Consider the following 50,829-nt stretch of genomic DNA (forward strand, 5'->3'; position numbering starts at 1 on the left):
GAGTTTAAATGTGTATCTATCGTGTGAAGTTCATGTTGGTTGAGATATATAATATATATATATATATATACATATATATATATATATATATATATATATATGAGAGAGACTAAAGTTCAAACCTTACAATTTCCAAAAAATAAAGAAGAATTGAATATGTATTGTTAGCTAAATTCTAAATTCCACAACTAGAGACAAAACGAAAGACAAACTAACACGAATTATAATTTAAATATATGCTAGTTAGTTCACGTAAAAAATGTTTAATTTCTCAATTGCCTTATCTCTTTTAAAAATGATCTGATTGAGTTAATGTTGAAAATGATAGGCCAATACTTTGACGTCTCGACCTGTAAATGTAAATATTCCAGATCGGGTCGAATTTGTACAAATCAGTGCAAACTCCAAACGGTATTTGTGCAAGCTTAGACGAGTTCTACATACACCTTACCTAAGAAGGTAGGGCAAAAAGATATTTGATGGATCATTCCTTTACTAAAGTTGGCATGAGCTATTCCCCCTTTGAAATGACATCCTTTCTCTAACAAGGATAAATATGTCATTTCAAAGTTGAAAACATCCTTTAAAAACGAGTTATCTTTTGGCTTATTGATTCATCTTCCAAGTGACATACCATCACAAACAAGAGAGGGGGTTAGATACACAAAGTAGTAGTAGTGGAAAACATGGAACCATCACCACTACTCTCAATAGAAAGCTTCTCATACAGATGGTTAATCAACCTAAAATCGTCTTTTGAAAGTTTAGATGATACTTCTTGTGAACCATCTGATGAAGCAGCCTTCATTGTAATGGATCCAAAAATGACACCTTCAAAGAGATTTTCAAGACATTCCCTGGATTTCAATTTCCAAACAACAACAAATCCATCTCATTTTGATCATCAAACTATTATTCATACCGAAGAATTATTCTCCAATGGCTTCCTTTTACCATTTTTTCTCAATAAAACCCCATCAAAGATGGAACTCATTGAAGACAATCTTGATTCAATTCCAAACTTATCATCCCTACCCATTGCTTCAAAATCATCAAAAATTGTTGTTTTGTTCTCTGAAATTCATTTTAGTTTTGTGAAGAAGTGTTGGATATCATCAAAGAGAATTTTAAGGAAGCATGTTTGTTTTTTTAGACATGTTTGTAAGAAACAGAGTTCATTAAAACCCAGAGCTTCTTTGGTTGATAATACAAATAGTAGTTGGGAGAATTCAAAAATGATGAAGATGTCTTATAGATCCAAAAATCATCCAAAAACAAGAAGTTATTATTCCATTAGTGAATTTTGTGATGATGATGATGATGGATCAATTAATGAGGCTGTTCTTCACTGCAAAAACTCTTTGGGTATGTAAAAGACATGTTGGAAACATGCTGATCTGAAAAAGGATTGAATTCCTTAGACTCTCAACCTGCATATTTCAATTGAAAGAGCTTCTTAGTTTTGGCACTGCAGTGACAATGTCATTTGAGAAAAGTACTTGTTGTGGGTTCCCGAAAACTTCAATGTCTGCAGCAAGTATGCTGAACACGTGAGTGAGGTCTTTGAGCGAGACTGAGCGTCTGAGCGAGCCAAAGCTATCTGCAGACTTGCAACTTTGAAAAGCTTGTACCGTTAATTCATCAAAGACATGGCAATCTTTGAAAAGCTTGGAACTTTTTTTCTCATCGAACAACTTCGTTAAACTATATTCCACTTGTGATTATATCTCCTTTCTTATGTCATCCAACTTTTATCTGTAGGTACATGAAACACTAAACCCATCTGCAGGTTTCAATTTTAGTGATTGTTACCAAGCAACTGCTGTTTACAAAGCCTCCGTAAATGGAGGAACGTTTCTAACGTATGTACGATACCTACATATGTTGCATATGAGGGCTCCGCCTGTAAACAAGTCGAATGTAATGTATCTCGAAGTGATGAATCTTTGAACTAAAACTTCAAGCTTCCTCCCAAGTTATGGATCTTTTGGCAATATTAATAAACTCATAAATAGTTTCGAGTTTTGCTTTTTTGGATAATTGTAAAACATACTCATCCGAATTTCATTTTTGAACTCTTCTATTTTTGATATAATAATCTATTAAATTACAATTAATCAAGATAAAGAAACCAAAAGGGTCAAATTAAAAAAAAAAAATTGACAATGTAAGTGGCCTTTCATTTCACATGAATCTTTTAAAACATCAATTAAAATGAGAACAACTCTTGTCACCAAAAGAGCTCCATGGCCTGCTAATAAGCCAGGAACTATGACTCAAGAACCAAGTGTTTTCTGCAACAACTTCTGTACAAAACAATCAGACATCTCAGTCTAAATCTCCGGCCTTTTTTGTCCTCAATTCTACAAGTAATTACCAACCTCTTCGTAGTGAAAAACTGAACAAATCTCTACCTAGCAAACTCTCAAATTGTTCTGGCCCTTCTTCATTAGTGGCTTCATTTGGATCCTACCAAGTAAGATGCCCATATCTCATTCGAAGGAGGTGGTGGCTGAACCCAGTGGCCAGGTATTCGGCTGTAAACAAAATACGCAAGATTAGTTTAAACAAAACTTATATATATAAATACATATTGAGAAGATGAATGCAATCTATTTTTGTACATTTTTTGTGCTAATATAAGCTTTTTATCTAGAGCAGAATTCTACCAACTGTGTAAAAACCATTAACAAAATATACAACTAGCAGGAGAACTCATACAGATCTTTGACGCCAATATATCATAAAGGGTTTACCAGTGTAGTATTGTTTTATAACCTCATGACGAAATATAATACATTGTTCTCGAAAAATGAGTTATTTCGGAGATTAAATGTCAAAGGAATCAGTGGAGTTACTTCTGATTTATGAAGTGTGTTTAGCTCACAGTTTGTATTTACAGGTTTTAAACTAGATTAAGCTTCAATATATCTTCTCTCCGGATACTACAACAAGTATGTAAAAAATATATCTTCGGAGTATCAATTGGAAATAAGAAGCATGGTTTATTGCCTACTCTTTTTAGATGCTTTTGGGAGATAAAATATTACCTTCCTCCTGGTCTAATATACGCATCCCATGTTCTTCTAACCTGCATACCAAAGAAAAGCCTCTTTAAATTAAAACAAACCCGAATAGATATATGGCCATGGAGTCCACATATTACCTTCAACATTTAAAAGAAGAATCACGAACTGAATAAAATATTACAGTATGTAAATATAAGTTAAAAGAAGAATTTCAAGCCTAGCTAATGCAAGTGAATCAAATCAGACTGCCCATCTCTAGTAGAAGATTAAGCTGGTTATAATCGAAGTGTACACATGTTTCTAACGATGAATGTTTCACCATAGCTTGAAAATATTTTGAAAGTGTTGGGGCGGACTTAGTGAAGGTGAAATACATAGAGAAGATCCAGAAAGGTCTCGAGTAAGAAAGTAATTGCAATACTTCTATTATCAATGGAAAGAGAAGGTTGATCATGCAGTTATGCGTGTCTCCTAACTCTCATCTGTTTCTGCCCTTCTAAATTCCTCAGAAGTGTTATCATAGCTCTAGTATGAACCAGTAATCACCGCAAAAGCTGTACGAAAACCACAAACTAGTCATAATTACCTCAATAAGCGTTCCCATGTCGGTGTTGCTGCCATGGTAATAATGGTAAAACTCAAGAGGCAAACTTGCCACAGAGTCATAAGCCCCACCATAACCTTGTGCTTCTGATTGCTTTTGTTCCTGCACTACCTCAGCAGATACATGTGCGCCTCTCCCATTTTCTGTCTCAGTTACCACATCCTGATTTTTTTTTGTTGAACTTACCACATCCTGATTTGGTAGACTACTATTGACATCTTTTGAGTCGGGTCCAACACTTTGGACAGATTTTCTCGACTCCTCGACTGTTGCAATGGCATCCTTAGCAGCACGGGTGTCAGCAGCAGCAGCAGCTTGGCGTTCCTCTTCTTCCACCGCAACTCGGACTCGCTCAAGAAACTTGTCATCCTCATCTGGGAGAAAATGTCCTATATGGAGAGAGAAAATATACAGGTGATTAACATTCTATGACATAATCAATAATGTTTAGACAGCGGTCAGTGGGAGGTAGTGGCATAATATTATTGATATGTCGATGTTGCTAGAAAACCTTTTTAATGAAACAACAGCAGCAAGACAGCCAAAAGTAAAATGATTGTAGTGGAAGAAGCGGAAAGATATTCATTACCTTGTTTCTTTAGTTTCTGGATTCTGATGGAGCGTAACTCTTGTAACTTCTCCACCATTAAAACCAGCTCAAGCTGAAAATTTAGGAGGATCTCATAAGCAATGGGAAATTTAGCCTCAAAATTATAACAATGAACCACAAGAACTGGTATTAATTGGTTATTCACTTCTTCCTAAAAAGAAAGAAGATTTGTGCATGACTTAAATCCCATCAACAACAAGGGAGATAGCTCTCCTTGATTCCGGAATATTCTGAAAGTATTCGTAAAATGCTTCTCTTACCTCAGATTCTAGTCTTTTCCTCTCTTCGTTCGCTTTAACTTTCGCAATCTCCTTCATCTTTTCCATCTGTAGATATTAATGCTTAAATAGTTAAATTAGCTACCCATCATAACCAAATCTACATTTACCTACAAGTTTGAAAGCTTTACAACCTCGTCCCTTTACATTCTGTTTCAACATAAAGATTTTCACTAATAGAAAGGAACAGTTTATGTACTACAACTTGTTTAATTTAGTACCTTCCGTCTTGCAATATCCTTAGCAATTTCTCTAGCCCTCCATTCATCGGCTTCTTTATCAGCGTGGTCAAACCTCTGACGCTCCTAAAACACCATATAAACAAAAGCGAGTAAATCAATTTTGCTCTCTGCCCATCACAGTTTTAATTGTGTGTGACTTAATGTACGAACCTCAGCGAGCGTCTCTGCGATACGTTTCCTCTTTCTCTTCCTCCATCCTTTGTTTCTCTTGTATTTCTTTATCTTGTCAGCTAATCGAATTGCTGCAGACTTCTCTTCCCATGGACTTGTTTGACTACTAATAACCTTAAAAGGTTCAAGTTGACTTTGTAAAGTTGAAAGCAAGGTGTTTGCTGCTTCGAGTGAAACAGTTTCTTGCATCTTCAAATTTATTCCTTTCTCCTTAATCACCTCAGAGAGCAGAATGACTGAAGAATCAACTATTGGATTATCTACTCCCCCTACATGCCCATTACTTTCTTTACTCAGCGCTATCGCCTCCAATTCTTTCTTCCTGTTAAATAAGTTGATTTCAAATATTTACAATATAGAAAAGACAAGCACCAGAAAACCAAGAAACAATAATTCCTAAAAAAGAATTATTTGAAAAAGTAATTCTGAAACAACAAAAAAATCCAATATCATACGACATACATTGCTTTGGCTAAATTGATTGTATCTTGTAAGTTTCCGAGATGCTTGTGTACATTTCCAGACTCCCAAAAAGAGCTCGTCGGTGAAGAGTCTGGTGGTAGGATAGGGAACCATTGCGGAGGTACCCGAGGGGGGTATGGCATCAAATTCATTGTTATTTTATTGACAACGAGAAATCACCTGCATTAATTTTCGAAAAAGAAACATCTAAGAATCACAACCATCTACAATAAAGAGTACTATCTAAGTATCTAGTCTAATGAGGAGCCCATTAGTAAGTAAGACTATGCAGAAACATTTCAAATTCAAAAAAATCTCAACGTTTAATTAAGGGTATGTGTCTAAATCAAGTTGCAACACAAATTAGTAGGAAGCTAGAACTTCAAATTATATGATAAAGATTAAAGCAATAACCTTTGTGAGAATTGAATTCTAAGGCTCGCCTGATACAACACCAAATCGCTTCAGTTTCAGAGAATCCTATTTTAATGAAATTTTAGTCTTAGAGGAATATTAACAAACATGATGAAGACAACAAAGTTGATTTACAAACTGATACAACATAAATGATTTCGTCATTACTTAGGGTTTTGATTTTAGGGTTCTGAAGAAAACGAGCTTCAATTAAAACTTGGGTTAGAAGAAGAAGATGATAAGAAACAGCAATACAGTTTGAAGGTCAATTCCCGTACCTTTAATTAGGGTTTTCAGTTGCACAAACAGCTACGGGTGCAGTCGACCCATCGGTTTTTTTGGATCGAATTCAAATGTTGTTTAACTTGTTTATTTGGCCTCAGTTTGTTGAGAATAGCCCAAGTTCGATTTACTACTTGAATCCATGGTCATTCAATTTGAATAATTAAATAATAATAATAAATTTGTCGAATTTTATGGAATTTTAGATTCTACTTTGTTAGACTTTCCGCTCTTTTTAACTATTGGTTTAGGGTCCATTTAATTATTAGTTTAACTTAAATGATTATCGTGTTCATCGCATCTTGTATGAATGTCATGTTGGTTAGGTTGATTAGTTTAATTTTGACTGATCAATCGAACCAACTGAACCAGGTTATATTAAGCCGATTAGCTCTTTGGTCAGCTCAATCTCACTTGCTATTTTAGCCCAAACGTCATCGAATAGTTTTGTTTTAGCATGAGTCAAAATATTTCGAAACCCTATTATCCCTCACCCTAATTACAGTCATTGTTAGATAATTACTGGTCATACAAATGTTTCTCTAATGGGGTAGTTTTTGATTAATTTAATTAGGCTTACTCTTTGAGTGTTTTCCTTGTACAAATAGGGAGAACAAAAAGAAACAAACTATAGTAGGGGCATTTTGATTTATATCTACAACCTTCTCATAGATACACTTCAGGAAACTGAAAGCATTATTCTGAAGTCTTATTCAATCAAATGTGTTTTTTTTTTTGTTGAAATAACTAAATGTGTTTAATGGAGAGGTTTCTCTTCACCACTTTTATTATATAAGGTAAAAGAGTCTATATATTTTGCAATTGGACGTCATTGTCAAAACAAAAATCAGAAAAAAAAAATAATTAAGAGGGAATCAGGGAAAGGAACAATTTAAGGGTAAAGACATAATTAGTAGATGTAAAAAGTTCATTTTGGAGCAACTGATAAGCAAATTGTCTACACTAATAGAGTAGCTAGACTAGTAGTTCGAAATCATTTTGTTTAGTTTCTTGTGTTCATGTAGGTCAGGGAATGAGTTTGCCACTACTGACAGCGACTTAGAGTCATCGCTATGCTTTTATTGACATACTACGACTTTGTATGGCAAAAAGTGCATGGGGTGAAATAGATAACTATATCTATTGAGATAACAAGTTTATGGAAAATATTGGCATTGCGGAAATTTGTAGATGGTGCGTATGACAATGTACTAAAACTCATTTGATTTGTATATATAAATTCTTGTTTTACTTATTAATTTCTAAATTTTAAGAAGAAATTCATAATTGTCTAATCAAACATTTTCTAGAGAAAGAACTGGACGAACAAAAAAAAAATCGTTTTTTATGTTACTCAAGGATAATACCTAAATTGGTACAGTTAGGTGATTGAGAAAATAGTTTTTCTTTTTCATTCCTTCCAAGAACACATTTATTACTCTATTGTAATCAGTTGAATTAGCAGAAAAATTAGAGGAGAAGACCATGAAGTTATTGAAAGTTTTGTTAGAAAAACTTGATTTAGCTAAAATAATAAGGGTAGATTGCCATATTGGCTCTTTCCTATTGGTCATTCTGCTCAGTAGTGTTCGACCATTCGATCTCTTTCCGCAAACTCACGTCTCAAGTGGCACTTGTGACAAATATCACACTAGATGTTCAACAGAGCTAAATAGTCGTCACATTTCCCTTCATATTACAGTCACATACAATTTTTCTGTGCAGTTATTATCTTGGGGTGGGGGGGGGTCAAACGATGGAGTTGTTCACATGTTAGGGTCTAAAGAGTGAACTTGGTCATATGTTAGGAGCTAAACGAGAAGTACCCTTGAAGTTATTGGTCAATTTCAAGATACTGATCCGCTTCAATAATGCCTTGCCTACGTGTATGAGTAGCCAACACTTGCAGCCATTAGAGGACGCGTGTATCTTCACGAAGATGCCTACGTGTATACAATGAAATAGCCTACCAATTTTTAATAGCCAAACAAACGTTTCTCTCTCTACGTAAGTTAATATTAACTTAATGTAACCATCAAGTTGGCTCATGGCTAATGGCTCATGGTTTTGCAAATGGATATTTGGTCTGCATTTCCCTCTTAATTTTCGGAGATCGAAATCCATCTGATTCATTCTTGAAATTTGTTGACTCAGATTGAATTTTGTTACAAAAATTCGGCTCTAAAGTTTACAAAATTTCACTCAAATGTACTAGAGTTGAAATCAGAGGACTTTAGTCGAAATTTATGACAAAATTGAATCAACTAATTTGAATTGTATTCATCAAATATGGCAGAGTTCAATCACAAAATTAATTCGGACTAACTTTGAAATCGATGGATAAAATAAGTTCGAGTGTTCCGATTTTTAGTCGAACAAAAAATACTTATTTTGAGAACACTTTTAACCATTGTCTATAATACGGAGGGCTAAGAGCATCTCCAATTCTATTTTGGTCGTGTAGCCGAACATCTCTTAAAGACTATATCGGCTCCACACTTTGGCGCGTAATTGAAACTGACGGCGTCAAAAAGGCGTCAACTCCCCAAAGAAAAAAAATCCAATACCCGTCAATTTGACGACGCGAAAATTAGGATTTTCTCCTTCTTTTTATAATCGAAATTCTCAGAAAACACAAAATATAACCGTGACCTGAAAAAGCGGGAAAAACTTCCTCTTCTCCGGCTAAGTAACGATCCTCTGTTCCTACCGTTAATCGCATTTCCGGTCACCGGAAATTCCTTTACGAGTTCATTTTTAGTTCTAGTGATCCGTATATATCGGTTTCTATATATAGATAGATCCACAGACTAATCAACGATAGAAATATTAGAGAAATTTTTTAGAGAGAGAAAGAAGAAACAGAGATTAGAGAGAGAGAGAGAGAGAGAAATTTAGGTTTCTGTGAGGTTATTGTCGGGATTTGCTTCTCTCGTCTGGTTTTTGTGGTCGATTTTGAGTTGGAAGTTTGGATTTCAGGTTTTAATTTGTTCATGAAGAAGTTGTTTTCCTGGTTCTGATTCGTTTCAAGTCTGGAGATTCTTAAAAATTTCATTTGTTTTGATCTTTTCGTTCTGTCTAATCTTCATTTACTAGTTCAGATAGAGAGAGAAAGAGATTTGAATCGAAGATCGGGAAACAAAAAACCTCTGGTTTCTGCAGAAAGAGTAGTGATTGATCTTAGAGAGATAGAGAGAAAGAAAGTGAAGTAATTAGGGTTTCGAGAGTTGAAAAGTGATGGAACAGAAACACGTATTAATGTCGGCATTAGGCGTTGGCCTTGGAGTAGGAGTCGGACTTGGATTGGCTTCTAACGAAACAGTAAGTAAATGGACGGGATCTAATAATTCTTCAAACGCCATTACGCCGGAGAAGATCGAACAGGACCTTCGGAGACAGATCGTCGACGGGAAAGCCAGCAATGTTACCTTCGACGAGTTTCCATACTACCTCAGGTAAAAGGGAACTATTTCTTGACCCGTTCTGAATCTTTTGCTTTTTATTTCTCCCTCCTAAATTTATTGAATTTTACAGATTCATCCTTTAGAAGAACATGAAATTTGTTCTTGACAATACTACCCTTTTGAAACCTAAACTCATAAAATTTGCACTTGTGTGACATTGATTCCTATTTTCTAATGTAATTGTAGTATAATTTTGCATTTCAACTATGATGATATTCCTACCCATGTGGAAGAACATGTAAATGAATGGATCAAATCGCTATAGAATGGGGCCTTAGAGTTTGTTAAAATCATTATTCATATAATCGCACACAGAGAGAAAAGTTGCAGGTGGGAATCAAATTTAAACGCCGAGTGTCTTCTATATATTTGGAACTTTAGGAAAACATCGAGGAATATATTTTAGTATATTTGTGCCTTACATTTTCATTTTTAAGATGATTAAGTTCAGTGACACATCTAACATGGATCGTATGTCCAGAGGCCCAAAAACTATCCGGACCTTAAAATAGAATTTTTGCCTGAGCATTGATTCGTATAAACAATCAGTGAAAAGTAATACAGAGTACTTTTTTATTTGGTATTATTGGTTCAGACTTCAGTGCATCTTTGATTACTTTGAGTGTTGTAGACTACGAGATATCGAGAACGAAGCTGTGGTTTTCAGTGTAGTAGTTAATTAAACACAAACCTTATCTTGTTTTGAGTATACAAGCTTGACCTGTTTCATTCTCAAGGAATGTGGGTAGGCTGATTCAATATAATATTGTGATTTGTGAGAGTGTGTGCTTTTGTTTTCTTTTCCCTTCATAGGCTTGTTCTTCTAGGCTTAAAATCTTTCTTGAAGATCAATCATCTGCTTATTTATTTTCTTCCCACTTTGGTTTTTTTTTTTTTTTACCAATTCCGAATTCCTTTATTAAATAGTACTTAAACCTTCCACTCTTCTGGGTATTTTTTTTGGAACATTATAATTTTACTGATTAAGAAATAAAAGAAAATTTTAATCAACTACAATCTTATGAATTAACAAGGAAAAGGAAATTTCATTTTCACTTTCACAAGCAGTTATCTGCTAAAAGTTGCCATTCGTTTAACAATTGTGAAAAGTTAACTAGTAAAAGGATCGAGTTAAATTTGACATTGTAGGCTTGCTAGAAATTGCGGAAAAATGCATGTAAATGACCAAAGACAAGTGGGCGGCCTGATTGAACTTCGATATCTTACTCATGTACAGAGGAGATTAGTAGGAATGTTGGGGTTTCTCTAAATCAATCATGCTGAATTTTTACTTACTCATGTCCTGTCTGTTCATTTACATTACACCTGATTATATTACCCTTGCAGCCAACTGCATTCAGAAGAAAAGAACCCAATGGTATGAGTTTCATTAGTTATTAAGTTCGACTCATGTTCCACCCTCTAATCAGAGTAAACTTTGATGTTTCATCAAAAGTTCGTTCTCGATTTTAAATTTGATTACCCTGATCTGAATAATGTTGCAGATTTTATTTCTAATTTGTCGGACAAAAACCGCTACAAAAATTGGTGTTAAGAGGAAGATGCACAGTTAGAATAGGATTTGTCTCTGTTTTTTTCCCTTTGCCTCCTGATTTCATTTTAAAATCCGCACTAGATGTCGATATTTGCTATCCAAATTGTTGTTGGGTTTAACTAACCCTAGTAAAACTACTGATGGTGCTTCAGATGTCCCATTTGCTTGAATATATGGTTTTTCTTGTAGTTAACTAGCAATCTATGTATCAGCCGTTCGAAGTATTTTTCAACTGTTTGACTATTTACATAGTTGATGTGATAAATAGATCTAATCTTGGATATAACATTTGAGTTCCTGATTGTTTTGTTGAAATTCTGATGGTGTTGTATTCTTAATGTTTGAGACAGTGAGCAAACACGGATGTTATTGACAAGTGCTGCTTATGTTCATTTGAAGCAGGCTGAGTTTTCCAAGTACACCCGAAACCTCTCCCCTGGAAGTAGAGCAATTTTGCTCTCAGGACCAGCTGGTAGTTTATAAAGAATATGTTATTTCATTGATTCTACTATTTTTTTTCTTTACCTAATGCACCTTTCCAATTAGCAAAACTTATTGAAATCTCTTTGCTGCAAAAAAAGAGCTTTACCAACAAATGCTCGCCAAAGCTTTAGCTCACTACTTTGAAGCCAAGTTGTTGTTATTAGATGTAACTGACTTTTCACTAAAGGTAAGTCCATAGTCCACATTTTACAGGCATTCTTCGTCTCTGTTCCTTAATACTGCACCTTATCTTGGTCATTCACCTGCAGGTACAGAGCAAGTACGGAAGTTCAAGTAAGGAACCTGTAAGATCTTTTAACTAATTATGAGCAAATTCCACTTCTTCTCTTTTTCATCTACGTAAAATAGTTGTTGCCGTCGGCAAGTCCTGGTATTGCAGCTCATCGTTTGGAATCTGATAAAGAAATCTTACCACATAATACATGCATTCATGTCTGTTTTCTAAGCTCCGTTTTATTTATTTGTTGAAGCACATGCAAATCTCATAGTTAATCTTTTTCATTTTCTGTAGAGTTTCAAGAGGTCCATCTCTGAGACAACTTTGGAGCGTATGTCCAGTTTATTTGGATCTTTCTCCATCATTCCTTCAAAAGAGGAAAGCGGAGGTATTGAAAAAAACATTTTGGCCGGAAGATTGTTCATTTCGCTGCCCATAATCTCTTTAAGCGGCTGTTATTTTCTAGAGGCCGTTCTCCTTGTAGATGGGTCTCTTTAGAATCTTAAATGATCCAATTTTCCTCTTTATCTGTTTGATTAAAAATTTATATCAGGCACACTGCGGAGGCAAAGCAGCGGAATAGATATGACTTCATGGTATAACGTGCTCAGAAATTGATGATTGATTATGAGATAGGAATAAAGTACATGTCTCACTGTTACTGCTAACATCTAATTTGCAATTTAATTTCTAGGGGACTTGAAAGTCGTAAAAATCCTCCAAAGCTTCGCAGAAATGCATCTTCTACAGCTGATATTACTAGCCTTTCTTCACAATCTGCTCCTCTGAATCCAGGTATTTCCCAAGGACTGGTGATTATAATAAGTTATAAGTTTAGTGGGCTTTAAACTTTGGCATAGGTTTGTCAAAAAGGTGTACTAAAATTTTATACAGAGGTGGATCTTAATGCTCATAACACAGTTTTCTGTACTGCTTGCTGTGCATGAAACAAAAGTACAATTTACATGCTGGAAGGTCATCTTACATTTGTACTCTTTTCACATAATACGGTTTCTTCCGATTTTTTAGCCCCTCTCAGGCGAACAAGCAGCTGGTCTTTTGATGAGAAACTCCTTATACATGCTCTTTACAAGGTATTAGAAATGTCATTCGATTTTTTTTGTGCGTACATTCTTTAAAAATGGGTTTTGAAAAGAAATTTGTATAGTTAATTGTTATATTTAGCTTATAGTATTCTCCTCTAATACAGGTTCTAGTATCAGTGTCAAAAACTAGCCCCATTGTACTCTACCTCAGAGATGTTGAGAAACTAGTCCTAAGATCTCAAAGGACGCATCTACTGTTCCAGAAATTACTGCAGAAACTATCTGGACCTGTGCTGATTCTTGGTTCGAGGATGTTGGATCCAGGTAATGATTACAGAGAAGTGGATGAGAGGCTCACCCAGCTATTCCCTTACAACATCGAGATTAAGCCACCCGAAGATGAGAATCATCTTGTCAGCTGGAAAACGCAACTAGAAGAGGACATGAAAATGATCCAAATCCAAGATAACAGAAACCACATTAACGAAGTATTGGCAGCAAATGATCTAGAGTGTGATGATCTAGGTTCAATCTGCCTTTCAGATACTGTGGTTCTCAGTAACTATATAGAAGAGATTGTGGTTTCAGCTATTTCTTATCATTTGATGAATAACAAGGATCCTGAATATAGAAACGCAAAGCTTGTTATTTCTTCCAAGAGGTTGGTTTGGTAGATTATGTTCCATATAATACGTTATCTTAGATAGATTTGTCTTAATTCTTGTCCATGTTGTTATGGGACAGTTTATCCCATGGATTAAGCATATTCCAAGAAAGTAAGTCTGGTGGAAAAGATACACTGAAGCTGGAAGTAAATGCTGATGCTAGAAAGGTTCATATCTTATTTTTTTAGTTTTAGTCAACTCGAGCAACGATGCTAAATATGGTAATACGTTTATGATTTAATTGATTGTTTAGGAAGGTGAAGGGAATGCTGTTGATGTAAAACCTGAATCGAAATCTGAGACCACGGGGTCCGAAAACAAAAATGATGCGTCAGTTCCAGGGGCAAAGAAGGACGACGAAATAGCAGCTGCTCCGGTAAAAGCTCCTGTGAGTCTATTTGTCTCATTTCCAAAATCAAGAGTTCTATACTGTTAAGTTATAACTCATGATCCATTGCCAATATATAGATGTTGTAAAGATTTTTTTTTTAACTTCTTTTCTGCTGAGAATTACACATTTATATTTGCCCTTTTCTTTCACAAGATTTATACCGTCATGAGAGGATCACATTGTTAGTCTATTCTCATCACCCGTACTGATTCTCTTTCCCTTGTCTTAACAATGCTGTGGCATGTGTGTGCTTATGTCCTCAATAGGAACCTGTTCCTGATAACGAGTTCGAGAAGCGGATAAGGCCCGAAGTTATTCCTGCAAGTGAGATTGGAGTAACATTTGCAGATATTGGTGCTCTTAATGAGATTAAAGATTCACTTCAGGAACTGGTAATGCTTCCCCTTCATCGACCTGACCTTTTCAAAGGAGGGCTTTTAAAGCCATGCAGAGGAATATTATTGTTTGGGCCTCCTGGAACTGGGAAGACTATGTTAGCAAAGGCAATTGCTAACGAAGCAGGAGCAAGCTTCATTAATGTCTCTATGTCTACCATTACATCAAAATGGTTCGGAGAGGACGAAAAGAACGTTAGGGCTTTGTTTACCCTTGCAGCAAAGGTGTCTCCAACAATAATTTTTGTCGACGAAGTTGATAGTATGCTTGGGCAACGTACTAGAGTTGGTGAGCATGAGGCCATGAGGAAGATTAAGAATGAATTCATGACACATTGGGATGGGCTAATGACCAAACCTGGTGAAAGAATCCTTGTCCTTGCCGCGACAAACAGACCTTTCGACCTTGACGAAGCAATTATTCGGAGGTTTGAGCGCAGGTACATCTTCTTACTTTTTTTACACTAACATATGTGCACCTAGTAAGCTCATTTTTGCGCATCATATGTAATGACCCAAGCCAACAGCCACCAATATTGTACCCGCTTTTGCCATGCACGCCTAATTCCTACGTAAGGTTTTGTTTTCAGCCAATTCACCATAAAGGCATGAACCACACAAAAGTCCTCGATATATACTTACTAAGCTTGAGCACACTTATGGTGCAGTCTCTGGGTGCTTCCGCGAGCGATGTGGGATATACATTCCCCAATCCTTAGAGACTAGCAGTCATTGTCTCTGATAACATTAAATGACCCCGCCGTAGCAGCTACTAATAATGTTCATGTTTCTTCCACACCCCTCCCACGGTTTTGTGCTAGACAAACCGCGAAAGCTCCATGAGCCGACCCAAAGGCCAAAACACGACGACAGTTACTAAACTTGAACTTGCACCTATATCATGGTCGCGGGGAGCTCCTGTAAGGAATATCGGTTATTGCTTCATTCTTCCTGAGGCACTTGTATAATTTGCAAAGTGAAAAGACCTTCGGATATTGTCACTTAATCATGATTCACTTTGATGATACATTAATGACAATTGTAGTAAGAAGTGATTGAATATTCTGATTTGCTTGAGTACGATTGGCAAACATTTGCAACTTTCCGTGCTTGCTGATTCCCAAGATTTGTATGGACAAACAGAATTATGGTTGGTTTACCATCAGTGGAGAATAGAGAACTGATCTTGAGAACTCTTCTGTCAAAAGAAAAGGTTGAAGAAGGACTAGACTTTAAAGAACTTGCAACAATGACAGAAGGATATAGTGGAAGTGATCTTAAGGTTTGTGTTTTCTCTTAATAATTGTGCATGATTTGATCCATTTAGTCTACTGTGGTTAACATGCGCGATATCTTTTGAGAGCAGAACTTGTGTATGACGGCGGCTTATCGCCCTGTCAGAGAGCTAATACGACAGGAAAGATTGAAGGATCAGGTAGCTATCAGAGTCTAAATGATTCTTTCTCGGCCTCTCAGGATAGTAAGCAGTCACAAACTGCAGCTGCCAGTAAGATTCGCTTAATTGATTCCTTTTGCAGGAGAAGAAGAAAAAGGCTGAGGAAGGACAAAATACAGAAGCATCAGATAAAGTTGAAAGAGTGATTAGTCTTAGGCCGTTAAACATGGAAGACATGAGGCAGGCAAAGAATCAGGTAACTTTCAATATGCAGTTGATTAATCTTCACATTTACAATCCTTAGTTTGCATATGCAGTAACAATAATTCAAAACCAATCAATTCCATTTGGTATTGGATGGGTTTAAGCTGGTCTTTGGCATTGCTCGATGTCTCCAGACAGGATGAATACCATCTGAGTTTTGGTCGGCTCCGTTTGTGCAACGGATAGTTTTGTAAAACCTCTATGTTCAACCTAGAGGTATCAATTATGTTACCCGACCCCAGCTCGAATCCATCCCATTTAAAATGGATGTCCGAGGTGTCCCCCAGGCTGGGTTACTTTGCCCAGCTAGTTGGCGCACCAGTCTGACCCCGTGAGCCGGGCCACTGTAACATCAGGTGGTAGCGGAATCCATAGAACGCTTCAGGTTGCTAGTTTTGGGGATTGATATTTATCCCTCGGCCAAATAGATTAATAGAGTCTAATTGTGTTCTATTTTCATCTAGTTTGGTCCCTTTTGTGTTGAACCATGTGAGCAAATTGCTTGTTTGCCACAAAATGTGGCTTTATCGAATTTATCTGGCTTTATAAATCGAATATATTAAAAAATATCATTTCTGCTAGTTACAATAATGCCAGCAAAACCAAAACCGAACATGAGCCTTTTTCTTATTAGTAAGAGATCTTCCTTTCTACTGTATAATTTGTTGCAGGTTGCACCAAGTTTTGCAGCAGAGGGATCAATAATGGGTGAATTGAAGCAGTGGAACGAGTTATATGGGGAAGGAGGAACAAGAAAGAAGCAACAGTTATCTTACTTCCTTTAGACTAGAGACAGACAATAGTGATCTCAACAGGACATAAAAGACTGGATTGGCACAAGTAGGTTAATTCCGTGTACTAAGTTAAACATGCATTGCTTTTAGTTTTGTTTGGGATTCAAACAATAAGCGAGAGTTGCAGATAGTGCAATTTCTATGGTTATGTGTATGCATTCTGAAAAGAAAACTAAAGATCGGTCTTCGTTTTGTTGTTTTTCTTGAAATTTAATTTTGGTGAACAATGATGGTTTGATCTTTTTGTTAATCTTTTTATGGGAGAACTTGCATTGTTAGGATTTACTTTGTCTTTCACTTGTAGAGCTTCTTTAACGCTTTTTTTTCTTTTGTCCTTTCTCTTCTTGGTAGAGAATGATCTCGACAAGTCGGCAACTTTCAAGGTGAATATCCTTACAGTAGTGTCTGTCTCGCATAGGCTCATCTAGCTCTAAGTGGCGCATGACAATAGATCACGAGGCAACCATTGAATATAGGTCATGAGGGAACCATAATAGGCTCATCTGGCTCTAAGAGCAACTCCAGGGGTGGGGGGGCTGTGGCTCCCAAATTTGAGAGCCCCAGCCCCCAGCCACGGAGTCCAACCCGGGAACCCCATGCTCTCTGGCTCCCAAATGGGAGCCCGGACTAGGGAGCTCCCACCCCTTAATATGACCGTTGGGGGTCTCCCAACGGCCATATTTGTTTTTCTTTTAAACTAATTTTTTTTTTTAAATATAATTTGTTTTTCCAATCATTTCTCTAATTTTTTTTTTTTAAATATAATTTGTTTTTCCATAATTCATTTTCTCTCTCTAACATAATATTGAATTTTAATTTTATATTTGAAATTAATAATTTATAGTTGAAAATTGAAATTAAAAGTTCGCACACGTACACGTACATTACACACGTACATAGTTTAGATTTGAAAGTCCCTGTTAGGAGTGTGAAGAACTTTGATAAAGCCACATTTTGTAATAGTTGTTCATTTTCCATTCTCCTTTTCCTGTGCTCCATATAATTCTTGTACATTCCAACTACCAACTTGGGAAGAACATTTCTAATCTAAGCATAGCTCGGTCAAATGTTTCTCAAGATATTAGTTTACCAAAATCTAGGTTGGAAGAACTTTGTGAGAAGCAAATGAACGGACTATAACTAGAGTAGATACGTGACGTATTTGGCTTCGTGGATATTTAGGGCATTGAAGTCGCCCGCCTATAGATGAGACAAACACTACAAGTTGTTTAAAAAAAAAACAGTAGCAAATAGTAAACCCTAGAAAATGAAAATGTAACCGATGTTTAAAGACGCAACAATAACCAAATAAAAGATTGAACGTCCTACGAATCGGCAATTAATATACGAAGGTAATAATTTAGTGTTAGAGAGGTCTCTTTCATGAGTTCCTTCCTCCCTGCTGGGACCTTCGCCATTTCAAACAAGAAAAAAAACCTAATTCTTTCTTGTGTTTTGTGTGTATGAAAACTAGATCTGAAACAATTGAAACCGAATCGGATAACAATATCCCTTTCGACGATCTAATTTCATTGAAATATAATATTCGAAGGCAAACTTGGCCGAAAGCGCATTGAATTTAATCGCTTCCTCCATAGGTCCTTCGTATTTTAAATCAATAAAGATAGACAAACACAGAAAAGGTGAAAGAGAAGATGATGATGCTCAGGGAATACGAACCAGAAAAGTAACTTCATTTTGCAAGATTTTTTAGGTCTCACAATCGAAAAATATTTCCTGTTTTCTCATCAACGCATCCGATTTTAAATACTAGTAATAAGCAAAATCAAAATGAGGAAGAGAAGTTCAGACCTGAAACCCTAGACATAGAATAAGATTGTCCCCCTCCCTAGTGTTCATTATATAGAAGAAAGGAAATGAAGACCACACTAGCTAGGGCACACCTTCTAACAGTTCTCGATCTAAGCCCGTCCAATAAGTTTTCATGGCCCATGGACTGACTAGGAATGGCTATTTTCAAATTAAGGGTATGGGGGCGGGCACAAACATTGCCATTCAACGCTCTATACCACAAAGCTCCTTAGATCTTTAGACAAGTGACACATTTTCGCCAAAATGTATCACTTGTATAGTACAAGTCACACTAATGTGATTGATTCTTTCCCATGGATATTTGGAAGATCCGAACATACTTCAGAGCAGACAGCCGCTTGTTCAAAGTTTATATAGCTCACGTAAGAACTCCTCGGAAGGACAGCTTCTTCACATATGTATTGTTGGCCGCTCATCGTGAGTCAAGCCAAGATGACTCTGACAAGATGGCTATTTTAGATAACCCAGACAAGCACGAAACCGAGGATACTCAAACAGGAGCACTCCATTATACTCAAACAGAGCTATCCATCTGTTTAATGCGCCATATGAGGCCATGAGCAAGGGGCCTAATATCAAAGTTAATTAAATTTTTCTTAGCCAAGAATATATATCCTATTATCACACTTAATGATCTCCTCTTAAAACAATCTGAACCCAACAGCCAAAAATTATTTCTCCCTTCACCAAAGCCATGCCCCTACGGTGTAGAATTTGAAGTTCATTGTCAAGGTTTTCATCTATCAAACACATATTTATGAAAACAGCCAACGTTGGGTGGCTAGTTTCTTTTTTGTTAATGTTCGCTTTAGCGTAGAGATAAAGATATGACAGTGTCACTAGAGGCATAGTTCGAGCCGATAGACCAGTGGAGACCTGATGTTATTGGAGGACACCATCCAACCACCATCAATGAGCTAAAAGGGGTTAGAGGATAGATTTCAGATGGCTGTGTGCCACCAACTATATCAAGGTTAGAGATGGGTAAAAGGTCTCACTCAAAAGTATGTGTCCGGAGTCATTTTCAAAATTTGGAAATTTTAACAGACACATTACTAGAGAATCTTATCGATAAAACTTACAAGTCAAACAGACTCGACTAAGCAGTTTAGTTGGCTCCTGTATTAGGCTATCAGCAAAGACAGTGTCCCAACCATCAAACCTAAACAATGTAGTAGATGAGAACAAGTTTAAGAACATAAACTAGGTAACGATCTCCAGTCTTTCACTCGATCCAAGTTGACATGTAATAGATAATGTTAAAGGGCAGAAACTAGTCAACTTAGTGAAGCTCATCGGTACAGCCTCTCCTCTCGGACTCGCACAAGAGAGTTCCGTGTTCATAACCCCGAATAGCTCTCCCTACACTAGATAGACCGGGGGAAGGATGTTATTGTGGATCATCCCTGCCTAGAGATGTCCAGCGAAGAATATGTCCAGTGCAAGAGTTGATTGCAGTAGGATAATCAAACATAGAGGGTAGCATGTAATAATGTGACTCAATAGATACAAATATAATGGTTTTGATCAAGTAATCAAATGCATATGATAGAACACAAGAAAATCACCTACTATACTATCACATAATATATGATAAACCTCTGTCTCATGCAATATTTGATAAATTATACCAAGTCATAAGATTTAAAACTTCCAAAATCCTACCAAAATACCATATTCAAATACCCAATCCAAAACGAAGAACCCATTCACTACCAAAAGAAGGCAAAAGAAGAAGAAAAAAAGACAAGGGTTCTGACTATTAATCGATAGAATCACAACACCATGAAGAAACAGGTACTGGAATGTTTCCAAGGCCCAACCTAGGGTTTATAGAGTACCTTAGCTCATCTACAGCTTCTTGTTCTTCAATGGCCCTCTTGGTATCTTACTTAGAACCTTAGCATCAAATACCACATATTGTTTCTTGATCTCGTGAATTGCCTTCTCAGCGAAAGAATCAACTTGGTCCTCGTACTTCTCATAGAATACGGGTACAGTGTGTAGCAATACAAAGACTGTTTTCAAGAATAGGGGAACGATTTCAGTAAAGCAAGTTTAATAAGATAGGATGATGATAAAGGCAAGCAGAAATCTAAATCAAATCTCCATACCTATGTAGAATAAGGTCAAAAAATTGCACCAAGCTCCCACAATGGACAGAACCCATAATCCAGCAATAACCTAATCAATGAAAAAACATATGAATAATCTTCAACATATCCAAAGTCACTAATCACATTATCAGCCCAAGCGTCAAAATTCATGATATCCCTATGCAATATGCAGACTAGTACAGTCGTATGGGAAACAAAAACACCTAGCGGAACGAGGTCATAACGTTGACACACCATAACTCGGGCATGTTTTCTAATCTTGGTTATCGAGTCAATCATTTTTAACTTTATTGTTTTCTACTGACATTTTAATTTTTATCGACCTTTTCTATGTTCTTTTACCAAGAGATCGAATAATTGTATCGAAGGAACAAAATAGAGTTTAGAGGGTAATACTGACAAAAATGAAACAATAATTTAAATTATTGCAAACAAAAAGAGCATCCCAACTTTTGCTATACAATACACAAAATAGCATCGACAGAGTGCCAGCAAGGTGTAAAATACAGTTGAGGCGTGCGGCGAGGCAAAATGGTATCATTTTCATTTCTTACAGGGGTATAGTGCTAAATCAGAACTTACGCGTATTTTTTTCGTAAAAAGATTGCATAGGCTAAGACCACTTGCTTTGACTAGCCTAGATAATTGCAACTTGTAAGCTGTTAATATAATGATTCTACCAATAATACATATTTATTTAGTCTTTACTTTTTACAAATTGATTTTAGATTTATTCCCTTAGAGGCCTATACCTCGATGGATCAAACAAAAAGCTTTAAGAATTTATAACATTTCTTTCGAGACTGGTAATATGCAAGTGAACTCAAAATGCACACACAAATTTCACATTCGGAGATGCTAGAGTTACAAAAGATTTTGACAAAAGAAAGTTCCCAGCTGATGTGGCGGTTGTGATATTCATCTCTCAACGGCCTAGATTTGGTCAAAGTTTCAAACCACAACCGCCACATCAGCTGAGAACTATCTTTTGTCAAAATCTTTTGTAACTTTAGCATTTCCCTTTCACATTATACCGGTTGAAGTGATTGCAACTTTGCAAGTGTCAGAGAAAGTTAGTCGAGTAACCAACACAGCAAGTTAGCAACATAATACAAAGCTATATCCGTTGTACACGGAAATATACCGATTTGGGTATACAAAGCTAAAGTTATTAAGTTCGTGATCACGCTTAATAGAAATCAAGAAATCAGACTTACAGCGAGAAACTTCTTCAGATCTCGTCCTGATGCGATCTCACGCAGAACAGTAAAGGCGCGGTTGATTTCGAATCTAAGAGCAGAAGCAATCTGAAGGAATGGTTCCTCAGGAAGATGAACTTCAGGAATACGAGGAGGAGACCTGAAATTGAAATCGGAGATCCATAAGAGTTAAAACGATATTCTTTCTTAATGTATAAGAAATGAGTCAAAATTTAGATCAATGGGAACTAAAAAGTTTCAAGAGTCTTACTTGTTGATGAAAGTGGATGCGTTTGACCAGAGGAACAACACAGCTAGAGCTAGTATAAAGCAATGGCAAACCAGTGTAATCAGGTGGTATTGAAGCAATTCAAAGAGAACCCACATTGCTGTGGCTCCACCGAGAACACTGGCAGAGATCTTCTTGTTCCTCCATAAGAAAACATCGGCAGCTACAACAGAAGATTCAAAGTTAATAAATCATGAAAGAGAAAGTACGAATTCTATTTCAGATTGTGAACACAAACACTAAACAAATCAAATAAGATGTAAGGTTAAGTTCCTGAAAAGTAAAGTAGGATGAACAATCAAAATTATAACTACAGCTGACGAAACCCTAATATATATAAAAGCACAAAGTAAATTATGGATCTTTCTTGATTTCTAATCATTAGACGGATCTATTAATAAACCTGATCTAATTGTAGATCTGATTTCAGATCAAGCTAAGATAACAAAATCAGAACAAGTATAATTTTCCTCTAACTAAACCCTATTTCTACCTGAAAAATCTTGCTAAGAATTAACTGATCTAAAAGTTCCTGAATATCACTATAAATTCAAAAAAGAATTAACTTCTAAGAAAATCATAAAAAATATTGTCTTATCTAACAGATCAATCCCGATTCGAATCGAACGAACTAAAGAAAAATTAATTAATGCTAGGGAACAAATTAAACAAGTGAAATTTTTCATTTCGCGCTACGAAATCAAACAAGATCGAACAAAATGGGAAAAAAAGTAATACGTTTTCCACCACCAAAGACTTTGTGAACAGGTTTCTGCCTTCCGAAAAGTCGATTAACCGCTGATTTAACAGCTGAAGGAGACGAAGGCTTCTCATGTTCAGAATCAGATGAAGATGAAGAATCATGATCGTGAAACTTCTCCGATAACTTCTCCAACAAACTCTCAGATTTAGGGCTAGAAGAAGAATCCTCTACATGTTCCGCCATTACTCCTTGATTACTTCGTTAACGGAAGTTCGATCAGAAACCCTAACGTCCGTCAAGGATAGATAGAGAGAGAAGAAGAAAGTTTTCAAAAGTAGTGATGGTTTCGTGTTCGAACTAAATAATCGAAAGGGGGATCTAATTTATCCGAGCCTATAGGTTCGGAACCCGAAGCAGTTGGTCTGTATTAAAGCCGAGCCTGACTGAAAGAGATAAATTGTACATTGGTCCAATACTTAACGGACGTTAACCTCATGTGTACTAAAAGTTAATTTCTTGTATACTCCGTTACCTTTATCAATTGCCGAAAGAATGATACCGACATGGAAGATGTTCGCTATCAAACTTTTTCCAAAGCAAAAAAAAAAAAGGTAGAGTGGGATCTTTAACAAAAGAAAAGGTTTGAAGTCACATGACTCACTTTTCGCCTTCTCGGTCATGTGGTTAGTAGTTGACTTATTCGGACTTGGTTATTTGAAGTCATGATAACCAGACTAACTATTAAAAAAAATATTTTGTAAACAATTGTTTCGGCACACCAACTACACTAAAAAACCGAACGTTATATGTTTGATTTACGTTGAAAATGAAGTTTATTATTTATTGATTTGCGTTAAGCGTGTACAATAAAGTAAAGACAGGAACCCATCTGAATTTGAATGGGACTCTATTATGTCACAGTAGTCTATAGTACAATGACGAGCATATTCTCTTATGGCATGTCACAATCCGACCTAGTTGAGGCACATACTACCTATAGGCATCAGTATTATACATGAACCTCACCCTATTTTTCGGTAACTACAAATACGATATTAATACCCTTGAATAGCACCTCGATCGATAAGCATGTAAAAAGTAACAAACATGTAAATTAGACAAGAACACTATTGCAGACGATACACACCATGCAGTTACATAGTAAGCTAAACAAAAACTCAAAGAGCACTTGAAGTTGTATCGCATGAGTTGAGAAGGAAGGCGATCTCATCCTAGTGTATATACATAGCAGCATTTCAAATGTTATACTTCGAGAAAAACAAGTAGAATCCCGCTTCGAATTCAATGTGGGCATCTGAATTATGGCGATGAAATCAGACCTTCTACATGGGATAAAAGCCGAATTTGGGGCTATATTTTGGGACAGGGTAACATGTTTCTTTGCATCTTGCAGTAAAAAAGAAATGTGGATGTACGGAGGTTGAGTTGCAGCATAGGGAAATGTGGCGGGGGAAAGAGATGCTTAGAAATATCCGTCCAGTATGCACATTTCTCAAGACAAATACACACCGAAGCACTTGTTATTACTGGGAGTCACTCTGCATAAAGAAACGTGCCAAACTCACCTACCCCTTTATTTGTGTGTTTGGGGGGCAGTCAGGCGGGTAATGTGCTTCCCACTACTACTATAGGACCCCAACTACACGTTCCCATCTCTTCCCTCTGTTTCATTTTTGAACTTTTCAAAATCAAACAGTTGCCAATTGGGGGCTCAGTCCAGTCCCATACCTCTTCACGAGACATGATTTATGACACGCCCTATGAAATTGATGCTCCACCAGGGGCAATCTGATTCCTAAGTAGCTAGTATTTCATCTATTTAAATTTTGTTCGGACTACTTATTTTGATTGGGACTCAATGGGAATACTGATTGGATAGAGATATATTTTTCTTTATGTACATACTTGGAATCGAAGAAAAAAATTGGCCAATGAAGCTTAGTATTTGAATTACACCGCCCCCTTCTTTTGTTTATTTTATTTTCTTTCAATTTAAACATGGATAGGAAGTAGTGTTTTATTGTTCTTTATCCAAATTTCTTTTCCTCTCTCAAAATTTTTGAAACTTGGCATGCTTAATCTCTCTTTTTAAACTTCTTAATTTGTAAATTTAATTTGCAAATCTCTTTCATGTTTATTTTTGGATTTTTAGATCTTTTTTCCTGAGGTGGGACAAACCTAAAAGATATGATCTCGACATGCTTCACAATTCTAGTAATTTTGATATAGATTCTCTATTCTTAATTGTTGTGCAGGGGTGGCCCTGGGCCAAAGCGTCGCTTCGGGCCACCGGCTTTTAGGGGACACCGATACATTAATTTCTATAAGAAATATATAAGAAGTCCAACTCTCTGGGAAAATTATAAGGACCCCATTTAAAAAAATTTAAGTAAAAAGGACCACCAAATTTGATGAACTTTAAATGAAAGGTGGGCCCGACAGTTTGTTTGATTTATGGGAAATAGAGTAGAAAGTGTTGATTCAAAAACTGGTGGAGACAAGTGATGATTACGAGAAGCTTAACCCATTTAAAAAATGTTAAGTAAAAAGGGACACCAAGACATTACGTTTCAAGCTCCATAATTACAAGAAGCTTTAGAAGAATTGGTTGAGACAAGTGATGATTCAAAAACAGTTTATGATGTCGAAAATATATTAAAACAAGACTTTGAAAATTTTGAATTCCTTTTGAGCATGGTTATTTGGCATAATATATTGTTTGCGGTAAACTCTGTTAGCAAAACACTTCAAACTGATATAGATATTGATGTTGCATTAGAGAAATTGAATGGACTCATTTGTTACCTTGAAGATTATATAGAAGTGAGATTTGAAGAAGACATGGTTGAAGCTAAAGAAATTGCCATTAAAATGGGAGTTGAAACAACATTTCGGGAAAAACGTGTTATTCGAAGAAAGAAATAGTTTGACGAGAATGCGTGTGAAGATCCATCAATGTCACCTGAAGAAGCATTTAGAGTTAATTATTACATATACATATTAGATTAGACTCTTTCTTCATTTAAGAGCAGTTTCGAGCAAACTAAAAATACAAAAAAATATTTAATTTTCTGTTTGAGTTAAAAAAAAAAAGTTAAACTCCCAAGATGATGGTGATTTGAGATATTCATGTATTCGCGTTAAAACCTTTTTCAAGCATAATGAGTCATATGACATAGACAGACTAGACTTATTTTCTGAACTGAAAGTGTTGAAGCGTCTTTTACCAAATGAGATCAAAAGACCAACTGAAGTGTTAGATTTTTTGAAAAATATGAAAGGTTGTTAACCGAACACATGGAATTATCTTAACGATACCAGTTATTGTTGCCTCTGAAAGAAGTTTTTCTAAGTTGAAGTTGATTAAGTCTTATATTCGATCTACTATGTCAGAAGAAGGGTTAAACGGGTTAGATGCATTATCTATTGAAAAGAATATGACTGACAGTCTTGATTATTCGACGATTATTAGTGACTTTGCATCGAAAAATTTAAGAAGAACAAAATTTCAGTGATTGTAATTATGAAAAAAATTATTTTGTTATATAAATATGATGAAAATATTTTGCGGTACTTATTGTTTTCATGTAAATACATTTATACGTTTTACAATTTGATAGAAACCACATTTTCAGACCTCGCTTCAGGCCACCAAAGTCAGGACCACCCCTGTTGTTGTGGTACGAAAAATATTGGAAAGAGTAGACAAGATGCGCGCCGTTAACAAAAAGGAAATGGGTTAAAACTTCCAAAAATTTCACAGGCCTTTCCAATTTTTTCTACTGCCTTTTCCGAAAATGAATAAAAGTGCCTTTGGCCCCAATTACGCACTATTAAAAGTTTTTCCCTTTAAATTCTTTGACGTTCGTTTGAAATGTGTAAAAACATTTAGATATAAAAAGGGTTATTTCTCAAATAGCTCCCAACTTTGTGATCAGTTTCCTGCCTAGCTCCCTACTTTATCAATAATTCCCGCATGACCCCCTTTTTCCGTTATCTTTAAGACTTTAACTTTCCGTTACTCTCTCTCCTCCATCTCATTTCCTCTCTATGCCACATCATTGATACACGCCACATCATCGTCTTCACCGGCAAATTTTCGGCAGGGATGTGGCAGGAAACTGGTCACAAAATTGGGGGCCATTTGGAAAATAACCCTATAAAAAATAAATTTTTTCTCGCGAGAAAAAACTATTTCGTCCCAAACATTCATTTCTACTGATTGGTAGGTTAGAGAAAATTTGAGGACGAAATTATGAAGGCACCTGATATTAGTGTTGTTCGTGTTCTTTGTTTTTTTTTTCACCTGGAGGGGGCGCTTATGGCAATATCTTTGGACGATATGAGTTCGCACTCCGGGCAACCTTTTAGAAGGTCCTGAAGCACGTGATCTGGCGCCTCTGATACTTTGCTTTTTGGGATAGTTTTTGGGATAGTTTTAGGTTGTCTATAATCAAGAGCTTCTAGTATGTCTAGAATCTATAATCAAGATCATTCTAATTTGTCTAGAATTTAGACAAGTGAGCAATCTATATCAAATCTAGAACTTGGAGTCTGAAGCATCCAAATGTGCTTAGATGACAAGTCCAAAGTCGGAAGTGATATCGACACCAAGTCAAAATTAATATCGACACCAAGTTAGAAGTTAGTAGTTATCTGAAAATCAAGTCTAAAGTCAATTAGGTCACGTCAAAAGAAGTCAAAGAGTTTATATTGCTCGTGTAGCCCCGCTTTCAGAACTGTCAAGTACCATCACAACAATGAAAGGAAGTCGTTCAATCATGAGAGATATACAATCCATTGTTGTTACTGTTACAGGGGTGTAAAATGTGTTAAAGAAAAAATGATCTATTATCGCCTCGACTTAACCCACTTTACGTTAATCTCGGTTATGTCCAAATGAACGTTTACTGTTAGGCAGCAATATTGTCGATCTCTCTTATAATTAGAGAAACGACTATTTTGGTCCGTGTATAACCAAAATTTTTTTTCTAACGAAATAGATATAACGACAACTCGAAAAACAATTAGACTACTGTGTTTCAACTAACAACAAAAACTCAATTTTAATTAGTAAATGGGAAAGAATTTTGACTCCAAATAATCTAAAAAACATTTTTTTTTAAACTAATAAATCATGAATTTCTACTTCCACCCGTAATCAAATATGGAGTCTCCAAATTCGTTACTGCACTCCACAAAAGGTGGTCGACTATACATGTATGTGTTTATATTGATAGATATGCCATCTAATTTCCTAGTATATAAAAAGAACTCTTGAAAATTCACAAACTTTAACACACTCACACTAACAACTAAAATGGATTTCAAGTGTCTGAAAAGAAAATTATACATGAATTCTCTCAGGTCTATCAATTAAGATCTATACTTCTTTGAGATTTCATAAAGTTTTGGTTAATTAATCAACAGATTGTCATATACTAGTTGAGAATTACTATAAGATTATAAGAACAAAAGGAATTAAAAAGAGTGCAGATCCAAAAGAATTACCTGGTTTGAAGCTCTGAAACCAAACTTCTAATTCCAAAAGTGATGGGAGATAGAGAGAGAGAGATGTTGGCAATGTTTGTGATCCGAGAAGCTATTTTTGGAGAGAGAGAGATATAGCAAGCAAGTATTATTTGATCTGATTGTTTCTCTGTCTGAACATGATTTTAAAAGTGAAGAACCAGTAAAGACAAATGGTTCTTCGGTGGATTAACAAATTATGATGGGATCTTTGTTTTGTTGTAATTGTTTTTGACGAAAGTACCCTCTTATAATTGTGGGCTACTTTGGAGGACATGAGTTATATGAAATGGGTATTTTGGTCAGTCATTAACCTAGCATGGTTGAGGTTTGAGGAATATACGGTATGTTTATCGTGGATATGCTTTTGGAATATCACTTTTTCTTCCTTCCTTTTTTTTTCTTGCAATTTGGTATTTTGGTATATCACTCTAAGTCTAGTAATAAAGATCCATAATTTCAACAAATAAAATAAAAATAAAAATGAAAATAAAAATAAAAATAAAAATGAATATATATTAAAAAAATTTATTCCTTCCTTTTTTTCTTGCAATTTGATATTTTGGTATATCACTCTAGTAATAAAGATCCATCATTTTAACAAATAAAAATGAATAAATATTATCACAATTTACAAGTTCACAAATCAATTGACGGACACCCATTAACTTTTTGATGTGTTTACCTAGTGTTTATTTTATCTGCAGAGATGTAAAATACCACCGGTATATTAACCCGAACACTTAAAATTTGGGCACAATTCTCTTGGAAAACTAGCTCGCAAGTGCACTAGTCAAGATGTACTCGAATTATATTTCTCAGGGGCGTGGAAGAGGGGGTGCCATAGGTGCGACGGCACCGGGCCCCTCTCACACGACAAGAAAAATCGAAGAAATTGGGGCCCCCTCGAATAACTTATTTCGGTATAAATATTTAAAGGACTAAACCTTTATCATAACTTAGTTGTAGCTCATTTGGTAACCTCCTTGTTTTACAAACAAGAGGTCAAGAGTTCAAATCTCACTACCTTCATTTTTTTTCTTTTTTAAATATCAATTACAAATATATGCTTCTAGACTAATGATTCAAAGGAAGTTTAATAAGTATTGTGTTCGTCCTTTTTTTTTTTTCAAAAATGATTCTTGAAAATTTGTATAGAATTAAAATCAATGTTTTTTTATCTTGAAAAAAATAAATGGTTGGCAAGTTATTTTGTCATAAATATTTTTTTTAATTGTCTTAAATAGTTTGAAGCATCAAACATATTCAATTGTTATATTCATTCACATTCATCTAAAATATATCAAAAATGAATTTAGTAACCAAAGTAAATTTTTTTGGTTAACTATGATACGTATAAGAAATTTTTTCGTCTTATATTATCGAAGGGCCCCAAATAAAATTTCGCACCGGGCTCCGTTTTTCTCAGCCACGCCACTGATATTTCTCCATTGTTCTGGGATAATGCTAATAGAAAAACAAAAGGTAATCCATACCATTTATCTAACCATTTATATCTTGGCAATTTGGCGCGTGTTAGCCCTTTCGGGCGCCATAAGGCCCCCAATGTTTATTATAGGTCCTGCTCAGAGTCTGGTTAGATCCAAAACGATTTCGGGTTCAATTTCTGGATGACAGAATAAGGGCTCAAATTAGGACGCTCTTAGGATACAGGTTGAAAGTGCAAAACTACATACCAAAAAAGCTTGAGTTGAATTTCTGTGAGCATGTTTATGTTTCTCAAGAGGTATTGGGTAGAAACCACCCCACCTTTCCTTATTTTTTTCAATCTCTTTGATTCATGTACGCTGGCGTGGGAGAGGGGGTGCAAGAGGTGTCGTCGCACCGGACCCCTCTTCCAACGGCCCAACGTGGGTTTTACATACATATGTGAATAATTTAAGGTTTGTATAAATGTGCAACTAATTACAACTAAATACATTTTAAAGTGCGTAATTTTATCAGTTTAATAGTTAGATTATACGAGAAAGATATGGGGATGGGGTTCTCCCAAAACATTTCTTATGTCCATATTTTTTCTGACTGCTTCATCCATTGTTACATTTCTTAAACAACTACAAATTATGGACAATGCTTTGTATGTTGTTTTATTGGTTCCATAGTTGTGCAACGCGAGAGAGATAGTCGGTTGACTCCAGGCAAAAAAATTTTAGGCTGAACACACTTCGAATAAACATCCCATGTGGGAATCCCTCTATGTGTTAGACTCAAAAATTTGTTATGTGGTCAATATTGAATCCCAATCTGAATGAGATTCTGACTTTAGGAGTTTTATACAATGACCTTATTAGAACAAAAAAATGTGTGAATTTTTTTCTCAGATAATTTCTATCTCTGCCACATTAAGCAGAAAGAGAGAAAAAAAGACCACATGCTAACTGCTTAACTAAACAAGCTAACTTGAAAGGTGGGAGACCAAGTCGATTGTTCGGGTGTCTCGAATAGAGGAGCTGCAATTTGAAGCTCCGCATCTTCGGAATAAAAGCGGTTAGGTTAATCCGCGGGGAAGTGAATCAGGTGTAATCCTATCCTTAACTAGTACGTTATTAGTTTATGCAGGAGATTCTGAAAACCTAATGTTAGACGTATTATATGTCTGACATTCCGTTTAGAACATTAGGAGACGATAAAATTCAACAACATGTCCATTCGTTTTTTACATTATCATATTAGAGTTTTGACTAAAATTTCGAACCAAACCTCCAAACTATAGCACTGCACTTTTGCAAAATTCTAGTTATAGATTATAGAACTGGAACTGTTTACCACCGAAATCGGTATGATCCGAAACAATAATTTGTAGCCCATATTCGAAAAATCTCTACTTTGACCAAGTTTTCTTGTTTTAGTTCCAGATTGTAGATGTGGAATTGTTAACCACGAAAATCACTGCGAACCGAAACAATAAGCCCTCTCTAATAAGCTTTTTTAGAACAACCCATTCTAATAAGTTGCTGGGTAGTAGGCCTGTAAATGATAGCTTATCAGATCGGATATAGGCACATCCGTGTCCGATAAGCTATCCGAATATCCGTATCTGACGGATATTATAAATTAATATCCAAATCCGATAATATTAACGGATATCGAATAATATCCGATATCCGAAACGTTAACAAAATTTCAAATTTTTTCTATAAATTTTTAACCATTAGATCTAAATAATAAATCTCAACCATACATTTTATATATTGTTATGAATAAATTCAATTTTTTATATTTTTTTATAAAATTTATCAGATACAGATATTTATCGGATCGAGTATTAGTGTATCAGTATCCGATAAGCAGATATCCGATAAGGAATATCCGAATTCGTATCCAATATCTGAAATTTCGAATATTTTTTTAAAATTCGAATACGGATGCGGATCGAATGTCGAATATTCGGATATCCATTGCCAGACTTACTGGGTAGTAAATATTCCTACTAAAACCTACCCATGTCCACATAGTGAACATGAAAAACTCTTGTGCCTTTCCTAACTCTTAACGAATCAAATACAAGATCGAACCGATTCAACTCGCTTGAATCGAAAACCCTCCATAAGCCTCAGAAGTTAGAACATCTCTCCTCTTTCTCTCTCTCTCTACAGTCTGCTTGGAAGTTTCAGTCGGAAACCCTTTCCCCCTTCTTCCCTACAAATCATCCCAATTTCTCTCTCTAAAACCTAACACAAATGTTGATCCGTCGTTCTTCTTCTCTAGTCATCAAATCCACCCACCTCCGATTCTTCTCTCAATCAGCAGCAGCAGCTGTACTTCATCACGAACCCGAAATCCACCAACCTTTCAGATACCTAGACGACCTACCCAAACCCGACCGTAAACATTCCGAGACGATTCTAGCTGTTCCTCGTGCCATCTCCGGGAAGAACATCTCGGCGAAAGAAAGGAAAGCCGGTCGTGTTCCAAGCATTATATTTGAGCAGGAAAAAGGGGAAGAAGGTGGTAATAAACGACTCATTTCTGTTAGAACTAATCAGATCAAAAAGCTTGTTAATCATCTTGGTCGTTCTTTTTTTGTTTCTCGATTATTCGAGCTTGAAGTTCGACCTGAGTTTGAATCTGATGAGATTATTGAGAAAGTTCGTGTTTTGCCCAGAAAGGTATTATCTTTACTACCCACAAATTAAAACCCTAGTTTGGAATTCTTATGTATTATAACATTTTGTTACCATTTCTTTGGAGTTATCAATTGTTTCTATCATCATTTTGCACAAATTACACTGTTAATCTAGTTAATTGGGGTTCCAACAATGAAATTAGGTTATTTTGTAGGCTAAATACTGGTAGTAAGGTAATGTTTTGGTGGAATAGAGTGCTTGAAAGTCTGTTTATTGAGGATAAATGTAGTGACTGAAAGTTAATTGGTGACAAAAATTTTGAGTGAATATTGGAGATGGAAAGGTTGGGTGTGGGAGATAAAATTCAGGTAAACATGATTACATAATTTATATGCTCTAAGCAGTTGGGGACGGGATCAGCTAACCAACGATCCCAATCACCCGTGATGGGATCGGCTCAGGACGTCTTAGCCTCTTAGGATTGGCTCAGGACGTCTTAGGATCGGTTTGGCACCGGTCACCCTTCAAGCTATGTGTGTATATATATATATACATCATATACATATTTCTGTGTACATCATCTGTAAAATTGACTCGGGGGATCGACATGGGATCGTCTCGGTCTACCCGGTCCCAATCCTATACATGAGTTACGCAGGTGGATCAGGCGATCCCGGCCGCATAGATCATGCTATCCTACAATGTTTGTGAGATACTTTTTGAATAAAGGGCTGATTACTATGGTGGTCACATGGTTCCAATAGGTTTTTTTTTTAATGTCTTATATGTTAGTTCCTCAAGGCGAAGGTGACGACTAAGCTTCTGAAGAAACAATTAGTTTCGAAGGGTGACATTTATAAATGATGGCAAACATAACTAGACAATAAACAAAAACCAAAACCAAAACACAAGGAGAAAAAGAAAATGATTCAAAATTGATTCTAAAAAGGCCGACTGGAGGCTACCCTCAAGGTGTACCTTTTCATCCGCGTTGCTGTTATGATTACTATATGGAGGTCATGAGATTGCCTGGTGAAATTTCAAATTAGAACTTGGTATGTTTTTTTTTTTGGAAGAGGCCTAACACTTTGATGGTCAAATGGTAACAGATGGAACAAATGTCAAGTTTTTAATAGTTGAAGTATTGGATTGTCTTGCCGGAAATTTGCCTAGTGTTTTTTTGGCCTACCTATTGAATCGAACTTCTACATTTTTTCGGTTAATTCTCTGAAGTTCATTTTTTCCAAAATGTGTAGCTTCATCTCCACGCGGGCACTGATGCGATACTTAACGTTACCTTCTTAAGAGCTCCTTCACATGCTTTGCTGAAAGTTGAAGTGCCTCTTGTATTTATAGGAGATGATGTTTCTCCTGGATTAAGAAAAGGTATTCCACAGTGTTTCTCTTACAGTATTTGGTAGTTCAGAGGTTTCCAGTAACTGGCTGCATAAAGTTTGATAGTTCGTATCATGTTAAAACTGTTTCAACTTTTGCTTTGCTTCTTCCACTGTCCCGACCTTTACTGCCAAACTGATTAAGCATATGTTTAAAGATAGCCAAACAGTACTAACTGTACTTTGGTTGTATCTGTAACCTCTAGATCATGGGCCAAACTCAATTGGTGGGAACACAATAGTTCAAATGAGTTCCCCCATCAATAAGTCAAATCAGCGAGTAGTACCTGATATGCTATACCAGTACCTGATATGCTATACCAGAAAACAGTCAATTTTGATACGACCAATTATATTGGGGGTATGAGCCATATATATTTTTCTTTCCTGCTAATATATCTCTGATGTGCCTGACAGGAATAGAGATATATTGGCAACATTATTTAGTACAAACAGCCTTCCCTCTATTGAGTTATCGATTGCATATGATAAGAATTATCTTATAAGAGAAGAAAACAAGGAAAATGTAACCCTGATTGAGATATGAGTAGTTTAGGTGGGTGCAACCTATTCAAAATGCGACAGAAATACTATATTGCGTGTGGAACATTGGCTTGTGTCGGTTAAGGAATTTAGCGCAATCAATTGATTATATGAACAAAGGTTGGTGAATGAAGTACTTCATATCACCTCCTTGGATCGGTAGTTTATGTACGTCTCTTAGAAATTGTTGCTTTTTCTTATGGTTTCTTTCGTTTCACTCTCCTTTCGTGCCACTATTACAATTTGTCATGGAACCCACTTCTATTACTTAAATCACTTATTGGCTACTCATACGGCATTGATGTCTCGTTTTTTTTTTTTTCTTTCTTCTGTATCGTAGTTTAATGTGATTTTGATATAGTTTCTTCACTCAAATATCGATACCTCTACTATTCATGGTTCACTATAGTGAGGGGCACAAACATGTTTTCTCCTCTGACTCAACTATGTCATGACATTTTTTGGGTTGCATTATGTGGCTTGTAAAAAATATTTAATATTTGGTCTTTTTGGTTTTAAATAGTCCATCAAGTCTGTCCAATGGATATCTTATACTCGACCGAGCTGTCAGTTAAAAATTGTTATTTTTGTGATATTTGCAGGTGCATACTTGAATACCATAAGGAGAACAATCAATTTCCTTTGTCCTGCCGACATCGTTCCACCTTATATTGAAGTTGATTTGAGCGAATTAGATGTGGCCCAGAAGATAGTAGCGAAAGACCTTAAAGTTCATCCAGCGCTAAAGCTTCTCAGATCGGAGGATGAGCCTATTTGTAAGATTATGGGCGCTAGAGTTGAACAAAAGAAATCAAAATGAGCCCTCTTCTAGTTGGAAAGGGGTAACCCCTTGCTGGATATTTTTCCTCCAAATTATAGTAGGTACTTCCGAATTCAACAATAGCCTTTCTCCCAGCGTGTCATGTTTCTCATTTTTAGTTTTTCACTCGGCATAAACTGAAACATTTTATCATTGTTTACAAGGTAGGGTGATGGGTTCTTATGTTAGGTCTATTTTTATGCAGTCACAGTCATGGCGTAACTCATCGTTTTGATGCAGGGGAATTCATTTGACAAAACAGCGAACAAGTAGTTAGTGATTGCATAATTTCATGAAGATTAGACAACAAACGGAAGTTTCTGTTTTCTTTTTAATTTTTCATTACTCTTGCATTTTATCACCGGCTTGAATGAAGCATCTGGTTCTGTTCCGAAAACTGTAACACCATTTACAATTTTGAATTATGACTTGGTGTTGAGGTAGTCGTCGTGATGCCACAAAATAATATAATGAAACTCGTACTGTGGTTTGAGTACTCATTTTCCTGGTACGTTTAGGTTCTGGTGTCATTTTGAATGCGTTCTTTCAGTTCATAATGATTTTTAACCAGCCAAAGGTTGTTACATGAATTATCAAAGTTGGTTCTTTTACTGTGTATTGCCCTGTCCCTGGTAATTGGTGTTTTTTCTTCCTTTGAGCATTCTCCTGTCTGCCATATTCGCACAAAAATTCACATTTGGAGGTCATCTCTTACTATGCTCAAAAAGTCGGAAATCGGGACTAGTCGGTCGACACGGGCCTAGCTACTAGGCGGGATGACAACGGGACCAGTCGGGTTTCATCGGTTAAACTTAAAATATAAATATGTATGTATATAATTGCATATATTATTATATTATATACTATAAATTATTACCATTATAAACATGGTTTATATATTAGAAATACAAAATTATGAATAAAATCAACTAATTATGGAAGTTATAAAATAAATCAACTAATTTTATCCAGTTAGAAGTAAGAACTTACTTAGAGAAAGAAATAAGAACAAGATGTAGAAACAATTAGAGTATAGAGAGAGAAAGAGAGATAATAAACAAGGTCGAACATACTTAGAGAGTTAGAGAGAGAAAGAGAAGAAAACATAATGATAGAGAGGGAAACTTTACTTGCAATGGAGGATTGGAGCTATTCTTATTAAAGGAGTGAAGGGAAAACCCTTGAAACCTAGATCTAGGAAAATCTCGTTTCTAAAAAAAAAACCTACCTGACCCATAAACAAGTAACTCGGGGCCTAGCCAAGTCGGCTAGTCGGCTCCAGTCGGCTTCAGGCGCCGCATTACTCGCTTCTCTAAAAGGACTAGAACTTTTGACCCTAGTCGAGCGGCCACATGGGGACTAGCGTGTGATCGGGGCCCAGGCGATGCCTAGGCGGGGACTTTTAAAGCATAGATCTCTTACAATCAAATAGATTCAAATTTGGGACGATCTCACGGTCCGCGGTGTGGCGATACCTTTTTTCACTTTTTATTTTAACCAGTTTCAGTAGTGACAGCCTCTGGTTGGAACACGGAACTCCTGAGCTTAGCCCTTCTCTCCTACTCATCTAATCAAAGGCTTGCCTGATCATCATACTAAGTACTCTCGACGGCGTAAGGGTACCTGCATGCCCTTTTTTTCAGTTGGTTGGCTGGCTTTTTTCAGGATTGATCTACGCAAGAACTTCAGTCAATGATTTTTTTTTTTTTGATAAAGTTGCTAGAATTTCATATACATATCAACTAGTATTTACTTAGCAACCTTAACAAAAGTAACTTCATGAAACTTACTTTCAGCTTCTTGATCTCCTCAATAGTGGCTCTGCAGCTACACGTGCTCTTCCCAAATGAAACTGCATCAATAACATTCAAAGAGTCTGATTCGATAACTATCTTCAAAAAGCGGAGCTGGAACGCTCATTCGAGGGCCAGCAGGAGCGTTCGACACTCTCCTTTCGCTGTTGCGGCTGGAACGCTCATTCGATGGCCAGCAGGAGCGCTCGACACTCTCCTTCTTTCGCTGTTGCGGCATCTAATAATATCTACTTTTGCTAGAAGAAAATTAGCTTTATAATCATGAGAAATGCAACTAATAGTTGCTGGTTTATCCGCCAGTATAAAAGAAACATCAACATTTATCTTGATCATACTAAAAACAAGCAGTTTTCAACACATATCATGAGAAGGAATTGAGTGACTATTAAAAGTATTAACTTGCCGAGTAACATTAGACCTAAATTGATTATAGGTATTTGGTGGATGATTTGATTTGGAGTTTGTTGTTTGTTTCCAAAGAGGATTGTGCATCTATATTTCTATATTTGCCGTAAGATAATAGAGTACACGGTGGTGTCTATGCGGTCTGATGTATTACTAGAACCAAGAAGATATCCAATTCTTCATAGTGGATGAAGTGATTAAATCAGTTCTAATGCCGCAGTTAAATCCTATACAACGAATAGTATATTGAAGCTCAAAGCATTTGTGACGATCTAACAACCTTTGCGTGTTCAACAAAAATCAACAAAAAAAAAAAACCTTCGCAGTTGAGGTGGAAAAGAAAAGATCTGTCAGATGAGTGTAAAGTAAGTGTAAACATAAGGGAAGCAATAGGTATTATAGAACTATCCGTTGTCTTGCCCTACCTACACCATAAATGTAGAGGTCCACCACCCAATGCATTGACTTTCTCTCCCTGACTGGATCCAACCTCCTGATTTTAAGGTTCTTTCTATCAACAATAGAGTCAGTCTTTTAACAAAAAAAAAAAAAACAATAGTCAGTCATCTTGGAAATTTAAGAAAACATAAACGATACCCATTTTCTCACTCTCTTGGAAGGTTCTTGACTTCTATTCTTTTATTGCAAAATGTTTCTTTCTATTATTCCATAAGAGTTACACACTTGAGTAATAATTTTTTTTTTTTTTTTTTTTTCTGTTGTAAGCACTTGAGTAATATTAGCTTCGAAGAGTTGCAAACATCATTTTATCATTTACTTATGTGAAGAGTAATTCAATAGCCGAAAAATTTATAGTTACCGACACTTTCTAGTTGTGTTATCATATTATGATGTTTTTTGTTGGAGCAATTTTGTATGTCATTTTTGTCTATTAGTATCTAATTTTGAGTTACTTCCATTATAACTTATATTGGATTGAAGTTGGTCAAAATAACAGCTAGTAAAAAGACATATAATGAGTTACTGTTTGGACTCCCTTTTCTAATATGAGATATACTTCGAAAACGATCTTCAACCAAAGAGTACCTGTAATCCATGACATACTTCTAGAAACGACCTAAAGTTACCCATGACATACTACTACCAAAAACGACCTTCAACGAAAGGGTACTTGTAGGTTGTAACCCATAACATATTTCCAAATGGACCTTCAACAAAAAGGTACCTGTAACTGAAACCAACAAAAAGTGATGGGTAGGTAGAAAATAAATAGGGCACAAGGGTTACAATCAATGAATCAAGAGGATAACCTCAAACTTTAAAACCTTGTCTTGGATTAGATCTGTACCAACTAATAGTTATTTATACCCCTAACTGTTTTTGTTGAAATACATCTTTCTTATGGTTAGGGGACCAACAAACATTAAACCTCCATCTTTTATAAACAAACAAGTCACAAGCTAGCTAAATTCAAGAACATTGTCAACTTTTGCTAGAAAAAAGGTATAAGGGGATAAGAAGTTTCTAATCTGATTAAAACAGACCTTGGTGTTCCAATGAAGTTATCTATAACGAAGTACCAATAACCATACAACGTCACGAGGAACCCTAGTTTAAAAGTGGAATTCAACATCGTCAACCCAATGTGACGATAGGAGGCAAGAGAACAAGATTATGTTTTCAGTAAAAGAATCACGCAAGGTTAAGAGATAAAGAACACAAACACCGCATGCGATCCAAAAAATCTATTACCATCTCGAAATGTTCCTTTTTGCCAGAGTGAGTTGGAGTTTAACTGCGAAACTGATATAACATCTTCCTAACCACATACTTTTATCAACTAGTTTTTTTTTTAAAATCTCAATGACTTTATCATATTGATATATAGGTATGGTATTATAGTGCAAGAGTGGGAGCTCGAAAAAACTAAAAAATGGAAGATCTAAACAGGTGAAAGTTTAGGCTAACCGAAGTTTCTTCAATTGAATGGTGATGGAGAATATCGGTTGTAATTTTGTAAACCCTAGCGGGCGAAACAAGTGTGTGTAAGGGAGATATGAGGTCTCTTTCTCACAAGGATAAACCCTTAAGAACACTATACTAGTTACTTAAAACCCTAATTCAGAATATTATGGTTCACTTACAAAGTGCAAAGTAATCAAAGAATTGAACTTTCGTGACTAACTATGAGAACAAGAATAATTCAAAATCTAGTTAAAATAGTACAAATAGAAGTAATCAACTAAAATTGAATACCATAGTATAATCTAATCCAACTACAATTTCAACAAAATTAAACTCATTTAACATATAATTAGCATTCCCAGTACAAGATTGTGTAGAATTAACAGAACAAACCTGAAAGAGCTAAAATTAAGTAAAACAAATAAAGTAAAACCCTTGAACTAAAACAAGTATTGATAACAATTTAACCCAAGATTGAAACTGATTATATAGAAGAAAACAACACTAATTAAAAATTGAAACAAAACTACCAAGATCTTGACTTATCAAAAATTTATACAGAAAGAAAAAGAAAGAGAAATTTTACTAATAAGAACTACTATTAAAAATCATCACCTTCGATTTCCTGGGTACTGAGAAAGAGGAACAATTTCAGATAATGGTGTAGATAATGGAGTTGGTAATGGAGAATTTCGACAAACAGGGCAAGAACCATTAAGCCTTAACCAAGCATCAACACAAGAAAGATGAAAAAAATGACGACAATCAGGCATCATTCTCAACATTTCACCTTCTTTATAATCACATAAACAGATTGAACAGACCGAATCATTAATACCCAGATCTTTAGATTTTGAAAATGGGAATTTAGGGTAAGAATTTATAACCATTTGATCAAGCCCAGTAACAGAGTGTTCTTCATTTCCATCTTCATCATCTTCAGCAACAAATATAATTCTCGGAAGGATAATTCCGTTGTTACTATTAGAATGATTATTAGGGTTTTGAGAACGGGAACGATTACGAGCTCGACAACATATGTATGAAGCAAGGAGAAGAGTAGATAGAAGAACTAGAAATCCAAGAGCTATGGCAATGGCATAACCTAGACCCAAGTTGGAGAGGCTTGTCAAGAAGTTACCGGAGGAGGAAGATCCGTCATCAACGGAAAGGGTGGTGGTGGAGGAGGAAGGGAAGCCAGCAGCGGAGGAGCTGCTGGACATTTTGAGTGGGAAGAGAGAGAGAAAGGGTTTTCTTCATTTCTTTTTTGAGGGAGGAGAGAGAAATTGAGATTTTTTTTGTGGGTGGGTGGATTTCCCCAGCTGCTGCATTTATTACTTCAACTAAATGAAGAACAGAAAACCCTCTCTATCTCTCTTCTTTTTCTAATGGGAGTTAAAAGAGTTGAGTCAACTTATTAAAGAACATATTAAATCTGGTAAAAGAAGTCTACTATTTTATTAATCTCAATCTTAATATATAAACTTTGGTAAAATAAGAAAAGGTTTCCCATCTATAATAATAAGGGAGGAGGGTATCTCTCCCCCTCCTGCGAATGACCAAGATTTACTCTCCCATGTTTATCTATAAACTTTTCAAAGATCTCATTTTTCTTTGGGAAGACTTAAAAGGTATTCATATTATTGTTGTAGGCACCCCATTTACATATGGATCCCTTAAACTTTAGCCTTTGAGGGTCGCCTATAGCTGCAATGTGGGGCACGTATAGATCAATCACAATTGTCTTAAAGCCAACATCACGTGACACATTTGATAAAACTGTCCGTGTCCATTGGGCACGGGTTATACCCTCGTACTACAGTATTTTAGATTGAACTTGTGTATTTTGTCTAAGCTTTGAGAGGAACAAAATTCCATCTTCATCTACCACCACCAATTTGGCCCACTACTTTCAATCCCACCACCACTTCACTCTCCATCTCTTTTTTTCCTCTATTGCTCTCCATGTCTGTCTCCTTCGATCGACGATTTTAAGGTTTTAGGCGAAATCTTCCACGTGGGTCTCGGTTGAAACTCTTTTCTTTTGCCGGGACAGTGAGGATAAAGAGAGATTTAGTCGAGAGAGAGGAAAAAGAGGAGGTTTAGTTGAGAGAGAAGAGAATAAATTTTTTGGAACAACACAATTTCTTCTCCATCTCCGACCACCAACTCCTGTCACTACTTTCGACCGCCGCCACGACCATTTCCTTCCCTCTCTCTGTCTCTCTAGCTCTCTCTCCCTCTCTCCATCTCCTTCTTCGGTCGATGGTTTTAGTATTTCAGGTAAAATCCTCCATGAGGGTCTCGCCTGAAACCCCTTCACTTTGACGGAACTGTGAGGATATAGAGAGATTTAATAGAGAAAGAGGTGGAGAAAGAAGAGACAAAATGACGTTGGTAGTCGGAAGTGGTGGTCGGAGGAGGAAGAGAAAGGAGAGAAAAAAATTGAAAAAAAATAAAAATCGCCGACAATGACAATTAGTCGGCCCCTTACCGACGTGGAAAATAAATTGTGGTGGAATTAGGGAGAAACAAAAGGAAACTAAGAAAAAACTCGAAAGATTACGCTCAAACGAATGTTATATATGGATTTAAGTTTCGATCGAGAAGTAATTAGTTTTCAAATACCAGTGTGTTTATATTGAGCTGTATTGGTTGGGTTTGTTCGATCTTTCTTAATTTTGTCCTCAAATTTTGTTTTTGGTTTGATATGATGACTATATGAAAATCTAAGTTTTTGACGAACATAATTAAATTTTCTGAATAAAAAAAGTTGCATTGAGTTTGCAAAAAGTTACAATCGGGGTGTATTACGTTTCCGGTTACTCTGTACAATAGTCAAATTTAATAAAAAAGTGAATTTGCAATGTGTTGGACTTTGGAGTATAGAGGTTTAATAGTCAATTTACAAAAATGTATTGCATTAGAAACATAATAGTCAATTTTGTACATATTATGTCGATTGCATTGAGTATGCGATCAGTTGCATTGGGTTGCATACATTGAGGTATAATAGTTACTTTTATAGAATATGTGCAATGTTTGCAATGGGTTTGAAAAACATTTTTTGCTTTTTTAAGTAAAGAAAATTTCGGTTCTCTTTTGAACCAAATAAACTATGAAGTTCCTTCAACCCAGTTTCCTAAATAAAGTGTATTAGTTAGTCAAGTAAAGATTGTCATGGGTTTTTCTCATAAAAAAAGAAGTTTGTCATGGGTTAGTTTGGTGATGGTCTAGTACTCTAGTTTCTCACAGTCCATTTAAAATTATTTTATGAGAGATGTGTTTATTCCATCCTTATAACATATGATTTGATATGATGTAATGTCGATTTAATAATTTAATATAATTAATCATTTGAGAAACAATATTACGGGTTTTGATCATTCGAAGAACGTATTTTTATGTTAAAGTGAACAATTAAAATTTGTGAATAAAAACGACTATACCAATGGTCAGAAGAAGAGGCGCCTCCAATAAATTTTGTGGGTAATTTGTTACTTGGGCTGATGTTTAAAGCACGATTTAGGGTTTTAGACGCTTTATAGGCACCTGTCCATTTTCAACAAACCAACCTGGCCTTGAAATTAAAATTTAGTTTTCATTAAAATTTTGATTTATTAGTAACAATTTAAAACCTGTAAAATGATCGTGTGACATTGTGAGTTTTTGTAGGGGTAAATAACTACGGGACTACACTGTACTTTCCTTTTTTTGATGAAATTAGGCAGTTGTCTTATTTTATTAATTTGAATCGAAGAGTATAAGCGGGCCTCATCAATAGCAACTTGACCCAAAATACAAATAGGAGATTGAGTTGACTCCTCATCATATACGTGATTCAAATTAAAAATAGATTGCACTAAAATATTCAAATTAAAATCAAAGTTTATTTTTAATTTTTCTGTTGGTGGCGGTAGCCAATAGGCTCCCTTCGATATTCTTCTTTCTCTGGATCTGATTCTTTCTTTATTAAATGATGTCCTTCAAACGAAGAAAAGGACACTCTGATTTAACTATCAAGTTTCGACAGTTTGCTCAATTTGTAATATGGAGGAGGACAACGACCATGTCTTTCGTTGATGTAGACTAGCAAGAAAAACATGAATGAATTACTCAGTGGACCAAAGATTAGAAGGTGATACTCAAACTAGGAATATAACATGCAGGTGGTTCGAGGGAGAAGAAGGAGAAGAAACTGTTGCGGTAAGATTATATGTGTTATGATAATTGTGGAAATCAAGGAACAAATGTATATTCGACGGGTAAAAGGCCGGATAGTTGCACAATTATACAAAGTGATTTATACACTTCTCAGCAATGTACTCTTTAATAAGCTCATGAGGTTGCAAGGGTTATTGTTCAAATAGTGTCACGCATAGCAAAATAACAAAGATGCTATTTAACCTGAAATTAAAGGTCAACTGTGACCGGCTTTTATAAGCCAGAGTCATACGTAGAGAGAATTGTCTTGACTAATGAGATCCGAACGCATCAACTTTCTCCTTGTGATGGATTAAAATTTTGAATCAAATGTAGTTTTTCTCTCAAAATAATAAGTAATTTAGTTACATGAGCTTAAAATTTCCTCTACCCCTATTGTAGTCAAGATTAGTAGTTCTTGGAAATTTCATAGTGGATATCAATTGAGAGAGAAGGAATAAGAGGGTAAGTAATGATTGTAGAGCTCTCCACCACCACTAAGCCATGAAATGAGTAGTGGGGTATTTCAGATAGTCTTAATCTTAATCCATAAGAAGGTAAAATGGACGGAGACTAAAATGATTCTAATGATTTGACAACAAGAATTCAAAAGTGTGACTCTAGGAGTAGGTCTCCTTATACCACCATGATTCAGGGCAATTCTAAAAGCTATGTTTGTGCTTTTCATTGGTCCCATATGTATCTTTTTAGATTTGTCATCTTAAACAAGAAATAATAACAAGAAATAATAACATAAAATCCCAAAATATTTATAGCAAGAGCTTATACTTTATCTTTCAACAACAAAAATAAAGTGTTTATACTTTATACATGGGGATAGTAAGGGTTAACAACCATGATAGTTGGATTTGAAATAATAGTTGAATAGGTGAGTCCGCTAAAATCTCTCAAAATGTTGGTTGAACATTAACTATCTGCATTGGTCGTCTTATGTAACTTATCACAATTGTTTTTTTTGTCGAAAATTAGGAGTCAAATACTTCATCTTTACTCCGCTTTGTATAGGTGATGTTTGCAGAAAAATTTCGTACAATTAAACGCAGTTAGAATACCTAATTCAAAATTCGTGTGACGAGAATAGGCATAGTAGGATTAAATTAATGTAGCATCGATATCCTTTTTCATCCTTTAGGTGATCATTCGTCACTAAATAAAAAGAGTAAGAACACTTTCATGATTCTTGGAGTCAAATGAAATTGACGACCCCATGTACTAATTTTCAAAAATGTGGAAGCGCGTTTTTTCATTTTATAACTTTAAAATATGATAAAGGGTTCAGTATTTTATAAGATTGATCATTTTCATCCTTTAGATGATCATTCATAACTAAATAAAACCGGTAAGAATACTTTTATGATTGTTTGAGCCAAATGAAGTTGGGGACCCCATGTACTAATTGATCAAAATTTCTATTTCTTCAAAAATGAGGAAGTGTTTTGCATTTTTTTTTTGTTGAAATAAGTGTTTTTACATTTTATAACTTTAAAGTATGATAAAGGAATCACAATTTTATAAGATTGTTAAAGTTACAGAAGTTGATTACTTTTAGTATATGAACATATTACGCGCAAAATCAAATTGTACTAGAGTTCCTGAACATAGTTCCCTTTTTGTTATTCGACCGAAGTGGGTCTTTGTTTTTCGACCGAAGTGGGTCTATGTGATTTTAAGGAATTTTGTTATTTTCTTGCGGAATCAATGGCTCCTTGTAGCAAAAAGATTCAAAGTCCTATCTTTGTTTTTTTTTTTGTTAAGGATAAAGTCCTATCTTTGTATTCACAAACTCTCAAGTTAGATTAGCTCCTTTACCAACCAAGATTGTTTCACTTGCAAAAATACGCATAAAAATACCCCAAAAAAAAGGGATTAGAAGGGATAAAAGAAAGTATAATAATCTTCACCATCTTGGGATAGGAATAGGATTCCCTCTCTCTATTTTTCTCTTGGACTTTTTTTAATCTTTTACCCCTTTAACTCTCTATCTTTGAACAAAAATAAAGAAAAAGAAGTCTCTTTGAATCAAAATACCTTTCTCTTTTCTTTTAGGAAGGTTTCCATTTATCAAAGCGGCACATCGACATCAACATGCTATTAAACTAAAACAGTATATAACAATAGATAAACTAAAGCTTAACTTTTATTTGCACTTCTTTTCCTTTCTTTTACATTTTTTTTCCATTGCTTTCGATTCTTTTGTTTTACATTTGTACTTTTCTTTTCTACAAAATTATTTTCTTTGTGACAGACAAGTGGACTGACCAAGCTTATGACTATTAGTGACAGTCGTTTTGAGTAGTCTTTGTCTCTAGTTCAAAAAACTAGATCAACAATTGGTATTTTCTCCCCTCGCTTAACTGACTCGGAGGCATTGTTCTAACAATCTCTTTCTCACACATTTGTTTTTAATCGACATCCATAAACTACTAGACCTTAGATGAGTTTTTCCCAAGTTACTATACCAATTTTGAATTTGTCTCCCTCGACCCAAAAATTACTTCATAAAAATGATAAATGATAAATTCACAATTGAAGTGGGATTTTCGTGAAAATGATTTGCTTTTCCCTCTCTCCCTTGACAATATGATAGAGACATTTGATGAATTAGTATGTCTTTGTTGTTGTTCAATTGGTTCAAATGAGTTAGAAAATGAAGGGTTTAAAATGCTTAAAACGAAGGCAGTCACGAAAAAATAATAAAGCTAGATTGTCCGTCTTTTCTTTCATTGGGATAAATAGGATTAGAGAAGGTTTTTTCTTTATTCTAGCTAACACCTAGAGTATAAAAAGTACACAGCTTGTTAAATTAATGCCACAATAGCACAATCGAGGGTACACTTACAAGTTTGTGACTTTATATTAACAGTATTTGGGCCAATGCAAAAAATGCTCTTGCCTTTAGAAGTCATAAGTTTTAGTGTTTGATGACTACTTCGTGTGTATATTACTGAGAAACAATATTGTAGAACTGTGCTTTCCGCTCAAATAAATAAGGGCAACATTTGTGGTGATCTTCGTTGTTAATTATGTTCTCGGGCGGTGGAGACGGCAACATTTGTTCGTGGGTTGCTGGTCTGTGGTTCTCCAATTGTGGGCATACTTGGAGTTTTACATTGGATTTATTTTTTCTGTTGGCCCAATTACTTCGGATTCAAGGCTGATCTTGGAGTCAAGCAGGCAAAACCTTAATTCAGACACACAGGATGACAACAAGAAAGAAGTAAAACCCCATTTAGTTAATATTATAAAAAAATAACCAAAAAAAAAAACAAGTAGTCAACTTTAAAACAGTTGGTAAGACACGATAGAGAGACCAAACAACCTTAGTTCAATCCTAAGTCAAATCATTTTTTTTCTTATATTATACTCTTTTTTGCAATTTAAGAATATGATTCAAAATCTGAATTTAGAAATTGAACCTTGCCTTTAGTTGGTTTGTTTGTGAAACCGGCTTAGATAAAATCACGCTTTTATGGTTGAAATAAGATAAGTTTTGTTGATTGCATATACTTTGCATTTGATAGATCTTCTCGGCGATTCTGTATATTATTTATGGGAAGTTGCCCCTAGGAGCATTCTTGCCGTCCATGCTACTAAGAATCATAGATTTTGTGGACTTCTTCGCCGGGAACGTAGGGGTCAAGTTATAGATTAAGTTGGTAAATCGAGACTCAGATTCGCCTTTTCGTGCTTTGAGGCAATACAGACTTAAGGATCGAGCTGATTTTTGTATATCTCCCTTGCAGCTTCAAGACCCAGAGCAGAGCTATTATCATACCTGACTGGTTTTAGAGTCAAAGCAGGGCTTGAGGCGTCGTAAAGACAGGTGTCGACTTCCAACTTTCAGACTTAGGTGATAAAGCTCCTTTGGATTCACCTCCCTGGTGACTTAGACACGCTTGGTCTGTTTGGTTCTCGAGTTTTTCTTGACTTATTTACTTAGTCAACTGACGATCAATATTTCGATTATCAGGCAGTATTTAAGTTTGTTTGTCAACAAAAAAGAAAACTCCAAGAAAACTAGTGTGGTGATGCAAAAAGTTTTGCCCTAAACTTTTCTTAATGTTGTTTACTTTGCTAATACACCACTACCACTATTTCTACACCACTAGCACCACCATCGCTAAACGACAACTAACAATATCACCGTCACACCACCAAAATAAGGAGGCTGTGTTTTTTGTTCTCTTACTTCCTCTTCTCAGGAATAACGACTTCTTAGTATTTAACAGAAGATATTTTGTAAACAATCTCCACATCAATAGTGTAGTGTTTTTCGATAGTGATTAAACACTCTTCTCTAGTGATGCTTTTAAATCGTGCGACACAGAATAGTATTACTGTAGTCCAAAATTATACTACTCTTCCGCATATCTTATAACAAGAAATGAAATCATACCAGTATACGAGTATATCCTCCTCCTCTTCCTCCTGTGTTGTTTTAACTTCTGACCAGGCCTCACATGACTGACCTGCAACAACAACAAACACACATACGACGCCATAAAAACAACAAATTTAAAGCAAACTCTCTCTCTCTCTAAAACTCTCTCTCTCTCTCTCTTCTGTGGTAAAAGCTTCTGCACAGTCCACCCCCCTCTATCTCTGTCACACCATTTTCAGTACTGCTGCTACCTCTTAATTAAAAAATTAAATTTTAAAGGAAAGTACTTTCCCTTCCCTTCTTTCTCTCTTTCTTTTGTTTCCCCTTCTTCTTTTCACTTTTCCATTTCACCCCTTTTCACACTTCAACAAGTTAAACCCTAGAAAAGCTTCAAACCCTCTCTTCTTCCTCAACCAACCCAAATTCCTAAACTTACTGCACTGGCTCTTTTAACCATGGAAGCTTTTAGTTTACTCAAATATTGGCGTGTTGGTAGTGGTAGTGGTGGTGGATGTGTTTCCACCATTGTTGATGCTCATTTGTGCACCACAACTGCACCAGAGCCCACCACCCCCAAAACCACCACCATCACCCAAACTGCTCATCAAATGGGTGTTGAAACAGTTGAAGAGGTAGATGATGAAGGACCTTTCTTTGACTTGGAATTTGCAGTACAAGATGAAGATGGTGAGACTGAAAATGATGATGATAGTGGAGATGATGATGATAGTGAAGATGATGAAGAAGAGAATGATTCAGATGAAGAAGATCCAGGTTTTGATTTTACTGTTTCCCCTGATTCAACTGGTGGTAGAACTGATTCAAGTCTTACATTTTCTCCTCCTGATGATATTTTCTTTAAAGGGAAACTTGTTGAACCTTCATCAATCATCTTCAATCATTCTGAAACAAACACAAATAATAAACCTCAGTTCCCTGTTTCTTTGTTGAAAACTGCAACAAAATTTAGGGTTTTTATGCTAGGGTTTAAGAAACCAAAATCTACTTCAACAACAGACAAAGTAGCAGATAATGCTATTAATGGAACTACAACTACTACTACTCCAGAATCTCAAAAACAACAACAGAATCTGAGCAAGTTTTTAACAGTGAAATTGAAAGTTGAAGAAGTTCCCATTATTTCTCTATTCAGTAGAGAAACTAGTTCAAAAATTTCAGGAAACAAAAACAACAAACAGATTTCTTCTGATGAAGATGTGATTTCATCAGATGAGAAGAAATTTTCTAAAGATGTAGTTCAAAAGTATTTCAAGATGATTAAACCTCTTTATGTTAAAGTTTCTAAAAGGTATGGAGAAAAATTAGGGTTTTCTGGTCAATTGAGTTTAGGTTCAGGGAAAACTGAATCAGGTACATTATCACCAGCCCATCCAAAGAAATTAGAAGATGAATCAGAAGGAAATTTGGAGAATTTGAGTAATAAGATTAAGAAACAAGGAAGTTTACCAAGTGGATTGGAAATTGTTCTTAAACATTTGGGGAAAAGTCGATCTGCTTCGTCGGCAGTTGCAGCTGTTACTCCGGTTGGGATTCAGGCGAAAAGACGAGATGATTCATTGTTACAACAACAAGATGGAATTCAAAGTGCAATTCTTCATTGTAAAAGATCATTTAATTCTTCAAGAGGTACTCATCATAATCAATCAATTTTAGATTCACAAGTTTAGATTTTAGTACTCCTCCTACATAAGTTGGCTAATTAGAAATTAATTTGTTTCAGATACAGATTCTGATTCGAGTCCTGTTTCAAGATCTTCAAGCGATCACACTGAAGAAAAATCAATGGATTCATCTAGGGTTTCATTTGATGAAGTAATTGAAGCTAGTATTTGAAAGTTTCAAGCTAAAAAAAAGCGGGAAGAAGTTATTAGCTAGATTAAATTTTTTAGGTTTTCTGTGAGATAATGGTGAAATTCACATATGAAGAAGTTTTTGAGTGATCTCTTTTCATGTTTTATTATTATGTAAAAATTTAGGAGATAAAAAGAGTTTGTTAAATTCTGAGATTACGACTGCCCTTTACTAGTAACTAGATGTGTAGTAGTAGTAGTAGATTGACTTCATCTACTCTTTTCTGTGTAAAAATCGATCTGTTTGTGAGAAAAATGAAGGGAAATTTTTTAAGTTTAGAAGTTCAATTTATGCATCTTTGATTATGTTTTTAATTCAGTACAAAAATCAAAACAATGTCGACATTTGAAAAGCTTCAGAGAAACCATGAAATCTCTTTGTTTCTCTTTCTCTCTCTATCTACTTTCTTTCTCTAAAGTCTGTAAATGGTCAACGAAAGAGAAAGCAAAGCGACAAAGACGAAAATAGTAAAGAAACTTGGAGAGTGAAAAGGAAAGAACCGCGTGTGTATAGGGACCCCGACTTTGTATAAAGGGCCGTCCAAAAGTTGGCACATTTGGATTGGCTTTGGGGCATCAAAAAAGTCTGTATGTACAACAAAAACTTCCGCCCCTTATAGCACGTCCAACCTCAACGGACTGAATTTTCAGCCTCAGCCGGGAGGTCCAATCGCAGCCGGCCCTTAATTAAGGGTCGACTGAACGCCCCAACATATCATTGGGGATGTCCCCAACGGTCATGTTGGGACTTTCCCTAATCGTTGGATTAAAACTGCTCGGATATTCCCCAATTTTTCTTAGAGAAATTAATTATATTCCTTTTATTTTAAGATTTTGATTATTGTTATTATTATTATTATTATTTTAAATCTAACAAAAATTCAAACCT

The 50,829-nt window shown here is 35.6% G+C and overlaps 7 protein-coding genes, 1 long non-coding RNA gene and 1 other non-coding gene across 19 annotated transcripts; 4 read left to right on the forward strand and 5 right to left on the reverse strand.

The window, feature by feature from the left end:
- Positions 1–641: 641 nt before the first annotated feature.
- LOC147552714 (putative membrane-associated kinase regulator 6) lies at positions 642–1,473 on the forward strand. Its single transcript, XM_086671136.1, has one exon. The coding sequence runs from the start codon at positions 687–689 to the stop codon at positions 1,371–1,373; it is 687 nt and encodes a 228-aa protein (XP_086527262.1). The 5' UTR covers positions 642–686; the 3' UTR covers positions 1,374–1,473.
- Positions 1,474–2,062: 589 nt separating this feature from the next.
- Positions 2,063–6,367, reverse strand: LOC147552715 (U11/U12 small nuclear ribonucleoprotein). 5 transcript variants are annotated; one of them, XM_086671132.1, is made up of 10 exons: positions 6,089–6,367; positions 5,811–5,876; positions 5,397–5,576; positions 4,914–5,256; positions 4,743–4,826; positions 4,504–4,569; positions 4,223–4,295; positions 3,616–4,022; positions 3,051–3,091; positions 2,063–2,537 (listed from the first exon to the last, which is right to left on the reverse strand). In XM_086671132.1, the coding sequence occupies exons 3-10, from the start codon at positions 5,546–5,548 to the stop codon at positions 2,459–2,461; spliced, it is 1,245 nt and encodes a 414-aa protein (XP_086527258.1). In that variant the 5' UTR covers positions 5,549–5,576; positions 5,811–5,876; positions 6,089–6,367; the 3' UTR covers positions 2,063–2,458. The 5 variants fall into 5 exon arrangements, with proteins under 5 accessions (XP_086527258.1, XP_086527259.1, XP_086527260.1 ...); XM_086671133.1 differs by having other exon boundaries at positions 6,137–6,288; XM_086671134.1 differs by having other exon boundaries at positions 5,979–6,260.
- A 2,305-nt stretch (positions 6,368–8,672) lies between these two features.
- Positions 8,673–17,033, forward strand: LOC147552716 (uncharacterized). 2 transcript variants are annotated; one of them, XM_086666511.1, is made up of 16 exons: positions 8,673–9,547; positions 11,462–11,583; positions 11,693–11,781; positions 11,864–11,899; positions 12,127–12,220; positions 12,386–12,428; positions 12,527–12,627; positions 12,862–12,926; positions 13,043–13,539; positions 13,623–13,710; positions 13,797–13,931; positions 14,201–14,769; positions 15,473–15,611; positions 15,696–15,764; positions 15,868–15,981; positions 16,661–17,033. In XM_086666511.1, exons 1-16 carry the CDS (start codon positions 9,330–9,332, stop codon positions 16,772–16,774), a joined length of 2,493 nt encoding a protein of 830 aa, XP_086522637.1. In that variant the 5' UTR covers positions 8,673–9,329; the 3' UTR covers positions 16,775–17,033. The 2 variants fall into 2 exon arrangements, with proteins under 2 accessions (XP_086522637.1, XP_086522638.1); XM_086666512.1 differs by having other exon boundaries at positions 8,685–9,547; positions 13,797–13,919.
- Positions 17,034–18,052: 1,019 nt separating this feature from the next.
- On the reverse strand, positions 18,053–18,200 carry LOC147552717 (small nucleolar RNA snoR145). Its single transcript, XR_015239091.1, has one exon. It is a non-coding gene; the product is annotated as a small nucleolar RNA snoR145 (small nucleolar RNA).
- A 2,007-nt stretch (positions 18,201–20,207) lies between these two features.
- Positions 20,208–23,522, reverse strand: LOC147552718 (reticulon-like protein B5). The gene is made up of 5 exons (XM_086666513.1): positions 22,960–23,522; positions 22,204–22,384; positions 21,951–22,092; positions 20,731–20,800; positions 20,208–20,634 (listed from the first exon to the last, which is right to left on the reverse strand). Exons 1-5 carry the CDS (start codon positions 23,165–23,167, stop codon positions 20,468–20,470), a joined length of 768 nt encoding a protein of 255 aa, XP_086522639.1. The 5' UTR covers positions 23,168–23,522; the 3' UTR covers positions 20,208–20,467.
- Positions 23,523–25,742: 2,220 nt separating this feature from the next.
- On the reverse strand, positions 25,743–28,645 carry LOC147552719 (uncharacterized). Its single transcript, XR_015237017.1, has 2 exons — positions 28,457–28,645; positions 25,743–25,907 (listed from the first exon to the last, which is right to left on the reverse strand). It is a non-coding gene; the product is annotated as an uncharacterized LOC147552719 (long non-coding RNA).
- Positions 28,646–31,942: 3,297 nt separating this feature from the next.
- Positions 31,943–35,819, forward strand: LOC147552720 (Ribosomal protein L25/Gln-tRNA synthetase, anti-codon-binding domain-containing protein). 5 transcript variants are annotated; one of them, XR_015237021.1, is made up of 4 exons: positions 31,943–32,604; positions 33,819–33,948; positions 35,102–35,377; positions 35,525–35,819. XR_015237021.1 is itself a non-coding variant. In XM_086666514.1 (3 exons), the coding sequence occupies exons 1-3, from the start codon at positions 32,176–32,178 to the stop codon at positions 35,317–35,319; spliced, it is 777 nt and encodes a 258-aa protein (XP_086522640.1). In that variant the 5' UTR covers positions 32,012–32,175; the 3' UTR covers positions 35,320–35,819. The 5 variants fall into 5 exon arrangements, 1 of the variants encoding a protein (XP_086522640.1); XR_015237019.1 differs by having other exon boundaries at positions 31,980–32,604; positions 35,102–35,381; XR_015237020.1 differs by having other exon boundaries at positions 31,987–32,604; positions 35,102–35,381; positions 35,560–35,819.
- A 3,962-nt stretch (positions 35,820–39,781) lies between these two features.
- On the reverse strand, positions 39,782–40,914 carry LOC147552721 (RING-H2 finger protein ATL67-like). The gene has a single exon (XM_086666515.1). The coding sequence runs from the start codon at positions 40,685–40,687 to the stop codon at positions 40,076–40,078; it is 612 nt and encodes a 203-aa protein (XP_086522641.1). The 5' UTR covers positions 40,688–40,914; the 3' UTR covers positions 39,782–40,075.
- A 7,185-nt stretch (positions 40,915–48,099) lies between these two features.
- On the forward strand, positions 48,100–50,228 carry LOC147552722 (putative membrane-associated kinase regulator 2). Of its 2 annotated transcripts, none has more exons than XM_086671587.1 (2): positions 48,100–49,716; positions 49,811–50,228. In XM_086671587.1, the coding sequence occupies exons 1-2, from the start codon at positions 48,525–48,527 to the stop codon at positions 49,921–49,923; spliced, it is 1,305 nt and encodes a 434-aa protein (XP_086527713.1). In that variant the 5' UTR covers positions 48,100–48,524; the 3' UTR covers positions 49,924–50,228. The 2 variants fall into 2 exon arrangements, with proteins under 2 accessions (XP_086527713.1, XP_086527714.1); XM_086671588.1 differs by having other exon boundaries at positions 49,817–50,228.
- The last annotated feature ends 601 nt before the right edge of the window (positions 50,229–50,829 follow it).

Source organism: Eschscholzia californica, unplaced genomic scaffold (genome assembly GCF_041429995.1).
Source record: "Eschscholzia californica isolate CP2 unplaced genomic scaffold, dmEscCali1.0.p SCAF_3, whole genome shotgun sequence".
Lineage (NCBI taxonomy): Eukaryota > Viridiplantae > Streptophyta > Magnoliopsida > Ranunculales > Papaveraceae > Eschscholzia > Eschscholzia californica.

Coding starts and splice junctions, on each gene's coding strand:
- LOC147552721 (XM_086666515.1), bottom strand. CDS start 40,687: ATGTCCAGCAGCTCCTCCGCTGCTGGCTTCCCTTCCTCCTCCACCACC.
- LOC147552714 (XM_086671136.1), top strand. CDS start 687: ATGGAACCATCACCACTACTCTCAATAGAAAGCTTCTCATACAGATGG.
- LOC147552718 (XM_086666513.1), bottom strand. CDS start 23,167: ATGGCGGAACATGTAGAGGATTCTTCTTCTAGCCCTAAATCTGAGAGT. Junction 22,093..22,203: donor GCATCCACTTTCATCAACAA/GTAAGACTCTTG, acceptor TTTCAATTTCAG/GTCTCCTCCTCGTATTCCTG. Junction 20,635..20,730: donor TTTGACCTTATTCTACATAG/GTATGGAGATTT, acceptor TCTTGAAAACAG/TCTTTGTATTGCTACACACT.
- LOC147552715 (XM_086671132.1), bottom strand. CDS start 5,548: ATGAATTTGATGCCATACCCCCCTCGGGTACCTCCGCAATGGTTCCCT. Junction 4,570..4,742: donor AGGATATTGCAAGACGGAAG/GTACTAAATTAA, acceptor TAATATCTACAG/ATGGAAAAGATGAAGGAGAT. Junction 4,023..4,222: donor CCAGAAACTAAAGAAACAAG/GTAATGAATATC, acceptor CTCTCCATATAG/GACATTTTCTCCCAGATGAG.
- LOC147552716 (XM_086666511.1), top strand. CDS start 9,330: ATGGAACAGAAACACGTATTAATGTCGGCATTAGGCGTTGGCCTTGGA. Junction 12,927..13,042: donor TTATACATGCTCTTTACAAG/GTATTAGAAATG, acceptor CCTCTAATACAG/GTTCTAGTATCAGTGTCAAA. Junction 15,982..16,660: donor TGAGGCAGGCAAAGAATCAG/GTAACTTTCAAT, acceptor AATTTGTTGCAG/GTTGCACCAAGTTTTGCAGC.
- LOC147552720 (XM_086666514.1), top strand. CDS start 32,176: ATGTTGATCCGTCGTTCTTCTTCTCTAGTCATCAAATCCACCCACCTC. Junction 32,605..33,818: donor TTCGTGTTTTGCCCAGAAAG/GTATTATCTTTA, acceptor CAAAATGTGTAG/CTTCATCTCCACGCGGGCAC. Junction 33,949..35,101: donor TTCTCCTGGATTAAGAAAAG/GTATTCCACAGT, acceptor TGATATTTGCAG/GTGCATACTTGAATACCATA.
- LOC147552722 (XM_086671587.1), top strand. CDS start 48,525: ATGGAAGCTTTTAGTTTACTCAAATATTGGCGTGTTGGTAGTGGTAGT. Junction 49,717..49,810: donor ATCATTTAATTCTTCAAGAG/GTACTCATCATA, acceptor AATTTGTTTCAG/ATACAGATTCTGATTCGAGT.